General features: G+C 35.9%; 1 non-coding gene across 1 annotated transcript; it reads left to right on the top strand.

The window, feature by feature from the left end:
* Positions 1–47491: 47491 nt before the first annotated feature.
* LOC141683814 (small nucleolar RNA R71) lies at positions 47492–47598 on the top strand. Its single transcript, XR_012560454.1, has one exon. It is a non-coding gene; the product is annotated as a small nucleolar RNA R71 (small nucleolar RNA).
* The last annotated feature ends 24491 nt before the right edge of the window (positions 47599–72089 follow it).

Raw genomic sequence — 72089 nt, 5'->3', positions numbered from 1 at the left:
TTTAAAATTAATAAAATAATATTCCAATTTGCAATACACAAACTGCGTGCACATATACACACACACGCGTGTAACACACGCGCCGCCAGGAACCATATCAAATCGGAACAATCACAGGGAACCAAACAGCCATCACACACCCAACTCACACAGCACACACACATGTTACACACACACAGATACAAACAGAACACAAGCCGAATAGGAAATCAAGGCGGCAACAGTCGCCGAAAATGAAAGTACGGGGCGGCGGCTCACCGGAAAACGAAGCAGCGATGACAACCGTGAACAATAGGGAAGACAGGAGGGAAAAATGAGTAAGGAAAGGGAGAAAGGAAAGAGAACGAGAGGGGGGGAGACTGAGAGAGGAGAGAATCGAGAGAGATGCGAGACAAGAGAGAGATTGGGGGAGAGAGACATGGCGGTGAAAAGAAACAAGACGGGTGCAGGGATACATATTTGGGGTTTTTATTTCTTATTTATTTTTTTATTTTTATTTTTTTCCGTTAATAAACTGATTTGCGCCGTAATTATCTACCCCGACACTGATATTTCGTATTTTAACGAAAATTCATGGGTAAGCGTAACTCAAAAAAATTCACGTAAATAATATTAAAATCTCGGATTAATTTAAAACTATTCCCGAAAAATTCTTGTAATTTTTGAATCATTTTTTTTAAAATGTCACGCGAACTCGCATTTGATGATTTAAACGAACCAACACGCAGTAAATTGAATTCTAAAATTTTTTAAAACAATTTTAAAATTCTTGAAATATTCCAAACTTTATGAAATAAAATTTTCATAATTTTTGAAGCATTCTGGGATTAAATACTGATTTTACAATTAAATGAAATCAGAAAAATCATTTAAAGATAAATAATAAATAAAATATTGATTTCTAAATTTTATAAACCCCTAAAAATAATAAATAAAATTATGGAACAACGAAAATAATTTTAAAGACATTTTAACATTTATAAGAATAAATATCCAATACAATCACTTAAAAATGAATTAAGTTCATACAACTCAATAATAAATTACAAAAATTAACCTCCGCATCCTCAAATTACAAACAATTAATAATACAACAACACATAGCTGACAGAACCATCGCACATTTTATTTACTAATAATTCGATAATTACATTTACATATCGAATCCGAAAATAGGTTACTTAGCCGCTAAATAACTAAAATGACGATACAATTTTAATACCAGAATTGGATAATTATCAAAACAAAGCTTTCTATAAAATAATTTATACAAAAATAAGGTAATAATGTTTTTCCTTTTTAGAATATGGATTTTTATCGGACAATAAAATGATTTGCGTATCGAAAATTTCACACCGGAACTCGTACAGGTCAAACCGTACCCCGGATTGAAAAAGTCAAAACACGGAAAGTGTTCAGAATTATCAGATTAGGTTAGAAAGGAGTTCTCGGAAGAGTTTCGGGTTGTAAAAATGCAAAAACAATTGAAGTGGAACGATTTCTGATTCTAAGAATTAATTTTATAATTATGTAAAAATAATCATTGTTAATTCTATAAATCCTTATAAAATCATATGATTATTCAAAAATTACCAGAAAAATACCAAAATTATCTAGATTTAATTCTGGATAATTAGAAGTTAAAATATTCATATTTTCATCAGAAGTAAACATCCAAATATTAATATCAGTTATCAAATAATTCACCAAAATTCACATAAAAATCACATAATAATTATTTATTGATAAAAATAATTACATAATATTTCCCAGGCGTTACATTCTTCCCCCCTTAAAAGGATTATGTCCTCAGAATCATGCTAAAGAATAGGCATTGATACATTTCGAGTATCTACTTAAAATTTCTCAGGACTCACTACTTTAATCACGTTTAAATGGTCTCATGCCGTCATCAAATTTATCAGTTGCTTATGTAACCTCTAACTCAATATTTTATTTCTCACATTGAGAGCTAAATTATTCTTCATAGTCCTACACACATGAATGCCTTATGGACTCGTTACACTTGTGATAACAAGACCAACTCATTCACAATCGTTCCATCTATTTCACTATTTCAAAGGACTAACTTAATTTACATTAACCTTCTTTTCTTTCCGATTCTAATAGTTTCCTGTTCATGAAATTTCTATTTTCATTGATTGTTCTTCTCTACTTATCATGTCTCCTTCTGTTCAGTTGAATTGACCTATGATCGTTTCCAATCGTATTCGAGAATCTTTAATCGGTCTCTTACATTTTTTATTCGTCTACACCCGATGTCCTGAGCTCATGACGTTTGATGCTTCGAAATGTTCTACATCTATTCAAAAGCTAAAAAGAAAAATCTCGGCAATTGCATCTACTCACCATTTGGTAGCATACTTCTATTTCTTTTCAATCACTATCAAGTAGCTTCATCAAGCGAGAATCCCTTACTATCTGAAAGAAAGTACATTAATTGGGAACAGAATGAATTAGAACTTTATTCAAAATCCGATCTCTTGGTACTAATACTCAATTTGTTGTCCTATCAAATTAGATATCAATACGAACTTTGATGTTCACAACGTTTTCTACTGAAGTCAACATCAATCATCTGCATTAATACCACCTTTTATATTCAACAACAAAGTAAGTATTAGCATAACCCAGAAGACGGATCAAAACCTATTCTTCAATTTTCAATTTTTTTTTCTTCTTCTGTTAACCATTTCCCAACAATCTTAATGGTATTCACTCTTTTCTTTCTATTTGAAATATCTGTTCCTAAATGGACCTTTCCTGTTTGGTAGTTAACCACACACTGGAGCTCATAATCTATTATACCCAGAATTCATATCTTTGAAGCTAAGAATGCAGCTGCTATCTTTCAACCCTTTGCGAGCATATCTTCGGGCAATCAACTAGGTCTTTTTTAGCCCTTGAATTAGCGAGGATGTTATCAATAAATACAATCACACTATCCCAATACTCCTGGTACATTGTACTCACTTAATCTTCAACTTATAGTTTCTGATAATCGATGCGTAACCTCATATTTCCATTCTCTTTTTCCATAACCGCTTTTGTGTACAGTATAAAATACCCTTTATTTCATTATTCTTTCATTCCACATTTCTGAAGTTTTCCTTCACTTATTATTTTATCCCTATTGAGTTAGACGATACAGGACTTTTGACACCAGCTTGCCTCTGTGCAGTAACCGACGATAAATTCTTACCTCATTCTCTGAGGTAACCTTGGTAAATCATTCGTTCAAGCCTACGAGACTTCACTTTAATTTTAAAGAATTCTGACATGAGATTCATTGCAACGTTCTTCTCTAGCAGTTTGCCATTAATACCTTTGTTTAATCATTCCTGTTGACACGCATTCCTTGAATGAAATTCCCATCTTCAATTCTCGGCATTTCACTTCATTTTCCAATCAATTCTGGCCCAACTGACGTTCATACCTTGCGTATATCCTGGATTATTTTATAAAATTTCTTTATCATCCTTTTGATTCCACTTCTTGTCTTACTTAGTTCTTCATTTAATTTATTATCTCTCTTAAACATAACGAATTTCTTTTTCTTAGTAATATTACTCTGTTTATTATTGGGTAAGTCATTCCTGAAGTTCACATTGGAACGAAGGCTTTTATTTATACTACTTAAATTTATTTACTTTTTTCTAACAGAATTATCGAATTCCCTCGGTAGCTATTTTCTTAGCCTTGCTTAGCATATCACAGATCGCGTGTTTGACTTCTCTTCATTTACCATCATCTATTTTCCTTGAGTTCACTTGCGGACTTCATCAATCTCCGTCTTTCATTAGATGCTTGAAATTGCGAGCTTTCCGTTATTTTACAGCAACTTCCATTCAATCGACGTTCAAAAGAAGCGTACATTCAAATCTTTCATTAATTCATCATTTGATATGGGTATACACCCAAATCTTGCCTGGAACGCTATTGTAGATGATATAATCCCTTTCTTTTATCTTGAACCTTCAGTTCTTAAAAATATTCTTCTTACTAGCATATACCAGTAACTTCCTGTTCCTCTTATTTATCGAAAAGAGCGTATTCTTCTGGATTAAACCTTGCACCTGGTTGCAGTAACATCACGCTAATTGTACTAAGCTTTCAATTTACGTTAACGCCATTACCTTTTTCCAAATTTCTTATCGCTTTGATTTCGGATCTGGAAATCATGTTAGAACTTGACTCAATTTAATTGGAATCGATCTCCATTTAACTAACCATTAGTTGGTAAAGTTGATCAATTAACTCCTTTAACTGATCACTTACACCAAGTGCTGACTAGCTAACTAGAATCAAAGACCAATCATATAAAGTCGGTTTGGTCATAATAACTTTCTCTAGAACCGAGATCGCAATTATTTGAAGTACTGACGAGAATGACAATATACTTCTTTGTCCTTAACTATAGGGTAATTTCTGAAAATTGGGCAGCACTTCCTCTACACCATTGACTACCGGTCGGACTCAAGCCGACACCATTAATCAACCAAATCACTCACAATTATATCCACTCACTTTCATCAACCAAAATCATCAATTTCCATAATTCACATTTTTATTATTTTGATCAGCATTTCTTTAATTGGAATTGGGTCTTACATCAACAATGATTAATATAATCATAAATTTTCAATTCTTTCATAATATTACGAAATATTATTAGTGAACTTAAAATTTATCTTGTTGTTTCTCAAAATTTTATTTCGCAAGTAATTTAGCTTATTTCTTGTCATTACTAAGTGTGTACAGTTACTTTAAAAATTTTGTCACATCTTTCATCGAACCACACCAATCCTCTTTCTTTGACGATAAACACTCAATTACCGGATCAATATTTCTTAAAAGATTCCACAGTCGAATCATAATTCCTTCATTTTCACTTATTTTTCCGTATTGAACTTTCGTCACTGACCCGGGTATGAGCATTGAATTCACAATCACTTATTTACGCAAGTTATAGAACTTCACAATTTCTTGAAGAACACGTTTGAAGTTTGATTACATTTAAGATTTCTCCCATCTTGAATCTTCACGACAAATATCTTCCCGCGATAAAAGGATGCTTCACGTAGTAATTGCATGTCTGAATCATTGTTCAGAATTTCTTTGATCTTTGATTGTCGGCCCGATACCCGTTTGCAGCATCTGACGCACACAACTTTGCTTCCTTATTTTGTAACTAATTCATTCGGTACTATTCCACTAACGATTTTATTTTTCATCGAAATTTTCTGATTTGAAGTGCATCGCATTAACGTACTCTACTGTACTGATGAGATCCTCGTAACACGAACAACTGTCTGATTTGAGATCCTTGCCATGACCATGTTGTCAGTGTATCCATTCTTCCTTGTTTGTAAATGTCCTTCCTTTAGCGACTTGTAATCACATTCTCCTTTGACACGTAATTCTACCTATTGCACGGAGCTACTTTATTTCTTTTGTAATCGTCTACGAACAGACTCGATGCAAGAGGAGAGTTTGTGAACATGATTTTGATTGAAAAACGGAATAACGAATAATAATGCAACAACTAATTGAAAGAATTTGCAACTCGGAAAATTTGAAGGAAGAAAAATGAGTGAAGAATGAGATAACCATATTCGTACTCAAGATGGCCAGTCTTTCATACTATATGGCATACAGCACATGATTAGGTGGCGTCCTACCCGACTCTTCGTCATTTCGACAAAGCGTCATATCACAACATTATTGTCTCAATCAGGAATCAAAGATTTGAGAAGAGAAACAATTCAGAAGGAATACAGGAATTTTTCTTTCTTTTTCTTCTTATATAATTTATCAATAGAAGAAACTCATACATATACAAGAATCAAGAAAAACATATACTATCGTATTAGAAGAAAGAATATCAATGTTGATCGCCTTCCATGCTTCGCCTATATCTTCCTTCAGGATCGTGCGAATACAGGTTCGCGATTCAAGTCACATCATTGCTTCGAAGGGTTGTCTGAAAATGCCTTCACATCAAATGCTTCAATAATTTGATCTTGATCGCGTCCTCCCAAAATTATAATTACTGCTTCAGATCTCCTCTATGTCACGTAGAATAACCGTCGATCACGCAATGCCTCAATTTCATCGATAGAAATACGATTTCTAGAAGATTCTTTCATTTTCTTCAGTCACCCTCTAACCGCTCGAATCACGAATTTTGATAAATTTTTAACAATTTTTATAAATTGGGTAAATAATATTTTAACATATTAATTCAATTATTGATTAAACAATGTTTACTTTCGTCTTTCAGAAAAACTTTAAACCTTCTTCCTGTTGGTGGGTCTACTTGATCCTTCGGACTAACAACACTGAGTCTAATTCCATTCTTCTTTTTAGGTCATTTTCTGTTTATAATAACAAAAACATAAATAGTAATTCGACAACCAATTTGTAAAACTCATTTCATGCAAAAAAAATCCTCTGAGAGTTGATTAAGGAAATCTTTTCTGAAATCTCATTTTGGAAATTAAATATTTGGTCGTCATTACTATATAAGTTACTTGTTATTTTCCTGATTTGCCAATAAAATGTCTAATTAAAAGAATGCCCATATAAGGGTCTCTCCATTTTGGTACCTCTTCCACTTTTCCTTGGATTCTGCTCGCACTTATTAGTCGCCGAAACTTCATTCACCGTCGTAAATCATTTTATTCGCAATTCTTATCGGTACGCTGACATTTAATACTATCTTTAACATTCTTGTCGTCGTCCTTGACGTTATGCTCACACCCACGCATGTGATTCGGTGTTCCGTCTATAGATAAAGGCACACATTCTTGCTAGTCTTACCTACACCTAGTGAGGTACATATCATTCATCACGCAGCTCTCGATAAGTGATAAGAATCTTCTCGCAACAGTGGTGCCTTTGTAGCTTGCAACTTTGGCTCTTCCTCGGCTTTCATCAACTCGTGGTCCCCGACATGGAGCTCGTCCTTCTACCTAATTCTAAATTAAATCATACCAAAATTCACCTAACATTTCTTTCACCAGTTCTCACCAGAATCAATCGCATTTTTCTTAAAACCACATGAAAGGTAGGGTAACGTATATAATCTCCATCGATCTGTCAATTCCTCATTATTGTAGGATCTAAAAATTCAATATACCTATAGTGTTGCGACATTCGCCTCACACTTTCTCAGTAATCCTATCTAACCAACTCCATCTCGGATCTACTAACCCTAATTCACACTAAACTCAATTTATCCTGAAAATGCCTAAGGTCTTTCCTATCTTGTACGACCTATCATTCCTATCTTACTCTCACCTATTCTAATTTCAGTGACCAATAACCTGCAGCTCTGATGCCCACTGTAACATCCCAAATCTGGGGTCAGGATTTCGTGTCACTAAACAATCATTATATAAAATAAAGAAAAAAATAAATAACCCCTTGAATCCGGATCGTTTACTAGTTATGGTATGAAACAAGAATCTAGCCCTTTACAACTCACAATAACTAGCATACAATTATAAATACCTTTGAACTAATGCTTTAACACATTCTTCTAACACCTTTGACCTCTCGTAGGGGAAATTTCTCTAACTGCGGCTGTCTATCAAAGCTATCCACTTTTATCCTTATATGTTTCTGGCAGAAATAAGAATTTACAAAGCAAGAGTGAGCCAAAAATGCCCAGCAAGTATATAATTTGAGTTTCAAACATTAATATCAACGAAAACTTTCGGACAAAATCTGAAAACAATTTTAAACCATTCTATTTATTTTGAGTGAGTGAGCGAATAAACGTTGGCTGTCACCAGCCTTTAACTAAAATCCAAAAATGACAAGCGATTCCCCGATTCATCTCCCGAATCAGGGTTTTGTCCGATTTTGGGAATCATAAAATCATTCGAGAGAGAATGCCGTTAATGGCGATCAACAACAAATTAGACTGGACACTAGTTCGCATCTATATTCTGCTGATCAGTCAGAATATAATGCAGATCTATATCTCATATATAGATCCAGTCGGGTCCCCAGGCACTACGGCCCATCTCGAGGCACCAGTCATCCCGGTCCTCAGGATTAAGACACACTTAATCCCCAAAACATCATCATTATCCAGCCCATGGAGTATTTTGATGTCAAATCATTTTGAATTCAAAATATCCCAATTCAGGGTTCGCAAATAACCCGAAAAAATGGGTATTTGCTCAAGAGAGCAATCGGATTATATGAACACGAATAAAAGAAACGTGCATAATCAGATAATTGCAGCGAGATATCAAACATTTAACTATTCTGAACTTAGAATAGGATCGAAGAAATAATGGCATAAAATCAGGAATACTTGCAGTATTTTAAAAGAAAAATCCAGAATACTTGCCTCAATAAGCTTTAACCACTATTATCGGTTGACTTTTGGATTTCCTTGAACATGTGGCTTTATCATCAGACCACTATCCTATACTGGCTATGATCTCAACACACAGGTCAATCGATTGAAACTTCGTTGATCTCGTCGACTAATCCCTAGATCGTTCCTAGTCCAACGACGAATCTCGGAGGTACCCGATTCGGATGCCAGTCACGAGTTTCACCAATTAATTACATTTATTCCCCGCACGAAAGTATATCAATATCACGAATATTCATTCAAATAATTCCTGCATAAAAAGGGAATTAAAAATTAATAAAATAATATTCCAATTTGCAATACATAGACTGCGTGCACATATACAGACACACGCGTGTAACACACGCATCGCCTGGAACCATATCAAATCGGAACAATCACAGGGAACCAAACAGCCATCACACACCCAACTCACACAGCACACACACATTTTACACACACATAGATACGAACAGAACACAAGCCGAATAGGAAATCAAGGCGGCAACAGTCGCCGAAAACGGAAGTACGGGGCGGCGGATCACCGGAAAATGAAGCAGCGATGACAACCGTGTAATAATAGGGAAGACAGGAGGGAAAAATGAGTAAGGAAAGGGAGAAAGGAAAGAGAACGAGAGGGGGAGAGACTGAGAGAAGAGAGAATCGAGAGAGATGCGAGACAAGAGAGAGATTGGGGGAGAGAGACATGGCGGTGGAAAGAAATAAGAGGGGTGCAGGGATACATATTTGGGGTTTTTATTTCTTATTTATTTTTTTATTTTTATTTTTTTCCGTTAATATCCTGATATGCGCCGTAATTATCTACCCCGACACTGATATTTCGTATTTTAACGAAAATTCATGGGTAAGCGTAACTCAAAAAAATTCACAAAAATAATATTAAAATCTCGGATTAATTTAAAACTATTCCCGAAAAATTCTTGTGATTTTTGAATCATTTTTTTTAAAATGTCACGCGAACTCGCATTTGATGATTTAAACGAATCAACACGCAGTAAATTGAATTCTAAAATTTTTCAAAACAATTTTAAAATTCTTGAAATATTCCAAACTTTATAAAATAAAATTTTCATAATTTTTGAAGCATTCTGGGATTAAATACTGATTTTACAATTAAATGAAATCAGAAAAATCATTTAAAGATAAATAACAAATAAAATATTGATCTCTAAATTTTATAAACCCCTAAAAATAATAAATAAAATTATGGAACAACGAAAATAATTTTAAAGACAATTTTAACATTTATAAGAATAAATATCCAATACAATCACTTAAAAATGAATTAAGTTCATACAACTCAATAATAAATTACAAACATTAACCTCCGCATCCTCAAATTACAAACAATTAATAATACAGCAACGCATAGTTGACAGAACCATCGCACATTTTATTTACTAATAATTCGATATTTACATTTACATATCGAATCCGAAAATAGGTTACTTAGCCGCTAAGTAACTAAAATGACGATACGATTTTAATACCAGAATTGGATAATTATCAAAACAGAGCTTTCTATAAAATACTTTATACAAAAATAAGGTAATAATGTTTCGCCTTTTTAGAATATGGATTTTTATCGGATAATAAAATGATTTGCCTATCGAAAATTTCACACCGGGACTCATACAGGTCAAACCGTACCCCGGATTGAAAAAGTCAAAACACGGAAAGTGTTCAGAATTATCAGATTAGGTTAGAAAGGAGTTCTCGGAAGAGTTTCGGGTTGTAAAAACGCAAAAATAATTGAAGTGAAACGATTTCTGATTTCAAGAATTAATTTTATAATTATGTAAAAATAATCATTGTTAATTCTATAAATCCTTATAAAATCATTTGATTATTCAAAAATTACCAGAAAAATACCAAAATTATCTAGATTTAATTCTGGATAATTAGAAGTTAAAATATTCATATTTTCATCAGAAGTAAACATCCAAATATTAATATTAGTTATCAAATAATTCACCAAAATTCACATAAAAATCACATAATAATTATTTATTGATAAAAATAATTACATAATATTTCCCAGGCGTTACAAAAACTATTTTTGAATAAAACAAAATTATCATATATGATGTTTTACGTAGGTTATCATACAGTCATTTTCATACTGTACTTTATTATGCTGGGCATTATAGCTCACACATGTTTTCTTAAATTGACACAACATAACAGTGAGTCAAGATGCCTTCCATGAGAACCACAGCCAGGAAACGGGTAGGAAATGGCCAGCTGTTCCGTAGATTGTTTGGTGTTGTACCACAGGTAGTTCGAATAAGCTGGATTAGTTTTCAGTTATTTTTAGTTCGACTTATTTATAAGTATGACTTATGTAAGGTAATAAACAAGAAGCATATATTTGGCCGGCGGACCAGCCTTACTTAAAGGTTACTCCCCGGTAAGACTTTATCACTTTTGGGTTGTAATAATTATCACTTGATGGTTGAAATCACTCTAGTTATGAATGGTTCGTTTCCAAGACAATAACCTGTAAGTGTGTGTGTATGTGTGATAAGTGTGGGGTCGTGAAGTGTGAGTATTTATATATTATGGTGTAAGTTGTGTGGTTGTAGTAGTTTAGATAGCGTGGTCTTCGAGATTCTTTACCCCGGATTTTGGGGCGCCACATAAATGGTATCAGAGCCTTAGGTTATCAAATCTTGGAAACGATAGGATATAAAATACGTAGACATAGGAATAATAAAATAATCAATTAGAGCTCAAGTCGAGTTCATCGTCGGGTTACACGGGTAGTCTTGATAGTTTTACCCTCTAGGGAATTCCGACTCTAAGTTAGTAACACCTTGCCTATTGTGTCAGGTACCAGTGGAGCCTATGAGGGAGGTTGACCATGTTGATGATGTTATGATTCCTGAGCGTAATCCTACTCCCGAGCCAGAGAACCCACCCATTGATGATTCAGACGATGACCCTACTGAGGATGTCCTAGAGGAGGAGACTGACCTTCTTGTCCCCATAGCTAATGGCGTTGAGATGACTCAGGGAGATGGCGTAGGCTGGAGGGATGTAGAGATGTACCATCACCCGACTATTCGCTCTCCTACCCCACCCCCAGGGATTTAGAGCCCTATGCCCTATACTGATGATGATGAGGAGGAGGGGATACGTGCACAGATCTACGAGGCTTATGACATATCCTCTAGCGATCCAGATTCACCTCTACCACCCCTGGCGACCATACATGTACCTGTACAGGACTGGATGGTGGCTCAGCTTAACGCTGAGATTACTGCGGCATCTGCTCGTATTATGGAGTTACGCCATGCACTGACAACTGAGAGAGCCACCCGACTAGGATACCCAGGGGATTTCAGAGCTGCTTCCCCAGCCATAGCCCACAGAGAGATCGATGGGATCGAACTCCGTACCAGGGTTCAGATGAAGATGACAGCGATTGGAGGATATATCTCGGTGGTTGATGCAGAGCTGATGTTGGCAGGAGCGATGAGAAGGGTGTGTGACCTCAGGCGCAGTGACGATGACTGAGGGACTAGTGACTAGATATGGACCTTGAAGAAGGTTGGGTGACTTGTCACCAATTTTGATAGGATAGCTAGTAGTAGATAGCTTTCCTAGCCCTTCAGGATACACAGCTTATGTATTTGCATTTCAGTATTTAGGACAAGTAGTAATGTATTGTAATCAGGCATGTATGAACTCGGCTAGTTGTTTCATCCCAAAGATATAAGTGGGAGATCTTATGAATATATATTTAAGCAGTTATTAAGAAAATGATGTCCATATTATTGCACTTTATAAAAACCTTCTAGGTAATAAATGACATGCTTATATATGAATAAATTCTAAAATATTGCAACTGTGTTTACTAATTTTCATTATCAGAACAATGCCACCCCGTAGAAGAGGAACCAAAGCACAGCCCGCAGAATCTGTTAACCAACAATGGAATGAACCTGACCCTGTAGTAAATGAAGAAAGTGAAGAGGATCTAGACTATAATGAATACGATGAGGAAGAATATGTAGAAGAAGAGGCTGAGGATACCCATCAGGGAGGGAACCCCATGAATGAATTTATGGAACTGTTAAGAGCAAATTTGAACCAACAGTCTATTCCACCACAGCCACATGGTGCCCAACAGACTGCAGCTACTGCCTTTAGGGCCTTCAAATCTCTCAAACCCCCAGAGTTTCTGGGATCGGCCGACCCCGTTGAAGCACGGGCGTGGCTCAAAGAGATAGAAAAGTCCTTCGAGATACTAGGTGTTGAGGAATGACACAAGACCATTTTCGCTTCTTACATGCTGAAAGGAGAAGCTAACCATTGGTGGGAGTCCAAACGAAACCTAGAGACCGATGTTGTGATCCCATGGGATAGATTTACCCGACTGTTCTTAGACAAGTATTTTCCTAGGTTTATGGAGACCCAGATGGAGATGAAGTTTCTGGAGTTGAAAAAAAATAAGATGACTGAAGCAGAATATGAGGCCAAATTTACTGAGTTATCGAGATTTCTGCCTGAGTTTGTGAATACCGAAGAGAAGAAAGTGCGAAGGTTTCAGCTTGGTCTGAAACAGTGGATACAGAACCGAGTAGCGGTGTTAGAGCTGACAGACTATGCCACCTTAGTGCAGAAAGCCTCGATTGTTGAAGCTGGCAGTGAGCAGAGTGTGAAGGAAAAGGAAAATAGGAAGAGAAAGATGGGAAGCCAAGGAATAGGAACTGGGAACAGGAGCCTTCCAAGCAGGTCCGTCAGGGGAGCGGCGTCCTAACCTGCACGAGGCCCCGGATTCAGAAAGGCCCCGAGTGAGAGTGTTGGCCAGGGCGGCGGACAATCTAGGGCCACATTTCATAGCCAACCCCGCGCCCCAATACCAGAGTGTCAAACCTGTAAGAGAAGACACCTTGAAGTGTATACCCAGACAAGAGCCCCTCTGAGATGTTACCGGTGTGACCAAATCGGACACCTTGCCAACAACTGCACCTGACCCAATGTAACGTGTTTTCAATATGGGAAGGTAGGACATATGAGAAAGAATTGCCCGACGTTGAAGCCCCCATCCTCAGGGATGAGCAAAGCTACCTCCAACCGACCCCCAGCTATTAGGACCTTCAATATGACTGTTCAGGATGTTGTCCGAAACACTTACGTGATAGCAGGTACCCTTTTGTTAAATTCCGAACATGCAAATGTCCTATTTGATTCTGGAGCAACCAAGTCATTTATATCTCAAGATTTTGCTAAAAAGTTAAAACTTAATGCCATACCCTTACGTGAAATATTACAAGTGGAAATAGCCAACAAAGAAATAATTCATCTAAATCAAGTACACCCTAAGTGCAAGTTAAAATTTGAAGGGAAGGTCTTCGAGGTTGACCTAATCCCATTTGCATTAGGAGAATTCGATGTAATCTTAGGAATGGATTGGTTATCTGGAAACGGTGCACAAATAGATTGTGAACGGAAGTGGGTAAAGATAAGAGTGCAAAATGAAAAAGAAGTAGTGTTTAAAGGTCAGTGACAGAACCAGAAATTCCTGACCATGTTACGGGCAAAAAGATTGTTAAGGAAAGGAAACGAGTCCTATTTGGCTTATGTGGTAGATACCAAAAAGGAAGTCGCCAATATACAAGACATACCCATAGTAAATGAATTCGAGGATGTATTTCCAGAGGACTTACCAGGATTGCCACCTGACCGGGAAATAGAGTTCGCTATAGAATTAGCACCAGGAACGGCACCAGTATCCAAGGCCCCATATAGGCTAGCCTCAGTTGAGATGAAGGAACTAGCTTCTCAACTGCAAGAGTTATTAGATAATGGAATGATAAGACCCAGTGTGTCGCCATGGGGAGCACCAATACTGTTTGTAAAGAAAAAGGACGGCAATATGAGATTATGCATAGACTATCGAGAGCTGAATAAGCTGACTATTAAGAGTAGGTACCCTCTCCCCAGGATTGATAACCTATTTGACCAACTCAAGGGAGCTGTACATTTTTCCAAAATAGATTTGAGAACAGGATATCACCAGTCGAAAATCAAACCGGAAGACATACCGAAGACTGCTTTTCGCACTAGGTATGGGCACTATGAGTTCTTAGTCATGTCGTTTGGGTTAACCAATGCACCCGCAGCTTTATGGATTTGATGAACAAAGTGTTTAAAAAGTACCTGGATATATGTGTGATAGTTTTATAGATGATATTCTGATCTACTCAAAGACAGAGCAAGAACATGCTGAACATTTGAGGATAGTCTTAGAAATCCTGAGGAATGAGAAATTGTATGCCAAGTTCTCGAAGTGCGAATTTTGGTTAAGAGAAGTTCAGTTTTTGGGACATGTGGTGAGTAGCAAAGGAGTTTTAGTTGACCTTGCCAAAATAGAGGCGGTATCCAATTGGGAAAGACCAACTACCCCAACAGAGGTTAGGAGTTTTGTGGGTTTAGCAGGATATTACCGAAGATTCGTGCAAGACTTTGCTAAGATAGCCGGTCCACTGACTAGACTTACCCGGAAAATAGAAAAGTTTGTATGGACAGAGAAATGTGAGGAGAGTTTTCAAGAGCTGAAAAGGAGGTTGGTGTCAGCACCAGTGCTCGCTCTTCCCGATGGAAAGGGAGAGTTTGTGATATACAGCAACACATCGCTTAAAGGATTAGGATGTGTACTAATGCAGCACGACAAAGTTACAGCATATGCCTCTCGACAATTAAAGGAGTATGAGAGCAGATATCCGACGCACGATCTAGAACTAGCAGCCATAGTGTTTGCCCTAAAAATTTGGAGACACTACCTATACGGTGAGAAATGCGAGATCTACACAGACCATAAAAGCCTCAAATATATTTTCACTTAGAAGGAACTGAACATGAGATAAATGAGATGGTTAGAGTTGATAAAAGACTACGACTGTGAAATTTTGTATCACCCAGGTAAAGCCAGTGTGGTGGCTGACGCCCTTAGTAGGAAGGAAAGACTCAAAATGATAATGACATCTGAGGAATTGATTAAAGAATTTGAGAAAATGGAAATCGACGTGAGGACGACCGGTAAAGGAACATAAGGATTATTTGAGATTAAGCTAGTGCCTGAACTGACTGAAAAGATACGAGTATGTCAGGAAAAGAAGATGAGCGAAGAAAGAGGAATATTGACCGGTAAAGAAGTGAGATGCGAGAAGACGAGAAAGGGATCATGAGGTACGTGTCCCGAATTTAGATTCCAAATGTGCAAGAGTTAAAGAATGAGCTGCTGCACGAAGGGCACAGCTCCAGATATTCAATCTACCTAGGAAGTACGAAGATGTACCGTGACCTTAAGGAATATTATTGGTGGCCTAACATGAAAAGAGAAGTGGCAGAGTGGGTCAGCAAGTGCTTGACATGCCAAAGAGTGAAGGCTGAACATCAGCGACCTAGTGGACTATTACGGCCCCTGGAAATTCCAGAATGGAAATGGGAGCATATAGCCATGGATTTTGTGACAGGCTTACCATGGACAAAGACCAATCACGATGCCATATGGGTTATCATAGATTGACCAAGTCCGCACACTTTCTACTAATCAACGAAAGGTTCACCGTAGACAAGTTGGTGGATATCTACTTAAAGGAAATTGTAGTGAGACACGGCGTTCCTGTAGCCATAGTGTCAGATAGAGACCCAAGGTTTAATTCCCGATTTTGGAGAAGCTTCTAAGAATGTGTAGGCACCAGACTAAACATGAGTACCGCTTACCACCCCCAGACTGATGGACAAAGCGAAAGGACTATTCAGACCCTAGAAGATATGCTACGAGTATGTGCCATTGATTTCAAAGGAAATTGGGATGACCACTTACCCCTGATCGAATTTTCTTACAACAACAGCTATCATGCTAGCATAGGAATGCCTCCGTATGAAGCTCTTTACGGAAGGAGATGTCGCTCTCCCCTCTGTTGGGACGAAGTTGGAGAACACAAGATATTAGGGCCAGAGTTAGTCCAACAAACCAGGGAAATGGTGAGACTCCTCAGGAAAAGACTGGTAGTAGCTCAGGACAGACAAAAGAAGTACGCCGACCAGACCAAAAAGGATAGGAAATACGAAGTAGGAGATTCGGTGCTATTGAAGGTATCTACGTGGAAAGGAGTGATGAGGTTTGGGAAGAAAGGGAAGCTGAGTCCCAGATTCATAGGACCCTTTGAAATTTTGAGGAGAAAAGGACCTCTAGCTTACGAGCTCGCCTTGCCTACTAATCTGCAACAAGTGCACAATGTGTTCCACGTGTCCATGTTAAGAAAGTACCATGCTGATGCACGACATGTAATAGAATATGAACAAGTAGATTTACAACCAGACCTGACCTACATCGAGCAGCCAGTAAGGATAATGGACCAAAAAGAAGAAGTGCTAAGAGATAAGACTGTGAAGCTGGTTAGAATCTTATGGAGATAACAAAATGTTGAGGAATCAACTTGGGAACTTGAAGACGCAATGAGGAATCGATATCCCCACTTATTTTCTAATTGATTCCGGGACGGAATTCTTGTTAGAGGGGAAGACTGTAATAACTCGAATTTTTGAGACCTTGTAAAACGTTTAATGAATAGTAACCCTGACGGACAGGAAAAAGAACTTTTGAGCCCACACTATGTAGTGCATGAGAAAAGGAGTTTCAGAGTTCATATTATGATTATACGTACCAAATGAGTGTATGTAAACGCTATTAGTTTTCGAAGAAAATGAACTTTGAAAAACGACCGTATTTACGACTCATCAAGGATTACGGGAATCACAATGTAATTACAAGATTAAAACCCTACGGATTTATATTCAAGTATGATAATTCAAAATATAAGGAATAAATACGAAAGGAATTACGTCGCGAATCATTTACGAGTAAGTATTACGAAAACGCTTAAGCGACCGAGCGAATGCGTAAATGATTAAATAAACGTAACGCACTAACTAACCATGGTAAGAAAGTAACCATGGTTACTTCATCAAATAGTGAGCTAACCATAGGATGATCAAGCAATCTAGCCAAATAGTGTGCTAAGGAAGCTAACACATGTAGTTTAGCTTATAAGCTAGCAAGCTACTTGGATTTGTCCCCAAGATTTGCAACAAGGAATAAACCTAGGATTCTATACCAGGAAGAATAACAATCAAGTGAAAGATATCACCACCCCATTTCCTAGAAGCAACTAAGAGAAGCAAGCATAAAACCCCCCCACCCCTTCATTCTTCCATTCGGCTTTTCAAGAAAGAAATGAGGAATTCAAATTCAAATCTCAAAATCTAGCCATGGTAAAATCATCCCATCAATTCTCAAGCTTCCTAACAATCAAACTAAGGTAAGAAAATTCTTTCATATCTTTTTATCAAAGTTTTATGGGTGAAATAAAATCAAGAAAGTCACTAGTGAATAGTATGAATAGTAACTCCTCTTTATTTTCTTGATTTCCATGGTGGTTTTAGGTTCCGAAAATCATACCAAGCACTTCCAAGACTCCACCATCCTCAAGAACACATCTCAAGATTTCAAGAAAGGTAAAAATCTTTGGCCCAACTTTATTTAAGATTCATTTTCAAGATCCATTTAGTATGTAGTTATAAACCTAGTTTTAGAAGTGGTAGTGATGAAATCTTGATATTTAGTTAAGTAGATTTAAGGTTGATTGTTGTTGCCTCAAGAACATGATTTTCTTTAGAGGAGTTTGTGTTTTGATGATGAAATGATGATTGTTGGTGGTTGTGTTAAGAGTTAGGGCGTAAATGAAACCCCGATCATAAATGTAATTCTGTTAAACCCAAGAAATCGTAACTTTAAGTTTCTGCAGAAATTCCCAGAGATATAAACTGTAGTTTCTTGAAAAATAACCATTTTTATGATAGAAAATTTTATAAGGATCGTTTAGGCGCTTGAATCGCTTGATTCCGATTTACGGATCAAAAGTTATGGTCGTTTTACTAAAAGTGATTTAGGCGACAAAAACTGCTACGAATTACGAACTTTGAAAATATAAAGGGTCGACTTAAATGTGTTCATAAATCATAAATTTTTTACAGAGAGTAAAATATTGAGTTTCCTAACTTCCATAAAAATTTCAAGTAAAAATAATGAATTTTCAGTTTTATAAAATATCGGAGCCGAGGCCGCGCGATTAGAAAATTTAGAATCCATAAGCGGAGCCGACGACGAAAATGAAAATGAACCTAAGATACTTAGAAAAATAAAGCGACCATGATGTGAATAATGATTTAAAGGATTACAAGTTGAGAGGATGCATAATAAGTAGCACATGAGTACGAGTCGCCGTAAATTAGAACGGGACCTAACGAAGCGAATTGTGTTTATGGTTATAGATTTCCGAGCGGAACATAGAGCATCCTCCACCTCGAGATACCCAGGCAAGTTTACGAACCCAACTCCATTTTACTGTTGTGTTGTGAAATGATTGTTTTACTATCATTGCATAAATACCATGCTTGCCATGATACGTAGTTATTAAATTTTCGCATAATGTAGCGATGTTGTACGATAAGTATATATCGTAAAATATTTAATTCCGCTTTAAGCGTGACGTATTATATAAGACCGAGAGTCGGTCGGGATTTTAAGATGAAAACCCGGGATTCATTCTGGTTATATTATAGGACGATTACAAGTCCATAATAGTACGTTTTAAAGGGACTTAACGTCCACTTACGAGACATTAAAAATACCTCGAACTTTTATTAAAACAATTTCCCAACGATCATATTACCTCAACTATATTTTATGGTTCGAATAATAAATACTATATACCTAATCCTTTATTATGGTAGTAGTATACTCCAACGATTATTTTTTTCAAACCTGATTAAACATTAAAGATTATTAACTACGTAGACGTAAACTAGTTGAGGAATATTATTTTAAATATTCTTTTAGAGAGTAAACTCATTCGAGGTTTGTTTATTTATCGATTATTATTTAATTAATTATTATTCATAAAGGGTTTATTATTGATTTAAAAATCATAGATCCTGATTTATAATATACTTCCTAATTTCGGAACATCATTCGAATAATTTCAGATCTTCGGTGAATATTATCCCGACTTATTTAATATTTTAAATATAGTTTCAAGGAGAAACATTTCCCCCTTATTTAATTATCTGTTGACAACGGTCAACTCACATCCTTAGTACTTCCTCCGAAAATCTCGAAAGTACGTATATACATATATTCACTTAAATCCTAGTGAGATAAGTTGTTTCTATCAACAAGCAAAATGCTTGGGGAACTTCGATGTGGTTCGAGTTCTCGAGATTGATAGAATTCTTTTAAAGGACAAGGGTGGGGTAGACTCTGGTACTATGTGTGCTAGATGGACTACCAAAGGTACCACAGGCGATGGTACTCTGTGTACTCAGGAACTTGTGAAGTATGTGTATACCCAAAAATGGGACACGTAGCCCGAATGCGGCAAGGGTGATAACCGGGATACGAAGGTGTCGTCCTTCTACTAGTAGAAAAGGTTACTATTATCGTATTACGACTGATCATCGTATACGGTGGCTCCAACGAGTGTCCTAATTTCTTCCAATTGGAATTGTGATGCAATACCGTAACCCAAGCCTAGGTGCTGGATTTCCTATTAAGGTATTCGTAGGATAATAAAATCCCCTAAAGAACTGTTTTCATAAGAAAGTGTGTATGACCAAGGGAAAACTATTTTCGAATAAAACATAATTATCATTTATGATGTTTTACGTAGGTTATCATACATGTCTTTTTCATACTGTACTTTATTATGCTGGGCATTATAGCTCACACTTGTTTTCTTAAATTGACACATCACAACAAAGAATCAAGATGCCTGCCATGAGAACCACATCCAGGAAACGGGTAGGAAATGGCCAGTTGTTCCGTAGATTGTTTGGTGTTGTACCACAGGTAGTTCGAATAAGCTGGATTAGTTTTCAGTTGTTTTTAGTTCGACTTATTTATAAGTATGACTTATGTAAGGTAATAAACAAGAAGCGTATATTTGGCCGGCGGACCAGCCTTACTTAAAGGTTACTCCCCGGTAAGACTTAATCACTTTTGGGTTGTAATAATTATCACTTGATGGTTGAAATTGCTCTAGTTATGAATGGTTCGTTTCCAAGACAATAACATGTAAGTGTGCGTGTGTGTGATAAGTGTGGGGTCGTGAAGTGTGAGTATTTATATATTGTGGTGTAAGTTGTGTGGTTGTAGTAGTTTAGATAGCGTGGTCTCCGAGATTCTTGACCCCGGATTTTGGGGTGCCACATGATGGTTGAGATAGCTTCCCTGTGTTGTTTATAATCGATTCATGCTAATTAATTCAACAAATGATTGCTTGAACTGTTAATTCATGTTCTAGGGTTTATGTAAATTTTTGTTTGATCATTTTTGATTTTAGAAGAAATTGAGATATGTTTGAGCATAGGGGTTTAATTATACATGTATAAGCTTTATTTTGATATATAGAACATGGATTTTGAAGTAAGATTTAAGTAGATCGGATTTTGGACGGACTTTAAGTCGGTTTGATCGGAGAAATTAGCTTGAGGGTTATTCAGTGATGTTAATGATTGAATAATATTTAGGAAAGGATTTAAAATCGATTCCCAGTAAAAACAAGTACAAACGATTCGTGTTTTGGCCTGAAATTGAGCTCGTCGGAGTTGATACACGGTGGTCGGAGTTCTTCGGGTTTTTGGTCAGAGAAGACGACAGGGAGATGATTGATGGATGAAAACCTGGGGTTGTGTTCCTGGCTTGATGTTGAATGGAAGCCCCCTGAAAACATGAACCAACGGTGCCTGGATTAGCATGAATTAGACTGGCCGAAAAATTTTCCGGTGACCGGCTTGTTACCGGATTCTGGGTTCTTGGTGACCCGTTTTTGTTTATCTTGAACCGGTTGCAACCCATTTTGCAACCTGGTTTTGATCTTTTTTTCCCCATTTCGTTTTCTGAAATTTGTTTTGGAAAATTATTTTACTTTTATTTTATTATTAATTATAAAATCAGTTTTATTTATTTTATAAATCGATTATTTAATTATTTATTTAATTGATTTATATTATAAATAATTCTGAAATATTTTCTAAAAATCAGAATTATTTATTTATTTATTATTTAGTTATTATTTATTAATTATTTAAAAATGATTAATTATTTTGATAATTAATCAAATCATTTTAAATAAATCATAATAAATTCATTTTAATTCCAAAAATTATGGAAAAATAATTTTTAATTCAGATTTTCCCAAATAATTATTTAAAAATATTTTTAGGGTCCAATAATTAGGGTTAATTATTTATATTGAATAATAAATTGATTTATCTCTATTTATTGAATAATAATTGAACCGTTTACCCGATTTAGGCGAAATAAAAGCCATTCTACTCGGAAAAATGAATTATTTCTATTAAAAATAGTTTAAATCCTAATTTCTTTTAGAAGCTAGTCGACTTTGGATATTTATTCATTTATAGGCCCTATTACTTATAGAGACGAGTCCAATAAATCCCGAAAAATAGGAATCGAGTCAGATAATGTTCAGTAAAGTGAATAGCGGGTCGAATTTGATTCTAAAAATTATTTTAAACCTAGAATAACTATGTGACTTATGTGCTATGTGAATTATGTGGTTAATCGAGTCTTAATTGGTAAATTACTATACAAGTCAAGTATACGCGTACGGGTAAGCGATAAGGACTATGTGAAGTCGGTTTGAGATGCAATTGGGATATGGGAGGACTAAATTTGCATCTTTCTTTGATAGAGACGAAGCCAACAAGACGAATCGAGCCAGTGATAGAAAAAGCTGATATACTTGGAGTAAATCGCGTGAAAGGCAAGTTTTTCCCCTATTCTAATTTCAGAATAGTGAATTACTTTGAAATTCTTATCGTAGAAAATTCATGTTCACAAACACTAATACACAATTATTATTCTTTTGTTCATATTTCATTTCTATTCCTGATTTCTCCTAATTTGTTAAATCCTCTATTCATATCTCGATAATATATACATATCCATATATCCTGATATGTTCCGATATTGGGATACATCAAAGCATACCGATTGTTCTGGTTGCTCTTCTATGGACTGGATGGTGACGATTAGGATCAACTATACACTTGATCCTTCAGACCGGGTATTAACCGGATCCTTGTGTTGGGCCGTAGAGCCTGAGTACCCAAATGGATCTATACATTGAGGTATGGATGTGCATTGTATCCTGACTGATCAACAGGATATAGGTAAGAACTTGTGTCCACTTTAGTTTATTGATACTCGCCAATCATGGCCTTAATCCTTGATTTGCGAGGTTATATATTTGTAGATGTAACCAAATTACCGGTTCATTTAACTTATTATATTACTATTTATATATTGCGGACTTGTTGAGCAACTCATAGCTCATCCCCTTTTTGTTATTATTCACCTTATTGTTTTCAGTTAAGAAGGAAAATGAAACCTATCAGGACTCACATGGTAAAGAAACGAGTCAAGCAGCGGGATCCTCTAATACAAAAGGTGTAGATCCCAATTCATGAGGAAAGCTTTAAGTTACCTGAGCATATATAGTGTAGATAGATGTGCGTGTGTTGAATAAAGATGAATGTAGTTTAAAAATCTGTTAGATATTGGTTTGTAATAAAGAGAGCTTTGTGAGAATTCAAATTTGGCTTGTAATAAAGTTAGAGTGTGTTTCTTATTTTCATACTTTAACCTATAAAGATCCTGGTTAGTATTAAAGGGGTATAGATATATCTGTTTAATTGTTATACAAGATTGTACAAGTTTGGAAATTAGCTAGTAACCCTTAGACTTATACCCCGGGTTTGGAGGGTGTTACAAGTTGGCATCAGAGCTGTAAGTTTGGTCCCTGAAAGCAAGAATATTAGGATTATGATAAGATAAGAAGATCACATAAGATAGGAATAGGAGTGTTAGGGTTTAGATAAGTCTATATTATGGAGGTATAAGTTCTAGGAATGTTAAGTGACCCTTTTATTTTCTTGTTGTATTATCAGATGGCATCATCGGGGTCATCCGAGAGGACTGTCATTGGGCCCACTGTACTAGCTATACCACAAGTGTCAGCACAGATGTTTCCCCCACTTCCACCACCACCAACACTACCCCTGGAACCAGCACCACCAACTCCTGAGCAGCTACCAGATCCCATGGAGATGTTTGATCCTCTAGAGTTCTTTGAACCATTACTTCCACCTCCACTACCGGTAGAGTACAAGTTTATACCATAGATTAGGCAGAGTTTCCATCAGCCGCAGTGCTACCTCCCATGCCAGTATATGCTCTAGAGCCGACGTTAGTTCAGATGGCCCGGGTCGAGGGGATGGATGAGCATGATGTGGGATACAGTTGGGTTTGCCGTAGCAGGGTGTCGCAAGTATACCTAGGGTTCCATCTCAGGAGTCTGTTGGATAGGTTGCAGAGCCACATATGGTACCGTATCATGAGTACAGTATTGCGAGAGAGGATATTTAGTACTGGAGATCTCAGTGTAGAGAGATCATAGGTTTGTTTGATCAGAGAGATAGAGGACCGTTAGCTGCACTCCAGCCAGACTACATGATGAGGCAGAGACTTCAGTCGATAATGTATAGTGCCACTCTTGAGTTAGATTCTTTGATGCATGATGGGCCGCATTCTTATGCAGGGTATCATAGAGCCACCCGTCTCGCACAGTCAATGATTGAGATGCTTCGTAGTTAGTTGAGACGCATTCCGCCAGGGTTTTGACGGTTGATAGTTGGAGTTAGTTGTTGTATTATATGTGACATATGTAGATAGAGGCAGTATAGTATGGTATGATTAGGTGTGTATGGGTGTAGTATCTAGTTTTGACATTTATCAGCAGTAGCCATGATAGATCTGGCGTAGACCTTTTGTATCAAGCACTTACACCCGAAGCTGGTGTCATGTACATAAAATTAACTTTTTCAACTTTTCTTTTATTTATTTAAATTTCAGTCTTTATAGCATTTACATTTACTTTACCGCTTCACAGTTTTTCATATATTCAATTCTATTTAATTCAAAACAATGTTATATCATTATCATCCAAAACTTTTAAATTATTTCAACTAATTATTTAAATTTTGAATTATTTAAGATGTCTTGTTTTAATATTAGCCAAATTATTTTCTTTCCATTATTTATTGCTTAAATTTTGTAATATCCGGAAAATTATGTGAATATTATATGTTAAATGAATAAATATTATGTGTTTATATAAGTTAAAATGTCCATTTGCATGATATTACGTGTTTTAATGGTTATTTGTGTTCCCGTGCGAACAAGAAAATTTTTTGAAAAATTAATATGTGTTTAAATAGCAATTATATGAATTGATATGTACTCAGGACTCGTATTTACTTGTGTCTTTATTGAGGTATTTGTTTTATCTCGTTTATGTGCATTTGAATGTATTTTATGCGTGTTCGGGTTTTCTGTTAATTTAAGTATCATTTTTGTGTTTCAAAAATAAACGGACCGGGACCTCACTAGGACGTCAAAGCCCATAAAATTCATGTGTCTAGTTTTATAAAATCGTTCGTATTTCAAATACCCAACATTTTTGCATTTTTGCATTATTCGCAATTTTTGGGGAATTTTGATACAAATTTTATATTTTACTATTTTTAAAATTATTCCCCGTAGTTATTATTTTGGGGCTTAATTATTTTAATTAGGGGATAAAAATACCCTTAATTAATTTTAGGGATATAATTTTAGGTTTAATATAAATAGCTATATTATTTTATTTTTTTCATTAAAATTCATTAAAATTCAGAAAATAAAAAAAAAACTCAAGAACAAAGGTGGGGGTGTTCTTGAGGGTAGGAATTAAACTTAAAGATTGAAGGTGATTCTGATATCCGTTTGTGACGCTCAAATAGTCGATTTGAAGCTCTTTTCAAGCTCTATCCATTGATACAAGCATCGTTAACAAAGGTTAATTATGTAGTTATTTCATGTTTTTTTTGTTATTTAAATTCGGTTTTATAGATTAAGGGATGGTTTGATGTTATGGATGGTTGATTATTATTCCAGAGTATCTAAGGGTCATTTTGGTATATAATTTTGTGGATTTTGACTATGTTTTTATGTAAGTCGAGTTTGGGGATAAACCCGTTTTTTAAACTGATTTTCTGTATTATTGATAAGTTGGTGATGGGTTTTGATCATAGAAATAGGTTCCCGAATTCCCAGCTTCATTTTAATATTAGCCTCGCATTATTTGGTTTAGAGTTGAGTAGATACGGATTTTCGCCGGAGAACTTCAAGGTTTCACCGGTTTTAATGGCGATTCCGGCCGGAGGAATCGTTCTGGTTGGGGAAAGAATTTTGACTGAAACGGGGGCAAAAACCCAATGTTGCTGGCCTGATTTCAGTGGAGTCGGAGACTCGCCAGTTCCGGCGAGCCTGCCAGTTTCTGGTGTAAACCCAGATTCCGGTGGAGCTTCCGCCGGGTTCTGGTAGTCTTCCCGCCGCCTGTAAACCCGACTCCCGACCCATTTTATTTTAAAACCTAACCCGTGTTTAATCTTTCCAGCCCCAAAACATTTTCTAAAATCTGTTTTTGTCAATTCTTTTTACTTTTTATTTCAAAATTATAAATTCTGTTTTTAAAATTTATTTCTTTTAATCTCAAAAATCATTTAGTAATTAATTTAAATTCTGAAAATCATTTAATTAAATATTTTTAAGATTCCAAAAATTATTTTTAATTATTATTTTCAAAAATACAAATTTGAATTAATTATTCAAATTTATTTTGATTGATTGTTTATAAACTTAATTAATTAATTAATTCATTTAATCAATTAATTTTGTTTATAAATAATTAAATAAAATACAATTATTTATAATTAATTCAAATAAATCATAAAAATTGTTTTATTTTTAAAAATTAGAGTTTGATGTTTAAAAATCAATTAATATTATTATTCATTGATTTATTTTCATTTAAATCTTATTTTATTCATAATAAATGAACTATACGTCAGTTTAATACGAAACGAACGCGTACAGACTCAGAAAAATATTACGCTTTCAATAAAAATACTTTAAAATCCTAATTTCTTTTGTATTATAAGGTCATTTGAATTGTGTATCATTCTGAGTCGGTGTCTGATCAATAAACTCTGTTATTAACCCAATTTATGTTCTGAACGTTCTGAAACCTATCTTTTGACGATCTGAGTTATGTGTTACATGAAATATATGATTACGTATTATACGAATAATATGATTACGTGCTATGTGATATGCATGCTATCTTTTTACAGTTTTAAAATGCCATGATTAGTTTTAAACGATCGGGTAGATGCCAAGGCATATACTTACGTCGATTGAATTTGGTTATGTCAATTAAGATAGTCCTTTTATTTATAGAACCGAGTATCGAGGAGTGTAGTCAAGTGTTAGATGGAGTCAGTAACCAACAGTTATAAGCCAAGGTGTTAGTGAAAGGTTTTCAAGTATCCCTACCTTCACTTATTGTTCAAGTGATGTTTATTATGAATCATATTATGAAAATATCTTTACCTTCACTTATCATTCAGATGATATTGATTCTGAAATCTATTGTATCGGTTACTATACTATTCTAAGTTCAGAATAGTTAAACGGTTTATATTTCCCTACAAATTACTCGATATTGTGGAACGTTGAATTGAGATTAGCGAATAACTACTTGTTCTAGTTATTTCACCATCAGTTGTTGAGATAACCTCAAACCATATGAAATGGGGAGTTAAACATATAAGGATGTCATTGATACGACTCCTTTGATCAAAATTATTTTGTGAATTGATTATTGGTTAGCATAAGAGGCCGAGGCACTGGTCCAACGTGAGCTATTATACGAAAGTGTAATATCTTGCAAGGCGAGTATATGCCTTTTTATGGATATCCAATAGGTACGGTATGGCCGCGGGATATCGATACCTATATTTACGGTATGGTTGCGGGATACCGGTGTTATTTTATGACTGGTCATCAGGAACAGCATAGTGCATAATTGTGTTCTGTTAAAATGTCACTTAAACGTTAAAGTTTATATCAGCTTCTGATTTTACTCAGATATTATTATTATTGTTCATTTATAAACTATATATTGCTTGCTGAGCATTTCTTCGCTCATACTTGTTTATTATTCTGATTTTTTAGCTAAGCCAGATCAGGCTTGAGTTCCAGGTTTGACCAAGAGAAGTGTACTTATAGATAATTTGGTGTGTTTTCCAGGTAGTCAGTTTGGGACGCTTGAATAGTCTAGAGGTTTGTAATAAAATTTGAATAAGTTGTAAAACTAATTAAACATATGGGTTATAATAAAAGTTGGTTTGTATTAGTGCCTGTTCCATAATATAACTTGTGATCGATCCAGTTGCATGAAAGGGGTCATATTTATTATATTATTCCGATGTGCCTATTTTAGTTTTGTTTATCGGTTAGTGACCCCCAAATCTAGACCTCGGGTTTGGAGGGCGTCACAAATTTCCTGTTTTAATACTCGACAAATTGTTTCTTTACCTATTATCAATTGTTTAATAAATTGTTAGAAAGTATTATTTGTCTTATTATCCGAAAAATGGCACCAAAAAGAAAGACCAGAACTGAAACTTCTAACAGCAATTCTGAGGGACAGAATAATGATACCTTGAACCAAATGTTCCATCTGATGTAATAATAGATGGTAATGATGCAGCAGCAGATGCAACAACAACAATAACAATAACAACATATTCAACAACAGATGTTACAACAGTCGCCTCGTCCTGAACCTCAGATACCACCAATTGTACTTGTCGTTACCTTCAAATAATTTCAATCGGTTAAACCTCCAGAGTTTGAAGGCACAACTGATCCTACTAAGGTGAGGGCCTGGCTGAAGAAAATTGAGAAAGCGTTTGCACTTGTAAAAGTTGAAGAAGATCAGAAGACTGATTTTGCTAGCTATTTCCTAAAAGGAGCAGAGAATGATCAGACCACCAATACCATACTGTAAGACATATGGACAGAAATATACGGGTGTATGTAGTAAGCAAACGTGACATGCTTCAAATGTAAAGAGAAGGGGCACTACTCCAATGAATGTCCAACAGAGAGAACAAAAGTTACTGGTTTCCAGTACGGAAGGAAAGGGCATGTAGCCAGGGACTGTAGAGGACCAGCTATGGCAGCTAGTGTTCTGAGAGTGTTGGCATTACGTCCACCACCACAACATAATCAGCCTAGAGCAAGAACTTTTAATATGACTATGAAGGAAGCTGTGCAGAGTCCAAGTGTAATTGCAAGTACGCTTTCTGTGAATTCAGTAGACGCAAAAGTATTGATTGATTTTGGAGCCACACGATCTTTTATTTCTGAAGAATTTATTGATAAGCTAAGTTGTGAAATTCAATGGTTGGGCGAGACGTTAATTATAAAATTAGCGAATGACGACCAAGTCCATGTAGATCGAGTTTGTCCTGAATGCGATATCGATATATCCGGACATCATTTCTCAGTTGACTTGATACCTTTCAAGTTAGGAGAGTTTAATGTTATTTTAGGAATGGATTGGTTAGCCGGTTGTAATTCTAGATCGATTATGTGAATAAAAGGGTAAAATTGTGAACTGCGGAAAATACAACGGTAATATTTAAAGGTGAGAAATAGCGAAAGAAGTTCTTGACAATGATGCAGACTAAACGATTATTACGACAGGGATGTAAGGTTTATATAGCTTATGTGTTGGATTACCGCCGGACCGAGAAATTGAGTTTACTATTGATTTAGCATCAGGTACGGAACCAGTTTCAAAAGCTCTGTATCGGATGGCACCAGTTGAAATTAAAGAATTGAACGCAATTACAAAATCTTCTGGACAGAGGAATTATAAGACCCAGTGTGTCCCCATGGGTGCACCGGTATTGTTTGTTAAGAAGAAAGACGGCAGCATGCGACTATGTATCGATTATCGAGAACTGAATAAGTTGACTATTAAGAATAAATATCATTTGTCGTGAATCGACAATTTGTTTGATCAACTAAAAGGAGCCGCTTGTTTTTTTAAGATAAATTTGAGATTAGGATACCATCAATTGAAGATTAAGGCTGAAGATATTCCCAAGACTGCTTTTCGTACCAGATATGGACATTATGAATATCTCATAATGGTATCTGGTTATCCAATGCCCCAGCAGTGTTCATGGATCTGATGAACAGGGTATTCAAGAGGTATTTGGATAAATTCGTGATTGTATTTATTGATGACATCTTGATTTACTCGAAGACTGAAGAAGAACATGCCGAGCATTTGAGGATTGCTTTGAAAATTTTAAGGAAAGAACAACTTTATGCAAAGTTTTTGAAATGTGAATTCTGGTTAAAAGAGCTACAATATCTGGGCCACATAATCAATGATGAAGGAATCAAGGTTAAACCATCAAAGATTAAAACTGTATTGAATTGGGAAAGACCAAAGACTCCGACCGAAGTCAGAAGTTTCTTAGGATTGGAAGGTTATTATAGAAGATTTGTCAAAGATTTTGCGAAATTAGTTACGCCACTAACCAAGTTAACTCGAAAAAATGAAAAGTTTATTAGGAATGATAAATGTGAAGAGAGTTTTTAAGAATTGAAGAACCGATTGGTGACCGCACCTGTACTTGTGTTACCAGATGAGCAGGGAGACTATATTATTTACAGCGACGCTTCATATCGAGGACTAGGGTGCGTATTGATGCAGCAGTAACGTAATTGTATATGCTTCTAGACAACTGAAACCTCATGTACAAAAATACCCTATGCATGATCTGGAATTAGCAGCAATCGTATTCGCGCTGAAACTTTGGAGACATTATCTTTACAGCGAGAAGTGTGAAATTTATACAGATCATAAAAGTCTAAAATATATCTTTACACAGAAGGAACTTAACATGAGACAGCGATGTTGGTTAGAATTGATCAAGGACTATGATGTTACAATCATCTATCATCCAGGAAAAGCAAACATCGTGGCAGACGCATTAAGCTGGAAAGAAAGATTAAATATATTGACTTCTTCAGAAGAGCTAGTCAGAGAATTTGAGAAATTGGAAATTGAAGTTCGTATTCCCGAAGAATCCCCTGAAATGAACTATGCAATGACATATCAACCAGAATTGTTAGAAAAGATTAGAAGATGTCAAGAAGAGGTGATTAGTCAAGAAGACGACAACCTAACGGGAGAAGAAATCATAAGTCAGAAAGATGATAAAGGAATTTTACAATTTTCATCAAGAATCTGGATACCGAATGTGCCAGATTAAAAGAAGAAATCTTACGAGATGCTCACAACTCGAAATATTTCATACATCGAGGAAGTATAAAAATGTATCAAAATCTGAAAGAAAACTTTTGGTGGCCAAATATGAAGAAAGAAATAGCCGAATGGGTGAGTAAATGCTATACGTGCCAACGAGTCAAGGCAGAACATCAACGTCCAAGCGGATTACTACAACCACTGGATATGCCAGAATGGAAATGGGAATATTTAGCAATGGATTTCGTAATAGGACTTCCAAGGACCAAAGAAAATCATGACGCAATTTGGATAATTATCGACAGACTAACAAAGTCAACACATTTTCTTCCAATCAACGAAAGATTTTTGCTCGACAAAGTAGTGCATTTGTACCTCAAAGAAATTGTGATGCGACATGGAGTTCCTGTATCCATTGTATCTGATCGAGACCCGCATTTCAATTCAAGGTTCTGGAGATAATTTCAAGAATGCCTTCGTACCAAATTAAACATGAGCACCGCTTATCATCCGCAAATAGATGGGAAAAGTGAAAGAATAATTCAAACGATTGAAGATATGTTGCGAGCCTGCGCAGTTAATTTTGAAGGCAGTTGGGACGAGCATTTACCCCTAGTGGAATTTTCTTACAACAATGGCTATCATGTAAGCATTGGAATTCCACCCTATGAAGATTTATACGGAAGGAAATGCAGATCACCTATATATTTGGATGAAGTTGGTGAACGCAAAATTCTAGGTCCAGAATTGATTCCGCAGACCAAAGAAAAAGTATAACTTATCCGAAAGCGACTCGAAGCAGCACACAATCGATAACGTAAATATGCAGATCAAGCTAGAAAGGATATGGACTACCAAGAAGGAGAACATGTATTACTCAAAATATCGCCATGGAAAGGGTTAACCAGATTTGGCAACAAGGGTAAACTGAAGTCACAATACGTTGGTCCATTGGAGATCTTGAAGAAAATCGGGAAAGTTGCGTACGAGTTAGCCTTATCAACTCACATGCAATATATTCATAACGTATTCCATATGTCAATGCTTAAGACATATAATCCTGATTCTAGGCATATAATAGAATATGAGCCGATAGAAATTCAACCTGATTTATCTTATTTTGAGCAGCCAATAAGAATTTTCGATTGGCAGGAAAGAGTATTGAGAAATAAGTATGTATCTTTAATACGAGTCTTGTGGAGAAATCCCACGGTTGAAGAGTCAACCTGGGAACTTGAGAGTGAGATGCTAGAAAAATATCCCAAGTTATTTTCCTAGTGAGATTCTAAGGACATAATCATATTAAGGGGGAAGGATGTAACGACTCGGAAAGTACGCTTGTATTATATCATAATAAAGATAAATTATATGTGATATCATGTCATTTATATGTAATTAGTTATAAAACCCAACATGCTATGTGCTACGTGTATTCAGTATAGTCATGATATTTTTCGGGTAATTATCGGATATTTTGTTTCGTATTTAAAGCATTCGTATCAATCATTATACGACCTGAACTATGTTTTAATAGATGATATTTTAAATAAAATAATTGGCCTTATTTTTCTTAAAACGGCTTGTACCATCGCGTTATTCTCAACATCTAGGTATTTTATAAATTTTCTTATTTCGCGAAAAATGACTTCTCCGGGCCCCATTGGGTGTTAAAACCCCCACAAAAATCACATTTTTATTTTATAAAATTATACGACTTTCAAATATATCATTTCTTTGTATTTTTGAATTATTCACAATTTTTGGGAATTTTTGGCATATATATTTTATTTATTAAATATTTAAAAATTTACAATTAATACCCAAAAATTATAAAATTAGGAGCCAATTAATTTTAAATGATGTATAATTAGGGCCTCAATTTTAATTAGGGGTATTATTTTACTTATTATAAATAGCCTAATTTTTATTAATTAATTATAATTAAAGTATTAAAAATCCAGAAAAATCCAGAAATTCTCTGAAGAACAGGGACGGGTCGGATTTCGGGTCAAATTGATCCTCTCATTCTGTTCTTTCGATTTCTGGTACTAATTTTATGTTTTGATTCGTTATTTTTCAATTTTAATTTCTAGGGTTTATACTCGATTTGGGTCTTTCTCATTCTAGGGTTATTAGATTGATTTGATGGTTGAGATAGCTTCCCTGTGTTATTTACAATCGATTCATGATAATTAATTTAACAAATGATTGCTGGAATTGTTAATTCGTGTTTAGGGTTTATATAAATTTTTGTTTGATCATTTTTTATTTTAGAAGAAACCGAGATATATTTGAGCATAGGGGTTTAATTATACATGTTATAAGCTTTATTTTGATATATGGAACATGGATTTTGATGTAAGATTTAAGCATATCGGATTTTGGTCGGACTTTAAGTCGGTTTGATCGGAGAAATTAGCCTAAAGGTTATTAAGTGATGTTAATAATTGAATAATATCTAGGAAATGATTTAAAATCGATTCCCAGTAAAAACAAGTACAAACGATTCGTGTTTTGGCCTGAAATTGAGCTCGTCGAGTTGATACACGGTGGCCGGAGTTCTTCGGGTTTTTCGCCGGAGAAGACGACAGGGAAATGATTGATGGATGAAAACCTGGGGGTTGTGTTCCTCGGTTGATGTTGAATGGAAACCCCCTGAAAACATGAAACAACAGTGCCTGGATTAGCCTGAATTGGACTGGCCGGAAAATTTTCCGGTGACTGGCTTGTCACCGGATTTTGGGTTCTTGGTGACCCATTTTTGTTTATCTTGACCCGGTTGCATCCCGTTTTGCAACCCGGTTTTGATCTTTTTTGCCCCATTTCTGTTTTCTGAAAACTGTTTTTGGAAAATTATTTTACTTTTATTTTATTTTTAAATATAAAATCAGTTTTATTTATTTTATAAATTAATTAATTAATTATTTATTTAATTGATTTATATTATAAATATTTCTGAAATATTTTCTAAAAATCAGAATTATTTATTTATTTAATTATTTATTATTTAGTTATTATTTATTAATTATATTAAAATGATAAATTATTTTGATAATTAATCAAATGATTTTGTATAAATCATAATAAATTCATTTTAATTCCAAAAATTATGAAAAAAATCATTTTTAATTCTGATTTTTCCCAAATAAATATTTTAAAAAAATTTTAGGGTCTAATAATTAGGTATAAATATGTATATTGAATAATAAATTGATTTATCTATATTTATTGAATAATAATTGAACCGTTTACCCGATTTAAGCGAAACGAAAGCCCTTCGACTCGGATAAATGAATTGTTTCTATTAAAAATAGTTTAAATCCTAATTTCTCTTAGAAGAGAGTCGACTTTTGATATTTATTCACTTATAAGCCCTATTACGTATAGAGACGAGTCCAATAATTCCTGAAAAATAGGAAACGAGTCAGATAATTTTCAGTAAAGTGAATAGCGAATCGAATTTGATTTTAAAAATTAGTTTAAACCTAGAATGACTATGTGAGTTATATGCTATATGAATTATGTGATTAATCGAGTCTTAATTGTTAAATTACTATAAAAGTCAAGTATACGCGTACGGGTAAGCGATAAGAACTATGTGAAGTTGGTTTGAGATGCAATTGGGATATGGAAGGACTAAATATGCATCTTTCTTTGATAGAGATGAATCCAACAAGACGAATCGAGCAAGTGATAGAGGAAGGTCATATACTTGGAGTAAATCGCGTGAAAGGAAAGTTTTTCCCCTATTTTAATTTTAGAATAGTGAATTAGTTTCAGATTCTTATCGTAGTTACATATCGATAATTCTTGTTCACAAACACTGATACACAATTATTATTCCTTTGTTCATATTTCATTTTTATTCCTGATTTCTCCTAATTCGTTAAATCTTTTATTCATATCTCGATAGTATATACATATACATATATCCTGATATGTTCCGATGTTGGTATACTTCAAAGCGTATCGATTATTCTGGTTGCTATTCTATGTACTGGATGATGACGATTTGGATCAGGTATACACTTGATCCTATGGACCGGGTATTATCTGGATCCTTCTGTTGGGCCGTAGAGCCTGGGTACCCAAATGGATCTATACATTAGGGTATGGATCTGCACTGTATCCTGACTGATCAGCAGGATATAGGTGCGAACTTGTGTCCAGTTTAGTTTATTGATACTCGCCAATCATGGCCTCTATCCTTGATTTACGAGGTTATATCTTTGGAGATATACCTAAATTACCAGCTCATTTAACTTATTATATTATTGTTTATATCTTGCGGACTTGTTGAGCAACTTATAGCTCATCCCATTTTTGTTGTTATTCACCTTATTATTTTCAGTTAAGAAGGAAAATGAAACCTATCAGGACTCGCGTGGTAAAAAAACGAGTCAAGCAGCAGGATCCTCTAATACCAAATGTGGTGATCCCAATTCAGGAGGAAAGCTTTGACTTACCTGAGCAGGTGTAGTTTAGATAGATGTGTGTGTGTTGAATAAAGATGAATGTAGTTTAAAAATCTCTTAGATAATGGTTTGTAATAAAGAGAGTTTTGTGAGAATTTAAATTTGGCTTGTAATAAAGTTAGAATGTGTTTCTTGTTTTCATACTTTAACCTATAAAGATCCTGGTTAGTATTAAAGGGGTATAGATATATCTGTTTAATTGTTATACAAGATTGTACATGTTTTGAAATTAGCTAGTAACCCCCAGACTTATACCCCGGGTTTGGAGGGTGTTACATTATCAGTACCACAACTGAATCTTCACACATAATCTGCATCTTCAGATTCATTAGGTGCTCAGAGTACTAGAGGAACAGATGCTGAACAGCAGTCTGTTGAATCTCAGGAAAACATGCACCAAAGGATATTAATGTCCCTGCAAGTCTAAGTATTGATACTTTCTTACAGTCCATACATTCTACTGTTCGACCACATGAGATAATCCCTGTTTTTGTTGAAAAATAGTCCATTTACTCTACTTTTCCATCACATGAGGAAATTCATGTTATTGCTGGAGATGTAGCAGCACAACAGTCCATTCATAAAATTTCATCCATTTCAGAATCACCACAGCATTTACAGGAACTAAGGTCCTAGAAGTTAATCCTGAAGCTCCAATTCATTTATCTACAATACTTGAAGATGTGGAGTTAATTGTTGAAGGTGTAGTAGCTTCTAAAGCTACTGGATCATATACTGCACCAATTTCTCATTTTATTCTACATGATGAAGCTGGTGATGAAGTTCAGTAATTAGTGCAAAATCCATTTGTTGTTGAAGAATCTAATGATAGTGAAGAAGATAATATTTCTAATGTTATTTTAGATCTTGAGGATGATCTTTTCTTTCCTGAAGATATGCCTAAACATGTGATGCAACAGAAAATGAAAGAGTTAGATGTTAAGAAGAAGCAGGATTATTCTGATAATGTCTGGAATGTTCATTGGAAAGATGATACATATCCTATTTCCAGAACACAAGTTGTTGCATATATGGAAATAGCATAACAGAAGATTACAAATCTTGATGTGCTGAATCATCTGAAAGCATCAAATTTAGCTGTCAGATCCTTACACACAGCTCATGAAGCAACTACTACTCAAATCAATCGGATCAAAGAATCATTGATTGTTTCAAAGCTGACTACTCATTAGGAAATTCAAAAACAAATATCACCAATAGTTTCCAGATAAACTGCAATTTAAGCCAATCAAGCTAGATTGGAAGTTAAACAAGCTCAAATATCTGATCAACTTAAAGAAGTACAGAATTCAATGGAGCTGATTCTTTCTCTACTGTTTGGTGATGATGCCAAAAAGGGGGAGAAAATTGTTAAATCTAAAGGCAAGCAGCTGACATTGACAAGTACTGATGAAGATAATCCTGATGGAGGTAATAAGGGGGGATAGAAGGAAAGCAAAAGAAGAAGAGGTGAAGAGCTAGTTGGAGTTAGTGGTTCATCAAAAGAAATCACTAGATTTTAGTCTAGACAAGGAGGTGAAAGTAAGAGGAATAAAAAAAGAGTTGAAGATTTGACTGTCACTACTAAAATGCAACAATCTTCACAAGTCACAACTGTTGCTGATGAAGACCAAGGTATTCTGGAGAGAGAGAAGCTGGTGCAGAAGCAAGTCAATATCTTCAAACTCTGAAAGTTATAGGAAGAAAGACAACTCTGTTCTACAAGGATCCAAAGATTCAATTATTTGACTCTGAGGTGAGTAGAAGAATATTTGCAAAAGAAAATCCTAGAGTTGATCTTGAACAGCTAAGGCAAATGGAGGAAGACTTCAAATATTCTTTGAGGACGACAAATATTGATATTGTTGTTATTTCTCAAGTACTTTATGAAGATGATCCTTCTAACAGACCAACCAGAGGTATAGTTATAAGGGAAATCAGTCAGGCATAAGATGAAAGATCTCCTAGATCATAAGTTATTAGAACTACTAACAAGAAGCTTAAAGTAAAAGAGAAGATAGAAGAAAAGTCAAGGATTTCAAAGACCAAAGCCAAAGTTGTTACAAACAAAAAGTCAGTATCAAAGGAATCTAAATCTCAAACTCTGATAGACCCAGTCTATACAGTAGTTCAAGCTCATGACACTGGAGAAAAATTTGAAGAAGAAGAAATCATCCAAGCTTACCAAAGGAGGAAGATTTCTGGAAGCATTCTGAGCTGATGAAGTGGAATTAACCTTTGACAAAGCTCAACTTAAAGAAGCAGTTCAGGATGAAGAGTAAAGTCTGATATTCACTGAAATAAGATTGAATATGCATACTTGATTCCTGCATTTAGATAGTTTTGATATCATCAATTGGAACTTGTCCATATTTCCATAACGATAAAGTTAGGGGAGATTTTAGGAGAAATTGATGATATCAAGCAGAAACTATCAGAAGTTCACTTCATAACTTATATATCAATGGATGATGATATCGACGGATGATGATATCAACGGATGATGATGTCAATGGTTAATGAAATCATTATTTGTCACATCAATTGATCTTCAATAAGGAAAAGGAAACAGGAACTCAAGGCGGTGAAGGACTTTATCTTAGAAGCAATTGTATAGGTTTTCTTGTTATGGATAGAATATGATTCCTTATAAATGTGTAGTTGTGCTTTATATAAAGCATAGATTAGGTTTATGCTATATATATTGCGACATTGTTATATCTTTCGCATATCCTAGCATCTCTCAATCATAATTGTTCATCCTTTTGCGAGAGTATGTTTGTAATAAGTTTTTATCAGTTAATATAAAAACTGTTGATTATGTTGAAGCTTTGTCGAATAGATTGTATTAACTGTATTCACCCCCTCCCTCTACAGTTGATTAAGGTCCTAACAAAGCAAAGGATGAGAGTTTGCCTTAGAAACTTTTGTAGGTTGAGAATAAGGTGACTCTTTCTTGAACTTTAGTTGCGATATGAGCATTTCCTTAGATTCCTTTAATTTACTTTACAAGGCGACTTGAATGAAGCTAGGAAATAAGGTAGTTATGACTAGACTATGCAAGCAGCTTTTTACTCAAATTATTTTACTAACTTGCAATCCATTCATCAAATATGGCTTTACATGTGCATGGAACTATTCTTGGCAGCTAGGTGGTGACTTTTAGTAATTTTCCAAGGCTGAATTTCAAGTGTTAGTTGCGCATACTAGAAGATATGCAAGTGAATTGCCTTAGCAGATTTGAGTGGCTGGAGACTACACTGAAGATAGCAACTGACTTCATTCTTTTAAATAAAGTCACGTGCCACTTGCCTTAAACATAATAGAATAGATCACGTGCCACTTGGACTAACTTGAACTATTTGAGCTAATGAGATTTGATTGAGTAGCATTGTCAAAAGAATCAGAAAGCATGATCATATGAGACATCCTTCGTGAATCCATATGGTGGTAAGTAAAGGTAAAACTCTTTGAACTTGAGATCACTCTGTTATTGATTATCAAATTCTCTGATATTGTACTTCGGATGTTTTTAATCTTCAACACCCTCAGTAGTTTTATGAACTCACTATGAGCCTATCAAACCTCATAGGTTCTAACCTAAGTGTTAGGGCGAAAACACACGCTAATATCCACGCAAGTATACGTGTTCACAAGTAATATAGAATACTTTCTAGTTCGTTCCCACAGAGACTCAGACTAATTATTGTTTAATTAAACTCACGCACCAATGTATAATTACTTCTCAATGTTAAGACACTAACACTTAGAATTGTTGACTAAACATTAACTACAATTAACTACTTAATTAATCACTTAATTAACACTTCAAATTAACAATATTAAAACACTCATGAGATCACAACTTCATTACTACTTCCTTCAATAGTTATTGTTATTACCTTTAGCATGTGACAGTGATGATATTAATCGAATAACACGAAACTGATAAAAGCCAACTTTCATTGTACTAATACCATTCTACCAAACATCCACAATTAAGATAGAAGTTGAATAGTCATCAATTATGTTGAGTTCCTATATGTCTACAGAAATTGACAACACAACGATTTAAGCACAAGTTATTCCTTTTGATTACACAGGGCAAATAAAACTGTTAGAGTTACCCACTAATCATGCACATCATACATGAACCTATGCTAGCATGGCAAGTTCTAAATCTCAAGATCCACCGTCGCTTCACAAGAGATTAACACCCTATCTTATATGTTCGTGACGCACATAAGACGAATACGCACAACCAATACTAGATATCATACAATCATCACACACTACAGTATTAACAATTAACTAAAGAATTCTATAGTAAATCCGTTCCGACCCCATGATCACGATTAGCCCATAATAGCACTCATCGTCATCATGGGTTCATATGAAATCATGATAAACAAACACAAGAAAATAATAACTAAACTAATTATATTAAATCAGAGTACGTCACAAGAGTAAATAGGTTCAAAGTAAAAAAACTAGCATCCAACGTTACAACGAAACAAGAATCACGAGAAAATATGCTTCCTCTTCGTTGCTGTGTGCTAAAACGGTCTTCTTCCTTATCTCCTTCGCTCCTTGCGTAATACCACGATCCTCTCTCGTGAAAACGTCTCTAAATCTACTTATATAATAGTCCCATAAAACTCAGATTACATAGAAGTGGAAGCCAAACAGAAGTAGAAGTCCTAAAATAAATTGCCTTTTTTCCTGACCCTGCGCGGCCGCTCAGCATAGCTGAGCGGGCGTTCAGCTTTCTGCGCGGCCGCTCAGTATTGCTGAGCGGGCGCTCAGGTCCCTTCTGGAAAAATCCTGAGTTTGCTCCATTTCTTCGCCGTAATCTGCCCATTTCTTTCCTCTCGCAATGGTGAACACATGCCAAGGCTTATTCTTGATGATTACTCCACCGAAATGCAACTAATACCCTGAAATGCATAAACACTAGAAAAACGCATCAAATACACAAAATACTTGATTTCAAGGCACCAATTTAAGCCATTTTAAGATGTTCTAAGTGGTATAAAATGCCACTTATCACACTCCCAAACTTAGATCGATGTTTGTCCTCAAGCGTCACAGACTCAAAAATAAATAAAAACATGCATGAATGCAATCTATATGAAAATACAGCGATCCCCCTTACTATGAACAAACCAACCAAATTGCAACAACTCAACAAATGCAGTTAGGCGACTAAAGATCAATAAACTCATGCAAACGAACATACAGCCAGAAACGTGGTGCGTGCAGATGCTTAACAGATATGCTTCAGAACTAGACCAATTATTATGACTCGACTATCCTCAAGGCAATCTAAGCAAGTGCATTTCGCTCCATCTTGCTCAACCCTAGACTACTCGCACAACATGCGAGCCGGCTACTAGCCATTTGACGCCTAGCCACAACTAGCAACAAATTCTATTTTTTTACTCCATTTTTTTCTTTTTCATGCCTTTATCACTAAGAACCTATTATCGAATTCTAAGCATAATAAATAGATTAACCTCGAAAACAATCAAATCATAACAACAATCTAGCCCTTAAGCATTCTCTAAGACTTAGTGAAACTACAAGTGCTTCTAGCATGCATATCAACCTACACGACTCAATATCACTTTAATGCTATCACTACACTCGCATCAATATCACAATTCAGTCGATAAATCATCGCAAAAGGGATCATGGTAAATGCATGAGCTACATGACATGATAAACAAATAAAGCTATAAAAAAACTATATGGCATAAATTATGCAACTATATGAACTAAACTATCATGAATATACAGCTATATGACACAAACAAAATATTCCTTAACTACCACCCCCAAACTTAAAATCTTCACTGTCCCCAGTGAAGGTAGTAGAAAGGAACACAGGGTATACCTACTCGGAGTCATCATCATCATCACTCTCAGTGGGTGGAGTATCAGGCGGCGGGTATGCAGAGTCCTCACCAAAAACTGGCCACTGGATATCAGCTCCAAGGCCCCGAAAAGCAGTCCCTAACGCAAGGGTGAGCTCCTGAGCAAACCTACTCTGCGTCTCGTACATGGCATCCATCCGCCGTGAAAGCCTCCTATACTGGGTATTAGCCATCCCAGCACCCTCTTGAGCTCTCGAAGAACCAGCCTCATCACGCCTAGGCCTAGCCATAGTAGCACCTCGTGCTGGACGCCCTCCTGGAAGACGATAACCCAGCCCATGCTCCTCAGGCTCACCACCGGTCCACTCCTGCATCCCGTTCAGAGTCCCAGAATCAATCGGAGCTGCCGGCAACTGCAACTGCTCATGAGCCGGCCAGTTCACTCCTACTGCTCGGCACAGCTTCGTAACCGTGGATGCATAAGGGATGTTCATATGCTTAGCTCCCCTAAAAAACTTAAGAATTCCTTGGTAGATAAACTCACCAAGGTCCACACAGTACTCCTCATTAAGAATTTCCCACAACAACTGTGCTCTCTCAACTGTGACCTCGTGTGCATGCGAAGAAGGCAAAATATTAGCACAAATAAATGCATTTCATGCACGGGCATACCTGTTCATAGCTATCGTCGGGAAGTGGCGATACTCATTAGTGCCGGTCTTGAAGGTCCAACCTGTGCCCGGCCTACAGAGAGTCACACAAATCAAATCCAAGTCAAAATCCTCAGCAGTCTTCTCATTCCAGTTCTCCTCCTCGGGCTTCCTCTCTCGCTGCCCAATCACACGGTGAATCGCCGCTGGGTGATAATCAACCGTCAGCCCTCGGACCACAGAAAACCCATTCTTTTCGGCCTTCGCGTTCGCATAAAACTCGCGAACCACGCTCATCGGCACTGCTTCGGGCGACTCACAAAAAGTTATCCACCCCTTCTCTGCAATCATGGGTAGCAACTCACCATCCCTCCCCGATGGTAAAAACCCTCTCTCCTTCAGAATCGACTTCCCTAAAAGCCTAGTGTACTCCTCTTCCGCAGCTCTGTCAGTCAACCGAGGCGTTGCAGCAGTACCCCTCGATAAATCAGCAGTAGGAACTGTGCTGCTGCTATCAATAGTTCGTGCTCTCTTGGGTGCCATTGAATCTTGAATAAAAGTGTTTAAGAACTGAGTTTTTATGCTTGGGAGAGAGTTTAAGTGTAGGAAGTTTGTGGGAGATATGTAGGATAGGTGTATGTATATAGGGTGTGGAATAGGTTAAATTAGATTAGGGTTGGGGATTGAGGGCTAAAATCATGGGATAGTAGGAACAAATCGTGGGTTTATGGGCTAAAGTTGGGTTTTATTTTTTTATTTTCTGATTTTTTTGGTTTATTTTCTGAACTAAAAAAAAATTCATTCAGCCGATCCCTGAGCGGTCGCTCAGCAAAGCTGAGCGGCCGCTCAGGGGGTCACTAGAAAAAAAAATTCAGCCCCGTTTTTCTGATTTTTTTGTGTTTTTGGATAGGTTATTAACTTATAAGGGTTCCTGTAACAACAAATCATGGGCTGCCTCCCACGCAGCGCTTCTTTTTTGTCATTAGCTTAACGTTGCGTACCTTTCTCACGTAGTCAATAAAATGGCACTGACCACTTCTCGGTTTGCCATATCCCCATAGTAGTGCTTCAAACGCTGACCGTTAACCTTGAATGCTTGGTCCGGATCATTCTCAAAAATTTCCACCGCTCCATGTGGAAACACAGTTTTGACAATAAAAGGTCCAGACCACCTCGATTTCAACTTCCCAGGAAAAAGTCAGAGACGAGAGTTGAATAAGAGAACTTGTTGCCCCGGCACGAATAACTTAGGATGTAGCTTCCTATTGTGCCACCTCGTCACCTTTTCCTTATACATTTTGTTATTCTCGTACGCTTGAAGTCGAAATTCATCAAGTTCATTAAGCTGAAGCATTCTTTTCTTACGAGCTGCATCTAAATCCATGTTCAACTTTTTCAACGCCCAGTAGGCCTTATGCTCAAGCTCCGCAGGTAAATGACATCCCTTACCGTACACCAACTGAAACGGGGACATACCAAGTGGAGTTTTGTATGCTGTTCTGTAAGCCCAAACAGCTTCATCGAGCTTTAAAGACCAATCCTTCCTTGACGGACAAACAACCTTCTCTAGAATGCGCTTGATTTCTCTGTTAGACACTTTCGCTTGACCATTTGTTTGTGGATGATAGGCAGTAGTAACTCGATGATTCACATTATAACGCTGCATCATAGAAGTGAACTTACGGTTGCAGAAATACGACCCTTCATCACTTATGATTACACAAGGTGTTCCAAACCTTGTGAAAATCTGCTTATAAACAAAATTCAGCACTTCCTTTGCATCATTTGTCGGTAAAGCTTTGACTTCTACCCATTTTGAGACATAATCGACTACCAGTAAGATGTACTGATTATTGCAGGACGAGACAAAAGGCCCCATGAAATCGATTCCCCAAACATCAAAGACCTCGACTTCAAGCATCACATTTAACGGTATCTCATCCTTTCTCGTCAAATTTCCCACTCTTTGGCAACGATCACACCTTAAAACAAACTGATGAGCATCCTTAAACAAAGTAGGCCAGAAAAAACCTGCTTGCAGAATACGAGTTGTCGTCTTCTCACCACCATAGTGTCCACCATAAACCGTGGAGTGGCAGTCTCGTAATATCCCCTCCGTATCACAGAATGGGATACATCTCCTGATGATCTGGTCAGCTCCCTGTCTAAACAAATATGGTTCATCCCATATATACCACTTCACCTCATGTAGAAACTTCTTCTTTTGAGCGGAGGTCAAATTAGGAGGCATTATATTGCTGACGAGATAGTTTACAATATCTGCAAACCATGGTTCTTCCTCCTGAAATACAAACAACTGCTCATCCGGAAAAGATTCATTGATTAATGTCCTATCTTGTGAAGTAGAATCGGGATTCTCCAACCTAGAGAGATGGCCAGCTACTTGATTCTCAGTACCTTTTCGATCCTTGATCTCTAACTCAAATTCCTGAAGTAAGAGCACCCAACGAATGAGTCTCGGCTTCGAATCCTTCTTGGAAACCAGATAGCGAATGGCCGCATGATCAGTGAATACTGTTACTTTAGTACCAAGCAGATAAGATCGAAATTTCTCGAAACTAAAGACTATAGCCAATAGCTCCTTCTCCATAGTGGTGTAGTTCATTTGGGCCCCATTTAAGGTCTTACTCGCATAATAGACCACATGAAAGAGATTATTCTTGCGATGTCCCAGAACTGCACCTACCGCATAATCACTCGCATCACACATCATCTCAAACGGCTCTGTCCAATCTGGTGTTGTAATAACTGGCGCAGTGATCAAACTCTTCTTGAGAGTCTCGAATGCCGCCAAACATTCATCATCAAATTTGAAAGGCACATCTTTCTCAAGCAAATTGCACAACGGCTTAGATATCTTTGAAAAGTCCTTGATGAATCGCCGATAAAAACCCGCATGACCAAGAAAACTACGGATTCCTTTCACAGAAATAGGTGGTGGAAGATTTTCAATGACTCCCACCTTGGCCTTGTCCACCTCCAGACCCTTGCTAGAGACCTTATGCCCAAGAATAATGCCTTCACGCACCATAAAATGACATTTCTCCCAATTGAGCACCAAATTAGTTTCCACGCACATTTTGAGTACGCCGTGAAGATTATTCAAACATTCATCATACGAATGTCCAAAGACGGAGAAGTCATCCATGAACACCTCGACATTATTTCCAATCATGTCAGAGAATATAGCCATCATACATCTCTGAAAAGTGGCCGGGGCGCCACATAACCCAAACGAAACTCTACGAAAAGCAGACGTGCCAAATAGACAAGTGAAGGTAGTCTTTTCCTGATTTTCTGGTGTAATACAAATCTGATTATACCCTGAATAGCCATCCAAAAGACAAAAATACTCGTGACCAGCCAACCTGTCAAACATCTGATCAATGAACGGAAGAGGGAAGTGATCCTTCCTCGTGGCTTTATTCAACTTTCGATAATCCATGCATACTCTCCATCTTGTAACTGTTCAAGTAGGGATGAGCTCATTCTTTTCATTTGCTACCACAGTGATACCTCCTTTCTTAGGTACACATTGTACGGGGCTCACCCAAGAACTGTCAGAAATAGGATAAATGATGCCTGCATCTAGCCATTTCAGAATTTCTTTCTTCACCACCTCCTTCATGATAGGATTCAGTCTACGCTGCTGTTCAACAGTCGGCTTACTACCTTCCTCTAGCAGAATTTTATGCATACAATATGAAGGACTTATACCCTTCATGTCTGCTATGGTCCATCCAATAGCCGATTTGAATTCTCTCAAAATCCTTAAGAGCTTGTCTTCCTCACTACCTGAAAGGTCAGATGCAATAATAACAGGTAAAGTAGATGCATCACCTAAAAAAGCATACCTCAAGTGTTGTGGTAATGGCTTGAGCTCTAAGGTAGGTGCTTCCTCTATTGATGGTTTAAGCTTTCCTTCAGCATTCTTGACGTCAGAAGCACCCAGAGATTCAAACGGCATGTCCAGCTTTCGCTTCCAGGGAGAAGCGTTCAGATATTGTAATTGCTCGTTGCCATCTTCATCATCACTGTCAAAATCCCCCACTAAGGCCTTTTCCAATGCATCAGACATTAGCATACGATCGAGTTCCGAAGTAACAGCAGAATCAATCACATCCACTTTTAAGCACTCCTCATCTTCGGTAGGGAATTTCATTGCCTTGAATACGTTGAAGGTCACATCCTGATCTTGTACCCGCATAGTAAGTTCACCTTTCTGCACATCTATCAAGGTACGGCCAGTAGCCAAGAAAGGTCTTCCCAAGATTATGGAAATCTTCTTATCTTCCTCAAAATCCAGAATAACAAAATCTGCAGGAAAGAAGAGCTTATCCACCTTGACTAGCACATCCTCCACTATGCCCCTTGGGTAAGTAATAGAACGATCAACCAATTGTAGAGACATGTATGTGGGCTTTGGATCAGGCAAATCCAACTTTTTAAAGATCGACAACGGCATCAGATTGATGCTTGCTCCAAATCACAAAGGCACTTGTCAAAAGTTAACTTGCCAATGGTGCAAGGAATGGTGAAGCTACCTGGATCTTTCAGTTTTGGAGGTAACTTTTGCTGCAGAACAGCGCTGTATTCTTCCGTGAGAGCAACGGTCTCAAGGTCATCCAGTTTTACCTTCCTTGAAAGAATGCTCTTCATAAACTTCACATAACTAGGCATTTGCTCCAGAGCCTCAGCGAAAGGTATATTGATGTGAAGTTTCTTGAACACCTCCAGAAACTTACTGAACTGTCTATCCAGCTTTTGTTGCTGCAATCTCTTAGGAAAAGGTGGTGGAGGATAGAGTTGTTTCTCCCCTGTATTACCCTCAGGCAGAGTGTGTTCAACAGTAGTCTTCCTTGGTTCCGCCGCTTTCTCCTTTTGCTTAGCTTCTTCATCTCTAATTTCAGCTTCTCCTTCTTTTGCCTTTTCAGCATCAGCAACTTTTCCGGACCTTAAGGTAATAGCCTTGACTTGCTCTTTAGCTTCCTTCCTGCCTGGTACTTCCGTGTCACTGGGAAGAGTGCAAGGTTGACGATTGAGCACTGCATTGGCTATTTGACCGATTTGATTTTCCAAGGTCTTGATAGAAACCTCCTGACTCTTGCATAACAGCTTAAGTTTCTCAAAATCAGCACTAGTAGGTGCAGCTGCACTTCCCTGTTGAGGATATGATTGCCTTTGAGCATACTGTTATGGTTGCTGGAATCCAGGTGGGTTAAATTGTTTACTCACACCTTGCTGATATGGTGGCTGAATAGCATTCTGATTATTCCCCCAGCTAAAATTTGGATGATTTCTGTTATTAGGATGATAAGTAGCTGGCACAGGCTGCTGTTATCGCTGATAATTATTCACATAATGAACAAATTCGTTGACAAGAGAACACTGATCCGTAGCATGAGATCCTGCACAAAGCTCATAAACCATAGCTATTTGATTAACTCCATATATAGCCAGAGAATCAACCTTCATTGACAGCGCTTGAAGCTGCGCTGCAATAGCGGTAGCTGCATCGACTTCCAGAATACCTGCTACCTTACCAGGCATCATCCTCTGAGTTGGGTTTTGATGCTCATTTGCATCCATAGTCTCGATAAGATTATAAGCCTCAGTATAGCTTTTAGCCCATAAGGCGCCTTCAGCTGCTGCATCGAGCATGGGCCGAGATTGGGCCCCCAAACCATTATAGAAACTAGTGATCACCATCCAATCGGGCATTCCATGATGTGGACACTTTCTCAACATTTCCTTGTAGCGTTCCCAAGCTTCGCACATAGATTCTGTAGGTTGCTGCGCAAACTGAGTAAGAGCACTCCTCATAACAGCAGTCTTTGCCATCAAATAAAACTTCACCAGAAACTTTTGCGCAAGATCTTGCCACGTAGTGATGGACCCAGCTGGTTCAGAATGTAACCAGTCCTTAGCTTTGTCCCTCAGTGAGAATGGGAAAAGCCTCAGCTTGATAGCCTCATCAGTCACGCCATTATACTTAAAAGTGCTGCAGATCTCGACAAAATTCCTTATGTGCATGTTGGGGTCTTCAGTCGCAGCTCCTCCAAAAGATACAGAATTCTGTACCATCTGGATAGTGCCCAGCTTGATTTCAAAGGTGTTAGCTTGAAAGCCGGATGAAGAATGCTTGACTGAATGTCATCAATTTTTGGCCGAGAAAAATCTATAAGAGCTGGATCAGCTTGAACAATACGATCACCCATGTTTACTGGTTCTTTCCGCTCAGTTCCTGAATCCGAATCTTCAAAATCTAACTTCTCCGGAATATTAAGAACTTTGTCTGTCTCCTCAGCTGTATCCAAAGTCCTCTTGTGAGTACGAGAACGAGTTTGCATAAACGCTCGCTAAAGTACCTGAAACACAACCGGAAACAATAAGTAACTACTACGTCCTAATCACTGAGTCCAAATGACCAATAATGGTAAGTACATAAACTAAACAAATACGCCGAGTCCCCGGCAGCGGCGCCAAAAACTTGTTAGGGCAAAAACACACGCTAATATCCACGCAAGTATACGCGTTCGCAAGTAATATAGAATACTTTCTAGTTCGTTCCCACAGAGACTCAGACTAATTATTGTTTAATTAAACTCACGCACCAATGTATGATTACTTCTCAATGTTAAGACACTAACACTTAGAATTGTTGACTAAACATTAACTACAATTAACTACTTAATTAATCACTTAATTAACACTTCAAATCAATAATATTAAAACACTCATGAGATCACAACTTCATTACTACTTCCTTCAATAGTTATTGTTATTACCTTAAGCATGTGACAGTGATGATATTAATCGAATAACACGAAACTGATAAAAGCCAACTTTCATTGTACTAATACCATTCTACTAAACATCCACAATTAAGATAGAAGTTGAATAGTCATCAATTATGTTGAGTTCCTATATGTCTACAGAAATTGACAACACAACGATTTAAGCACAAGTTATTCCTTTTGATTACACAGGGCAAATAAAACTGTTAGAGTTACCCACTAATCATGCACATCATACATGAACCTATGCTAGCATGGCAAGTTCTAAATCTCAAGATCCATCGTCGCTTCACAAGAGATTAACACCCTATCTTATATGTTCGCAACGCACATAAGACGAATACGCACAACCAATACTAGATATCATACAATCATCACACACTACAGTATTAACAATTAACTAAAGAATTCCATAGTAAATCTGTTGCGACCCCATGATCACGATTAGCCCATAATAGCACTCATCGTCATCATGGGTTCATATGAAATCATGATAAACAAACACAAGAAAATAATAACTAAACTTATTATATTAAATCAAAGTACGTCACAAGAGTAAATAGGTTCAAAGTAAGAAAACTAGCATCCAACGTTACAACGAAACAAGAATCACGAGAAAATATGCTTCCTCTTCGTTGCTGTGTGCTAAAACGGTCCTCTTCCTTATCTCCTTCGCTCCTTGCATAATACCACGATCCTCTCTCGTGAAAACGTCTCTAAATCTACTTATATAATAGTCCCATAAAACTCATATTACATAGAAGTGGAAGCCAAACAGAAGTAGAAGTCCTAAAATAAATTGTCTTTTTTCCCGACCCTGCGCTGCCGCTCAGCATAGCTGAGCGGGCGCTCAGCTTTCTGCGCGGCCGCTCAGCATTGCTGAGTGGGCGCTCAGGACCCTTCTGGAAAAATCCTGAGTTTACTCCGTTTCTTCGCCGTAATCTGCCCATTTCTTTCCTCTCGTAATGGTGAACACATGCCAAGGCTTATTCTTGATGATTACTCCTCTGAAATGCAACTAATACCCTGAAATGCATAAACACTAGAAAAATGCATCAAATACACAAAATACTTGATTTCAAGGCACCAATTTAAGCCATTTTAAGATGTTCTAAGTGGTATAAAATGCCACTTATCACTAAGTTATTATAACCAAACACTTCTCAAACAACATTCTTACCTGGCTCTGATATATTCACCATTCGATACAATTTTTTTGCTCTGATACATCAAAAGTAACCATTGGTGTCAGACAAAATTAATAGTTGGTATCAATACCTCTTGGTATTGGAGTTGTGATGAGAATGAGGGAGATAGTGCCAAGAAACACCATATAAGGATGGAAAGGTCAACCCTACAGCTCTATCTCTCACAAAGAAGTGGAGTATCTATAACCTGAGAGATCTGTAAGCCCATCTGTATTCTCTCAAAAGGATATGGAGCTGAAAAGGCAGATAAACAGTTACTAGGTGCATTCTCCCAACATGATGTTATCTATTGAAATTCGCCCATCAACCAGGGCATCTGAGTGAGAGTCACTACCCCTTGATTAAAATATTTCCAATGTATATGTGAGATTCAACACACAATGAAGGTATTAACGCATAAATTGTTGTTATACCATATCAAGGTCACTGACAATGGATGAATCCTGGATCATGTTTCTGCTCTTTATCTCTGATCTTGAATAAGAACCTATAATTCTGGAAGTTGATTGATCTTAATCCTCAGATCCTGGCCTCTGATATATAATATGATCATGGACTCTGATTTTTGGATTAAGGTTGAGATTTTAAGATCTGGGGTACATTTGGATTGGTAACTCGGATAAGTCTTCACAAACTTCAGAAGAAATCTTTGATTTCTAATGGCATATCATTGATCATTTATTATCTTCCCAAACTTCAAATTTGGAAATGATTTTGACTTTGTCAAAATAGCAACTTGTAAATGAGGACTCGTCTATCATCTGAACAGTTTATATGGGATACTTCTTCATGGAAGTTGAGGGATATCAGGAATACTTCCGCTTAAAAGAATCCTAATTTCCCCTCTCAGAATGAACATTTTTGAATTTTTTGACTGAGAGTTTCCATCCTTGAAGGTGGAAGGCAACTTTTCTATGAAAAAGATTTTCTTGCAGGTACACTTTGATGTTTGGAGCTTTGAGTGTGTGACACACTGTGAGACTGAGTAATAAACACTTGAGTATAGAGTGAAGTGAAACACAATGTGAGATCACTAAACAGAAATCACACACTTGCACTGTGAAGAAATGGTTACAATATATAATCTCTTCACTTGGTGGTTTGATCCTAAGATTCCACTCTGATACACTTTGAAGGATTACTCAACTAAGGGGGAGAGATTATATAGAAATTACAAATATTATCAAGATTCAATAGTTTTTCTGAAACTAAGAAGGGGAATTTCCAACTTTATTGTACTAAGGAAGGGATTCTTCATCTTAGGGGGAGAGATTATTGGGTTTCGATTTTCTGAGTTCCAAAATGTTTTCTATGTGCTATATGGGAAGATCTGAAGATTATTGAAAACAATTTTTGGAAGACGTATCTATCTGCAACTTTATATAAGGGAGAGAAGAATTTATTCTTTGCTGAAGCTGTATGTGTATAGAAGATGCGGTAGATATAAGATAGTATTATTTCCATGTCCAAGAATGAAATTTGAAAGTTGATTGAAGATTTTTTGGTTATGTTTAGTTGAGTTATCCTCGAAATTGTGGTTTCTCTATTATTATTTGACCATCAGGTGTAACAATTAAATAGGGGGAGATTGTTGACCAAGATTGAAGCTGTGTGTATAACTCAACAATACTGGTTTGGATAACTCAGTATAGAACAAAGGACTTTGAAATAATCTATATTCCACTAGAATCAGTAAAGATTGTTTATTGGGCATATACAATATGGTTTTGGTAGCTACAGTGAAGAAGACGTCAGCAGTGATCCGTATGAAGTTCATTAATGAGTTCATGCATTAGAAGAATAAAGTTGGAGTCATTCGAAGCAGTTATCAGGATCAGTGTGAAAACCTCAAGGATTCTTAGTGAAGTTGTTTATATATGGTAAAATACTTGACAATGATTTAAGAAGATATAGTATGAAAGCCTGAGAGCGGAACTAGTTACCTGTGAACCGGATCATTGCACTAGGTGTTAGTGATTCGTGAAAGGAAATTGAGTATTATCATTAGGAATATTTTCAAGTGAGGATTCATATCTGGGAATACAGATTTTATGATTTAAACGAAGACTCAAGAGAGAAGATTTAAAGACAAGACAACTTTGGGATTACAGTGCTCTACAGAAACTAAGTCAAAGTGATTATTACATTGTAGTAGGATTCACGATGATCAGTATATTGAATATCAGAAGCAATATCTTATAAATACAATTCAATATCTAAGTACAGGAACTGATCTTGACCTGGTACGAGCCTCAGGGAATAAATAAGAGCAAAAAGAAATTCAGAAGTGCTTGATTAACACTCTTGGTCGCCAGTTAGCTTGTATGAGAATGTTTCTAAGGCAAAAATGCTCTCCTAGCCATACTCCTAGGTCTTGGTCGTAAGTAAGAAATGAGGAGGAGAGAGGAATGATGCCCATATGCTTCATGGCCCCACAGAATCTTTACTAAGCATTCAAGAAGTAGCTAGGTCGCAAGTAACATCCTCCCTAGCTCAAGAGTCGCAAGTAATTCTTCATACAAGGGGATTGGATCTCAAGCTAGCAGTCTAGAATTCCTTAGTCGTAAGTTAAATGGAATGCATGACAAACTAAGTGGAAAAATCCTCTTTGCATTGCTTTGGTCTCCTGTAAACTCCTTAGAGCATCCATAGGTCGCAAGTTGGCACCTTGTTAGCCTCAAGGTCGTAAGTTAGGAGATATAGGGTGCATTCCTAGTCGCCAATAAGGAGAAAAAAGTTTAAGTGCTATTACATTCCTCCTGGTCACAAGTTAAATGGTTTGTGAAGCTCAGGGATGCAAGTAACATAAATATGCAAGTTGTACATTTTTAAATACTTGGTTCTGGTGATTTCACGTATAATTCTCCCTCTAACATCAACCTATCAGATTCAAGCGAAGCTCTGCAGAATTTATTTTCTCGGAGAATTGTTCGATTGCATTTATTGAAATTAAGGAGAGAAGTGCTTCCTAATTTGATTTACACCATTAAAGTCTTACATTTGAAACACTCATCTTTTATAGATTCCTTGTGTGTATTGATTATCATTTGATAAAGAAGCTATAGACTTTTGAGTGATAAAAAGAACACTAGATTGATAGCTATTGTATTTGGTTCTTTTTATACTTGTTTTTTCAAATCATTTATATTCGGAGTTGTAAGAAACCCCAACTTCTTCATTTATGGGGGTTTAATTTCTTAATAACAAGAATTATTTCATGAATCTCCTTATGTTTGTTTGTCTCATTTTTTGTTTTGATATACCGCTGCATTAAATTGATAAAAACAAAGAACATACATTCACCCCCCTCTGTATGTACCTTTTGGACCTAACAGTCCTGAAGGTTTAGGAGTAGAAACAGGATCAACATTTGATGTAACCTTAACAGGCTTAGCTTTCACTTTGATTGTTTCCTTCTCAGTGCTAGACTTGACATCTATGTTGTCAGACTTAGAGATAGGAGGTACTACAGTCTTTGCATGTATGTGCTAATTACTCATGCTTGTCTTAGTGTCCTTGCAAGTGCTAGCAGTTGCATGAAAAGCTTTATAATAATCAGACATGGTAACAAATACACATGGCATACAACCAGCTACGCCACAGAGCTCGTGAAAACTAGGCATGACAGGCATACTAGAAGTTGCAACATATTCGACTTTAATCTTAGTGCGTGCATGTGTAAGGTGCGCATTAGAATTACATTTATTACATAATTTGCTAGATGTAGATGAGGAAGATGCAAAATTGGACTTCTTATTCACACCTACCTTACCATTCCTGTTCTTATTATACCTAACCTTAACAATATCATCAGTCTTAAAGTCATCTATGGTATCTGATTTCTTAGTGTGCCTGGTCCTTGTTTATCCACCTTGTTACCTTGGTTAATTTTGGGTTTTTCCTTACTAACTGAAATCTTAGGGGTCTCAGGGGATAGCTCTACCTTCTCTTTCTTCTTATCCTCAACAATCAATTCCTCATTGATTAACAAACTTACATCATCTAAAGGTTCTAAAACAGGTTCAGTGAACAATGGAGACATAGCATCCTTAATAACATATGGTACCTTCTGAGGGACAAACTCATTTGTCTCTTATGCACAAACATGTTTCTTACCTGCTAACTTAGAATAGTCAAGTACTTTTGATGTTTTAAACTTAAACCTATGACTATTAATTATCTCCTTCTGAGTCAAAGCTGCATTTTTAAAGGCCTGTAACTTCTTTTCTAAATTAATAATTTAGGTTCTAAGAGTGGCTTATATGTCTGTGTTGCACTTAACCTTATTCTCTAGGTACTCATTTTTCTGCTTAAGTTCTTCTAAGGATACTACAAGCAATTCTAGTTCTTCATTCCTAGTGGTCAGACTTTCAACTTTAAGAACTAACTTATCATTTTAAAGTTTATATGCAAGCATGCTTGTATGAACATTATACAATTCTAGAGTAAGTTTATGCACAATAAATTTGTATTCAGATTCATACATATCAATAGTGGTAAGTTCAGGAACTTGAGATGATTGTGGTGATTTCTCCACAAAATCTACCATAAGAGCTAGATTAACATACTATTCCTCTTCATCTGAATCAATATCATCCCAGATTTTTCTACAACAATGTATGTTCTTCCCTTCTCTTTAACCACATACGCATTCAGCTTTTGTTTCAGCTTCTCATTCTCTCTCTTCAGATCTTCGTAAGTTTCTTTCTTTTCATATGAATCCTTTCCTTTTGCTTCCTTGGGCTTTCTGTATTCAGATGCGAAGTGCCCTAATTCATAGCAGTTGTAACATCTTATTTTCTTTTTTCTACCTTGCTATGACTTGTACCCTCGTCTGGAGCTTGACCCTGATGAGTAGCTTCCTTTCTGAAATCTTTGAGATGAACCCCTTGACTTATAATTGGCTTTCTTCTAAATCTAATATGACTGAATTTTGAAGCCATGTAAACCATTGATTTATCTTCCAACTCTTTAAGTTCTTCCTGAATATAGAACTCACTTTCATATTCGGTCTCACCTTGAGCAATTTCAGCTACAACAATTTCCTTGATTGTCGAGGAAGGTGCAACCTTAGCTTCCGAAGTTTTAGGTTCACGAGCAATAACTGTAGTGGTTTTTGTAAGTTCGGTACTCTTGTTGTCAACAGAACCAGGGCCATATATTATAGCTCTCTACTCTTGTTCCAATTCATGGGTTCTCTATTTTCCATAAATCACATCCAGGGGCATATTGATGAAGTCAAGCCTTTCTCTGATGGATGTGTTCTCTTGTTCCAAGTAAACTGGTAGAGTCAGTATGAACTTCCTATTAGATTCACGTATCGGACAAACTTTCCCTTATAACTTCAACTCGCTCAGAAGTCTTGCATATCTTTTAAAGAGAGAAGAAAGTATTTCTCCGGGTTGTAGTTTAAACGCTTCATATTGAGTCGTCAGGATATCCATTCTGTTTTCTTTGACTTCAGCAGTACCTTCAATTAACAACCCAATAGTTTCTCATATTTGCTTTGCACTATTACCTTCTAAGAGTTGATGAGTCATATCTTTGTCAGTCGATTCCACTATTATGAGTTGAAGACATGTATCCCGATTTATCACCTCTTTGTCGGTCTCCGTGTATTTGGACGAATCCCTGGGAGTGGATGTAGAAGTAATTCTTACACCGGTAGTGGTACTCGATTCAGCAACCATTTCCATCGGAACATAAGAACCATTCAGTAATATCCCAATATATAATGGATTTGAAGCTTTAATGAACAACATCATCTTTTTCTTTCATAGGTTGTAATGTTCTCGATCAAATGGGGGAACCTTGATATATTCCAATTCTTTGGTTACACATCATCTTGGCGGAATAAAATTATTTAAGATTCAAAAGTTTCTAGATTGAGAATTTTTAAAAACTAAAAAAATTTATGAAAATTTTTCAAGAACTTTTTTAATTTATTTTTTTTCTCCGGATCTTGATTTGTAAGTCAATCAACAAGCTTTGATACCAATTGTTAATCCTAAAGTATCGTAGAAGGGGGAGTTAAATATGATATGTATAACTTTTTCCGATTCATTTCAAGTTCCTCGTTAAATGTACGGAATCAAAATAGGCACAAAATAATTCGAGAAATATAAACCTTTAGGTTACTACACTCTATTCAAATAAATGATTAGCTACAATAAATTCAACAGCCTAACGGTATGTTTACAAGCTTAATAAATAGAGCCTTCAATGGAGCTTCGTAAAGACACAATTGGTTGTTGAGGAAGATAACTGAATGAATTGAATTTCATTCTTCTTCGTTTGAGTGTAGACTTCAATTCATTTGTACACGTGACAGCCTAGTGTTAATTAAATTGCTTATGTAACAATGATAAAACCAAAGTACTCAGTTGCTCCTAGAGTGTGCAAAACACTTAAAGAATAAATCAATTTGCGCCTAGAGTGGAACTCCTTGCCTTAGAAAATTACTCATTTGCTCCAAGAGTATTATAAAATGTTTGCCTTAGAATTTGTTCCAACTTGCGCTAAGAAAGGAGAATATGCCTTGGAGATTTTAACTCCAAAGGGAAAACTGAAATCTTGACTTAAAATTATTTTTCCATTTGCGCCAAGAGAGAAAGGCTATTGTGCCTTAGAAAATTTCAGCTCAGTTGTTCCTAGAGGTAACCAAGGGAACCCCACTAGCGCCTAGAGTGGGAGTGCTTCCACACTTAGAATATTTTCTAGGTTTCTTAAATAAAGCTCTAATCTTTCCCTTGTTAATCCTCTCTTTTTTGTAACAGCCTCATTTCTTCTGAATGATTAATTTAATCCTTTTCTGATGTGCTGACGTTTAGTGCACTGGTCTGGTTTATAAAAGACTTGCACTGAATTGGATTTACTCAATCCTTTTTATAATTCTGAACTGATACAGCCTTTTGGTCATTCATTACTTCAATTATTGAAACCCTTGATCTTCAATACTTCAAATCAATACATTTCATTATCACTAGAAGTTCTTTGACATTTTATTCTTCACGGAGGTTTAAACATATTAATGAACTTCTTTCAATGTACTGGTTACGGACTTGGAGCATTAATTTCATATTTTGATTCTTTATATTTATTCGATCTTCATATTCAGGGTTCATGTGCTTCACAGTTAATATTCTTTATATGTTTCCGTTTTATGTTGAGTTATAATTTCTCAATTACATAATTACGTTACATGATGATTTACACCACTTCCTTCAACCTCAGGGTATAAAGGCATCATGTAAGGTGGGTTGGTAGTTCCTGAAGTCACGACCGTTGAAAACTCATTTCCCACGGGCTGAGAGTTTAACGGCAAGTGCAGCTATTGAAGAGGGAGATTCGTTTCTTGGAGAGTTGATAAATTCGTCCCTAGAGGTGGATCTTGGGTCAGGGTATTCGTCTTTTGAGGTTGGGCGTCAGCATTCGGTGCTGGAACTCCTCCTTTTTGTATGGCGTAGGTCGAGTGCGCTGGGATCTTAACGGAGGACGAGAGTGTCCTTGTAGGGATTGAATCATTGGTTTTAATGTTAATTCTGCTTCGTGGGTACACCATGGTTGTTGTTATCTTCCCACGGACGGCGCCAAATATTGTGAAATGAAAACTAGAGTTCGTTAGTATTTAATGCTAGGATTGGTGAGTTTTGAGTTTTAATGAGTTCTCGCGTTCGTAAACTGGTTGTCCTCGCAAGATGCCTAGTATCTCTATGTTTTATAGAATCAAGCCAAAAATATAGTTCTAGATTGAGGGATAGAGCCATTTATATAATGGTGGGTCTACTGTTAGAATTGTGTTAGGAAACTTGGTGGACAAGTGTAGGTGAGACTGCGTAGCTATATGAACAGTTACGTGATAACTCAACACGAGAACAACATTGGAATAGGACAGGTTAATAATACTACGACTACACAAGAAATCAGAAGAAATGAAGACAAGGCAAATATAAAGAATCAAAGGATTAGAAGAAAGCTTGAAGTCTGTTTACAGGTCACTGAAAGAAGTTCATTAATATGATCATGCCTCAGTGAAGAATAAAGGTTAAAGACTTTCAAGGTTTCAGAAATGATAAAGATTCAGTATATAAGTGCTAACAGAAGATTTCAGTGTATTAGCATTGATTGAAGATAGACAGTGTTCGAAGCATAGGAATCTGAAGAATTAAAGACATGATATAGACAGAGGTGAAAGAAGACAACTGCAGTCTTGAAGTTATACTCACTTACAGGAGTTCATTTATATATTCAAGCATCGGTGAAGAATAGTGAATGAAGTATTCAAGATTGTAGTAACAATGAAGATGTTGTCTAAAGTATCAGAAAGGATTCCAGTGAAAGTACATTTGTTTATTGACAGTCACTGTCCGAAGCGATAAAGTTGTTGCAAGCTTAACAATGTAATCAAGGCTATAATACGAAGACCTGAATCGGGGTTAGTCGTCTGTGAACCAGACCGGTTGCACAAGGCGTCAACAACTCATGAAAGGAATCTGGGTATTTGTAAGTCATATGTCATAGACCTATTTGTATATTCGAGGATTCAACTCAACTCAAATAAGAATGTAATAAGTAAATAGTGGATCGACCGTCAAAGAGATCTCGCAAAGTAATATCTGTCAAAGGATTCAGAGACAATGTTCATCTACAGACTTGAGGAGTTAATTCACTGGAAGAAGTTCAAGAAGTTGATCATGCCTCAGTGATAATAAATCAAGATCGTGGATTTAATCAAGTGACAGAGATCTCGTCAGAGTATCAATTAATTACAAGGATTTAATCTGAAGAAAATCAAAGTGTCAGAGTCAAGACATGAAGAAACGTCACGGAAGTTAGTCACTCATGAACCAGACAGTACATCGAGTGTCAACGTTGAAGTGGTGGAATTGATTCATAATTTTCAGTGATTTTCAGAAGATTTGCAGAAGAATGGTTGCTGCTCAAGACTAGAATTAATTCTCTATTAATTAATTGAGTCATCTAATTTAATTAAGAAAATAAATTATATCTGCGAAGAATAATTTATTTATTAATTGAATTAATTGATTAATTAATTCTGAATTAATTCTAGGAATTTTAGGAATTTTCAGAAGTTTAATTGGATTAAATTCAAGCATTAAATCAGCAAGACAATTGAAAATGAACTAGCATGACAATCAGGATTGTCATACCGATTGTCATGCTAGGCCATATTCAATTGTCACACCGAAAGTTACATCAGGAGGATGATTGTCTTGCTAGTTCATTCTGATTGTCATGCTAGTTCATTCAGATTGTCTTGCTAGTTCATTCAATTGTCCTACCGAAAGTCTTGCAAGCTTAAAGGATTGTCATTCCAATTCAATTGAATCAGCTGATTGATTAAATAGAAGCAGAGAAGCAGCATATCATTTTTTAACTCAATCAAAATACACACAAGTCAAGAACAAGAGACAGCAGCTGCAGCAAAACATTTTATTTTCATCTGCTTTATTCAAGATCATAATTTCTAGATTGTAATGTTAAATCTAATCCACTAGAAATCTTTATCTTGTTCTTGTATATCAATCTAGCGGATTAAAATCCCTAGAACTTAATCTCAAATCGCGTTTAGCATTTGATTCTAATTATTGCAAAAATAGAAAAAGTTCATGTCGAATTTATTCTAGATTTGTGATAATTGATTTGAGATTAATACCTTGTAATCGATACAGTTGTTGTAACACATTTCAAGTTTAATAATATTTTTATTTAACTTGAATTTTGTTTCACATTTTTTATTCCGCATTTTATTCGATTATTTGGTAACGTTTGTATTCAACCCCCCTTCTACAAACACATTGGGACCTAACAATTGGTATCAGAGCCTTCTGATTAACGAACAAATCAAGATCCTAGACTTTTGTGATTTTTCAACTCCTTGAATTTTTATTTATTCAAAAATTCATAATGACTTCACATAAAGTTGGAACCGTTAAAATTCCACAATTTGATAAAGAGAATTATATCATGTGGAAGAAGAAGATGCTATTATTTTTACAAGTTGCAAATCCCAAATATTCAAACTTGTTAAAGAAGGGTATAAAAACTCCGATGGTTATTGAACCGGAGGTAATAATAGATGGTGTGGTGACTACTGAAGCTAGAACCTATCCAAAAGAGCCTGAAGATTTTACTCCTGCTGAGAAGGAAGAAGCCTCCTTGGATGCCAGCCTTCAATTAATATTAATTGATTCCCTTGATCCCTTGATGAACAGACATGTGATGAACTGTAAAAATTCTAAACACATGTGGGAAACTATTGAGGTAATTAATGAAGGCACAGAGGAAGTTAGGGAGAACAAGTTGGAAATCCTAACCTCTGAATATGAACATTTCAAATCAAATCCAGGAGAAGGAATTACTGAAGTGTTTGAGAGGTACAATGCGTTGATCAACAACCTGAACATCAATGGAAAGTATTATTCAATCAGGGAGGTCAACAAAAAGTTCCTTTTAACACTGCCAGCTCATCTTGAACATAGAATCACTGCCATTAGAGAAGCTAGAGATCTGAGTGAGATTTCTTTGGACAGACTCTATGGAGTGTTAAAAACTTATGAGTTGGAGCAGATTCAACAGAAGGAAGTCTACGGGAAGGATAGAATGGTCAGCACATCTAATGCACTTGTAGCTGAAGGTCAACAACAACAACAATCTCAACAGTTAGAAAGAATGGTACAGTTTTCCAAGGGTGAGGAAAATGAGTTAGTAGCAGAATATGATCCTCCTACTACAAATCAATCAAGTGATGATTTTTATTCCTTGGAAGAGCTGGAGCAATTGGAAGACGAGTCAATGGCCCAAATTGTCAAGAGATTCTCCCATGTCAGATTCAAGAGGAATCCCAAGCTTAAGTACAAGTCCAACTACAACAAATTCCAGAAAGGTGGATCTTCATCCTCTAACACCAGCAGTGGTGGATACAAAACAGGGATGGTTGATCGGAGCACCATTAGATGCTATAACTGCAATGAGTTGGGACACTTTGCCACAGAATGTAGGAAGCCAAAGCAAGTAAGAAAGAACTCTGAAAGGGCTTATCTGGCAAAGGGAAGAAGCTGGGATGATACTGACAGTGAAGATGAAGATGAAGGAAATCTTGCTCTTATGGCTGTTGATGGAAAAGCTTCATCGTCAAGAATAGAGGTAAAACTTTCTGATGCTGAAATGGTTTATCATCTAAGAGGTAACTTAGATTGTGCACGTCGTGATAATGAACTGTTAAGTTTAAAGATCACAGACCTTGAGAAAGAGGTCAATGAATTAAGACTTGTGCATATTAATCAAGACAAATTAAAAGAACAGGTATCTTTTCTAGAGAATAGAGTTGACTGTTATAGAAAACTCGAAACTATTCTCAAAGACAAGATCACCGGTCTTGAGACTAAGGTTAGAGCCTACTTCAATTCTTGTTCGAAGGCTAAAGAGTTCTACAGTAAGCAAGCTGTTAATCAAACATCTGGAATAGGATATGATTACAATGCTGCTATTGGAGAATTAGGCATAAACTCCCCTCCTCATGTCTATGCTAAAGGGAGGGAAGTACCACATGTGCTTAAGGGTGTTGATGAACCCCTCTATAAAGCATCAATTGCTGAACCATTTGATGCGACCTCTTCTGTTATTCATGAAGAAATACGTGCTGAAGATCATGCTAATGAGAAGATTGTTTCCAAGTCAAGTGAGTTGAAAGTTCCAGTCAAAGTTGTGAAAGCAACTGAGACTAACTCAGACACACATGAGTTGGATAACAATAATGCCATGTCTACCATGCATAAATTGCCTGCTGTTAATCACTCTCATAAAGCATGTGGTGTTGCTAATTGTATGTCTTGTGCTTTTAATATGATGTATGCTTATTTTAATGGTAAGCATGTGTCTAATGATAAGACTACTCCTCGTCAGCATGTGAATAACAAGAAGCATGATAGGTCTAAGACTGCTAGTCCTTCTAAGGCTAGAAAGGAGACATTTGTGCCTAAGCTTAAACAGAAATTTGTTAAGGCTGTTTACAAGGTCAAATGTTCAGTCATTGAGAAAGTTGAGACAATTAAAATTAAAAATGTTGTTTTGCCTGACAAAGGACAGTTCTACAAGTATGCCGGGCCCAACCAAGTTTGGGTTCCGAAGAAGGTCTAATCCATTTGTAGTGCAGGGCATTAAACAAGTATAACCGGTAGTGTGGATTCTTGACAGTGGATCATCAAGGCATATGACCGGAGATAGAGCCCTGCTATCAAATGTGGTTGAGAAAGCTAGCCCCCTGGTTACCTTTGGAGATAACAGCAAAGGTTTATCTGAGGGATATGGCTGTTTGCAAGCTCGGAATGTTATCATTGTAATTTTGTATATTGTGCTAGGTTATTATCAGGAAGCAGTATCCAACATATAGCACCAGTGACGAGACTTGAGAATATTACGACATATCAGGCACCTGCTGCACATTACACTTGGAATTGTACTCTAGTAAGATGTGTACAAGTGTACTCCTGATTGGTGAGTTATAAGAGGAAGTCAATGCACCACAGTTCATGGACTTTGCAGCTGCAGATCTATTGGACTATGCAATTTCTTCTTCACAATCTCACTTCAGGTTGGTATGAACTAGTATACTGCTCAAGCAATCGTCAAGAACATGGTATGGCACTCTAACAGAAGTTATAATTTTATATGAATAAGTAGAGTCGTCATATTAATAACTATCTTATCACTAAGCACAATCATATTGTTTTATATGTGCAGTGATATATTGATTATGCAACATAACAATTAGTATCTAAAGTACTTGACAAGTATCGGTCAATGATATCTTGTTAACATTATGTTGCAGATATTTGTAAGCTTTTGACATGAATGAGAATTACTTAGACTTTACCCTAAGTGATCAATGTTTTATCAAAAACTCATTCATATTGAAAAACAAAAATTAAACTTCTTTCTACATTAGTGATTTCTTATTTCATGTAAAATCTTTTGAAATCACTATTGTAAATCATTTTCTCTCTATTACCATATATTCTGTGTTACAGGTTCAGTCTCCAATGACTTTCTTTCATTGACAGTCATGAGGTTGAAAACCCATAACGTCTATCCCAGACTGTAAAGACAAACACAAAAATAGAACCAACCACCACTCTCTTACCACTAAATGTAGTATGAATGAGCGTGAGGGAGATAGTGCCTAGTGCACCACATAAGGAAGGTTCTGTAGTCAACCCAGTGGCTCTGTCTCATACATAGATGAGTAGTATTTAAACCGAGACAACTGCTAGCCCCCATACATCTTCTCAAAAAGATGTAATGGCTGAAAAGGCACAAAAACTGTTACTAGATTCATTCTCTCAACAGGGTGAGTCTATTGAATTTTGCCTGTCGGCCAAGGTATCCGATGTAGTGTCACCACTTCAAACATAATCAATTCTTGATGCACAAGGAGAGGTTACACACACAAAGGATGAGTTGACGGAAACAAGAGTTTCGACCATTTTAAGGTCAGATTCGATTGTTCAAGGTTCGTTAGTGGACCAATTGCCTTTACAGGTGTTAGGAGAGGATACTGATCCAAAAGCCATATGTCAGTGGTCAGTGTCTACCTCTCCAGGCTTAAATCCCCTGGATGCATCTGCGGATAGTGGATCTGACATAGGTGCAGATCGGCAACTTGTTGACAATGATTCAGATATTACCTGATAAGTCACAAGGAAATGTCTTCACAGACATTAGAAGGGAACTTTGATCTTTATGCTAAATTCGTTGGATCATTGTTTACCTTCCCAGAATTCAAATCTGGAACCCTAAAAGGGAAACTAGCAACTTGTAGATTATGACTCAGATTCATCTGACGAGTTTAACAAGGATGGGGATTTGTGAACTCCCATTGCACCACCTGTGACCTCCTTAAGGATGGCTAAGGTGATTTTCCTTGCAGGTACAGCTGGATTATGGAGCTATGAGAGAAGAGTGATACACTTGTGAGAATGAGTGTAAACACGAGTGGAGAGAAGAGTGAAACACATGTGAGGTACACTAAAACACAATCACACACTCACAGTGAGGTAGAAAAAGAAACTACTTGTTATTTCTTTTCCAACCAAGTGAAATATGAGAACTCCTTCAGACGACGGCATACATTCCTTCTTTAAGGGGGAGATAAAAGCTTAAGAAATAGTTTGGAGGATTCCTCAACTAAGGGGGAGAAATAGCAGGGAGGAAGAAAAAGATCCTAAAAATGTACACTACACCACACCATTGTTGTTTGTAACTACGGATCCTATTGTACGGGAGAGGTGGTAAACACAAGGTGATTTCCTAGTAAGGGAAGAAGCTGTTAGGGGAGTACCATTGGTTTTTATCTGCGGATCCTATTGTACGGGAGAGGTGGTAAAACGAAGGTGATCTTCTTTAATCAGTTGATTCTCATAGGGGGAGAAGCAAGAGATATGGGCTTCTCAACAGGAAATGTGGTTGTACAAATGAAGATGGAACTACTTGAAGATATGTTCAGTCTAGAGGAACATCTACTTGGAATCTGGAAAATGTTAAATCTAGTCCAGAACTTTTCTGCTATTTACTTTGCATGTATGTTTATATCTTTTTCTTATTTGTTAGTTGAGTTATCCTCTAGGTATTTGTGTGTTATTGTCTAACAAACAAATAGGGGGAGATTGTAAGTCATATGTCATAGACCTATTTGTATATTCGAGGATTCAACTCAACTCAAATAAGAATGTAATAAGTAAATAGTGGATCGACCGTCAAAGAGATCTCGCAAAGTAATATCTGTCAAAGGATTCAGAGACAATGTTCATCTACAGACTTGAGGAGTTAATTCACTGGAAGAAGTTCAAGAAGTTGATCATGCCTCAGTGATAATAAATCAAGATCGTGGATTTAATCAAGTGACAGAGATCTCGTCAGAGTATCAATTAATTACAAGGATTTAATCTGAAGAAAATCAAAGTGTCAGAGTCAAGACATGAAGAAACGTCACGGAAGTTAGTCACTCATGAACCAGACAGTACATCGAGTGTCAACGTTGAAGTGGTGGAATTGATTCATAATTTTCAGTGATTTTCAGAAGATTTGCAGAAGAATGGTTGCTGCTCAAGACTAGAATTAATTCTCTATTAATTAATTGAGTCATCTAATTTAATTAAGAAAATAAATTATATCTGCGAAGAATAATTTATTTATTAATTGAATTAATTGATTAATTAATTCTGAATTAATTCTAGGAATTTTAGGAATTTTCAGAAGTTTAATTGGATTAAATTCAAGCATTAAATCAGCAAGACAATTGAAAATGAACTAGCATGACAATCAGGATTGTCATACCGATTGTCATGCTAGGCCATATTCAATTGTCACACCGAAAGTTACATCAGGAGGATGATTGTCTTGCTAGTTCATTCTGATTGTCATGCTAGTTCATTCAGATTGTCTTGCTAGTTCATTCAATTGTCCTACCGAAAGTCTTGCAAGCTTAAAGGATTGTCATTCCAATTCAATTGAATCAGCTGATTGATTAAATAGAAGCAGAGAAGCAGCATATCATTTTTTAACTCAATCAAAATACACACAAGTCAAGAACAAGAGACAGCAGCTGCAGCAAAACATTTTATTTTCATCTGCTTTATTCAAGATCATAATTTCTAGATTGTAATGTTAAATCTAATCCACTAGAAATCTTTATCTTGTTCTTGTATATCAATCTAGCGGATTAAAATCCCTAGAACTTAATCTCAAATCGCGTTTAGCATTTGATTCTAATTATTGCAAAAATAGAAAAAGTTCATGTCGAATTTATTCTAGATTTGTGATAATTGATTTGAGATTAATACCTTGTAATCGATACAGTTGTTGTAACACATTTCAAGTTTAATAATATTTTTATTTAACTTGAATTTTGTTTCACATTTTTTATTCCGCATTTTATTCGATTATTTGGTAACGTTTGTATTCAACCCCCCTTCTACAAACACATTGGGACCTAACAGTATTATTTATAGAAGAATTGTTAAGTTGAGGAACGTACTTGGATTGAACTTTTATCTGTTAAAGTACGAGAAGAGATGCGCGGGGAATACAGATAAGCGGCTCGGCGGACTGGCGAAACTCAAAGTTTAATTGTTAAATTAAATAATTTTATTTAATGGACTTTAATATAATTTATTTAATAAACTTAAAATAATTTATTTTATAAACTTTAAATTAGTTTATTTTATAAATCTAAATTAGTTTATTTATATAAGTTATATTTAAAGTTTATTTAATAAATTAATTTAGTTACAATTTAAACTTAAAAAAATGAAAAGAAAATACAAAAAATAAAAGAAAATACAAAAAATAAAAGAAAATACAAAAATAAAAAGGAAAAAGCAAATAGAAAGAGGAAAAAGAAAAAGAAAACAAAACAAAAAAAGGAAAAAAAATACGAAAACAAAAGAAAACAAAAAAAAAAGAAAAAAGAAAAAGAAAAGAAAAAACAAGAAATCAAAAAACTAACAAATGTTAGTCGCAGGTTAATAAATGTAACAACCTGTCGCATGTTGTTTATGTAGGTTGTTTTTGTTTTTTTTTATTAAGTACCTGTAGAGTAGTCGCAGGTTAGGAAATATTTATGTCTTTACTATTCGCGAGTTGAGTATAATAAGCTAGTCGCATGTTGGTACAATAATGTCGCAGGTTAAAAGGAATATTCCTGATCTCATCTCTCTCTTCAGCCACGCATTATTGAAAATAAAATTTACACAAACAGCAAAAGAATTCAGTAATTGTATTGTTCTGTTCAACTTCTTCTCTCCCAAAAGAGCTGAAAATTGCAACAAAGAATTTATAGAGAAGCTCAAACTTTTTGTTTATAAACGTTACACGATAATTAAATCCTAGTACAAACAAAAGCTAAATTATTGTATAGGAATTGATTTATAAATCTTTGTATAAACTAGGAACTTTGTTGTTCTTATATTGTAGACGGTTAATTTATTTACCGGAGTGTAGCAACACCCCTCGAGGATTTATACACGAATATATATATTTCCCCGAATATCTTGTGTTCCTCGTTTTATTGTTCCAAACACTATTCCTCTCAAGAACACAAAATTACTAACCGAGCATTAAATTTTATATCCCCAAAAAATTCGATTTTTTTTTAATTTAGTGATTATCGTATTCAACCCCCTTTTACGATAATTCGGGACCTAACAATTGGTATCAGAGCTAAATGATTGATACACAAATCAGGATCCTTAAAATTATTATTTTAATAAATTTTCATTTACATAAATTTATTTTGTAAATTTGATTTAGAAAGTTTATTTTATAAATTTAATTTAAATAAGTTTATTGTATGAATTTAATTTAAATAAATTTATTTTATAAATTTAACTAAATTAATTTACTACTTAAATATTAGTAAATAAGAGTTTATAATCTAATTATTTTTTCGATTCTTTTTAAAGTGAATTCTAGCTGCCATTTTCTTATCTATATTAGATGCCATTTTTTGAATTCACTTCGACAACTTAGGTTGGCACCTTCAGGGATGTACAAATAAATCAAATGGTTTTTGCTTGGCAGCTAATTGAGTGAAGATTCATTTGGTTTGTTTGTTTAGAATTGGCTTGGTTTTAAAAGCCTGCCATGTTGTATCTCCCGAACCATAACTTGCGACAAGAAAAAAAAAGGAACTCTAGTCGCTGATTATTTGAGTCGCAGGTTAAAAATAATGCTAAGCAGGTTAGCCAAAACATTTGCAGTCGAAGGTTACAGTCCTTAATCGCCGGTTGCTACTTAACAATTCAGCAGCCCTTAATTTGTTTTTAATTTAATTTCTGATTTATTTATTTTTTAGAAACTTTAAAATTCTTATATTAATATTTTTCTTAAATATTAATTTACATTTTATATAAATTTTAAGAAAATTCGAAATTCTTGAAAATTAGATCTTACGTAAATATTTATTTTTGATTAATTTATTTTCTAAGAAATTTAAAATTCTGGAAATTTAATTTTTTTCTTAAATATAAAATTAAGGGTACTGAAAGGGTAGACTCAAGATTTCTCCGGGTTTTTAAAGGTGATTTTAATCTTTCAAAGACGAAGACCATGTGCTATTCAGAAGGAAAATTCTCGCATACGAAAATTGAAGATTATGGTTTTCTTACTCCAATGGAACTGATTTCAAGACCAATAGACGGAAATTATGGAACATCCTCAAAGGCTTACTCCATAGGATACCAATGGGTTTTCAGATGCAAGAAAGGAATGAAATTTCTACGGGTACAATTTTTCTTGAAGATTTTAAGACAACTCTAATGATTCCAAATTATACAGTCACACAGTGGTTTATACTGTAATAACCCCAAATTTTGGAATTTTTGAAACCCTTATGAATAGTGTTTTGCTGATTATGCTGAATAAGAAAACTTTTCATGCCATACTATGTAGGGGTTCTTTTATTGATCTTCTGAGATCTTATTAGTACTCTATATGGTATATAAGTGTATGTAAAGATCGGCAGAATCCAAATTCGAACACTTTGATTTTTCCCGGAAATTTACCAGATACAGAAAGAATTGAGTATAAGGTAACAGAATAAAAAGGATTTAAATTCGAGGATTATAAGAGAGAATCATAAAAGGAATACGATGTATTGAGAAAGGTTAAGGGAACCCAGGTAATAAGATCCCGGGTATGATCCCTCAAACGATAAACGAGAACGAAAGTTAAGCGAACCGTATAATAGATCAGCGGTCATTAGCCAAGTAATTAGAAGCTAATCAAAGAGATTAGTGGGGATGATGTCATCAAACCAATGAGAAGGGGACAAAGGTGGGAGGATGACATCACTTGGTGACATAAGCATGACCAAAGCAAGTGTGTTGTTGGTTGATTTAGAACCACACAAAAGTTACCATGGTAAAAGGTAAGAAAATAAAACAAAACAAATCAAAATCAACCAACCAACAAATCATTTCACCAAAACACAAAATTATTTCATTTCTTCATCCAAAAAGCTCTCGGCTTTTTCTTCTTCTTCAAAGCAAGAAATTCAAAATCTTAGTTCCAAGCTTTGTTAATTAGCAAGGTAATTATCCAAGACTCCTTATGCATAGATATAGCTATCCTATAAGTTTGAGCTCCTAAATCATTCACATTCTCTTCCTAAAAATCATGGAAGAAGATGGTGAATAGTGTTTTTCAAGAACTAAAATTTTATTCTTGAGTTTTTGTTTAGATTAAGCTTGGATAAGGACTTTTAAGGGTGATTCCAAGCTAGTTACTTGATTCTCCACTCTCCAAGGAAGGTATAACCCCTCCAAACCCTAACTTTACTTGAGTATTAGGTTTAGTTTTGTTGTTATAATTCATGAGAGGCTTGATTGTTGTGTTTGTAGAGGTTAGTTGGTTTTGTGAAGTTTTTGGAGTTGTAATTCTTGGATTATTGATTAATGAACTTAAGTATAGTTTAAATTCATGTTTGAGAATAGTATAAATTGATAATGTTGAGTTGTTGGGGCTGTTATGGTGAAGTATGGATGGAGTTTGGTTGGGATGTTGATTGTGAGTTGATTGTGAGTTGGTTTGGAGTAGAATAAAATTGGTAATCGCGTAAACATAGCCGTCGTAATGTCCGATTTACTTTAGACTGTTTTTGTTCTTAACATTAGGAGCCGTGAACTCACTTCTAGGTTTTGACCATTGCCATGATTATATAGTTCATGTTACAAGCTTCATTTTGATATGTGGTTCGTTTGAATCCGATGTACGGTTTAGGAGAAACGACCGTTTTAAGTAACGACATTTCGCGAACGAACCATTACCCCTCGCCTTACTTTGAAACACAGGTTAAAGACCTTAAAGGACTAATTGGAGTATGAAACATTTATGTAAAGTGTATTAGGCAGTTGGTAAGGCACTTGTAAAACCCCCAGATCCGGGGTCAGGGATACGGGTCATCACGGTCTTTCTTTCCACAATATCACTTCACTTAATTAATAATAGTTAACCTTATGCTGTGACCCCATACTAACACACACCACAACCCGTTATAGTCTCAGAGATGAAATTGAAATAGGTACAAGTCTTTGAATCCACAATTTAAAAGTTATTACAACCCAAAATGATTACTTAATAAGTTTACAATTAATTGCCATTATCTGCGACAAGTTATAATTATACATAATTGATTCTCAAAAGTAGAAGGTCTGATCTACAGATAGATCTACCTCTGCAGCTATAGCAGCTATGATCTCAACGGGAAGGCGCGGGGCGCTTCCCACGCTCTTGCGCTGGGTCTGCTTGAGTATGGCCATCTTTTCTAACTGTTGTTGTGTGATGAAGAAATAAAGCAAGAGTGAGCATTACAGCTCGCAAGATAATATATAGTGTAAACAATAATGCAAGTATCTAAAAGGATAACTTACTAGAATCCTTTATCAAGTGCAAGATAATTACTTACTGGATATAAGTAAAAACACGGGATGAAGTTACCAATTACTTCACTATACTTATATCATTTATAAAGCTACTTGAACTATCGTTGTTCAAAGTATAATGAGCTTTCAACATTTCATCACATAGATGAGACTACTAGACAAGATTTGAATAGATTAAATCTTTGAAGTATTATTGAAGGAAATGAAGTTATGATATACTTCATTAAGTTCCGATATATATATCCCCATATATACCTTCTTTATACAGTTCCTGAAAACCTCTGTCATGTAAAGTATGAACAGAGTTTGTAAGATCCAATAAATTTTTGGAAGGGAAAAGAATTGTGGCATAAACCCGATATCTTGCTGATCAGGCAAAGATACCAATAAGTAACCTTTTCTACTAGTACATGGACGAATTTCCCACTGGTCATCACCCTGGTCGCAATAGGACCTTATGCTGGACTGCCACTCAGCCACTTACGCATTTGATGGACTCCCACTGAGCCACTTACACTATCATGGACGCCCACTGAATCCATGTTGCCTATGCCGACTCGATAGATGGACTTACTTTCCGAACGTTGGGTAAGTAATCAATTCATTTACCAAAACCGCAACCTTGTTGCGAATATAAAATACACCACAGAGCCGGATCCCTCTGGTTTTGAGCGAGTATTTAAATCCCCTTTAAAAAGGAAGATCTTAAATATATAAAAATGAGTTTTGGGATCCGCTCTAACTTAAAAAAAATCATTTTAAATACTCGAAAACACTTTAAAGAGTGTTTGAAGAAATGTTGATTTAATAAAGCAAATCAGTCCCAATATATTAGAAAATATCTGAATATTATTATTTAAATAAAATTCCCATAAAGAATAATCTTTATACAAATAATTGAGGTAGAAGTTGTAAAACTTATACTTGAAATGGGTATTATACTTATACGAAAGTACTATCTTTATTTGAATAATCAAAGATAAGTTTGATTATCGACACCTTATTCTTTAATAAAATAAAGTATATATCTCAGCAAATAGTTGGAGTCATAGGTCCTCAAATGAATATTCAAATAATATTCATTAAATAATATAAACTGAGTCATAAGCCCTCGAATGAATATTCAAATAATATTCAATTAATAAAATAAAAGGAGTCATAAGTCCTCGAATGAATATTCAAGATAATATTCATTAAATAAAATAAAGGGAGTCATAAGTCCTCAAATGAATATTCAAGTAATATTCATTAAATAATATAAACTTATCGAATAAACCTTATTCGATTAATAGTTTTAAAAACTATTCATATATATATATATATATATATATATGTATATATATTATACTCAGGAGCCTCGCCTCCTGGTTTTAGAAAAAGTTCACCTTTTGATCCCCTATACTAAGGGTATACTCAAATACCGCTTATGTCTAGCATAGGTATTATGCAACTAATAAGCATTTGAACCAACAGATATATAAATCAAGAATACGAAACAGGCATGCATATATACCATATCACATGCTACAATATATCGCAAGAATTTGCTAATAACAAATATGCATTTATCACAAGATCATGCATATACACATATACATCACAACAACAGTTCTACGGGTAGAAAATTTGCCTGAGCGACTGGGGGTTACAAATGGCTCGGGACGAGTCTGGTAACCTATAAACAACATATAAGTTGGAATTAAACCAAAGTCACTTATAAATCTATACTTTAACCAATTTAGACTCTAACGCTCACTTTGCGCTTAACGATTCACTTAAGTTGCTCGAGTACCTTCGGCTCCACCATTTTTAATAAATTAACCATTACGAGTTTTAAGGCGATTCTTTCGCGA

The sequence above is a fragment of the Apium graveolens genome, chromosome 1 (assembly GCF_009905375.1).
Source record: "Apium graveolens cultivar Ventura chromosome 1, ASM990537v1, whole genome shotgun sequence".
Classification (NCBI taxonomy): Eukaryota; Viridiplantae; Streptophyta; class Magnoliopsida; order Apiales; family Apiaceae; genus Apium; species Apium graveolens.
This window is presented reverse-complemented; position numbering and strand designations above follow the sequence as displayed.